Here is a 72,089-nt window from a genome sequence, read left to right on the forward strand (position 1 = left end):
CAAAACAAGCTCTTTTTTAATTATTTTTCAGGGATTTTTTTACCATGGAAACTATTACAAACTTTTGTAATATGTACTATATTACAAACCATTTACCCTATTTTACTATGATTTACTAAGTATCAAAACTAAATGTATCTTCTTTACAAATTATATACATTCCCACAAAGGAGACTCCTTCTAACTGGTTATTACCTTTTAAAATCAGTGATTAGTGCAAACCAATGATATCTTCTGTTTCAGAAACAAAGATACACAAAAATCACATACAAATAAGGTCAAAAAGTAATTGAACTAAACAACTGATTGAGTTGTTTAAACAACTTTATTAGTTGTTTAAACAACTAATTAAGTCACTTAAATAACTTTGCTAGTTGTTTAAATAAATAATTGATTTACTTAGATAAATTTTGTAGTTATCTAAATAACTAATTGAGTTGTTTAAATAAGTAATCGAGTTGTTAAACAAACTCTTGTTTGAGAAAGTGGTTGAGTACATTAGATGATCGGCGTGGATAGGGGGTAACTATAACTGTGACGACCCGATAAGTCGTTTTGAGTGCTAGCCCTTACTTTTGTATTTCGAGACCTCCACTAGCTTTGCTTGGTGATTCTTGATTTACGTGCATGGTCCGTGTCTTTTTCCAGAAAGATTTTGCATAAAAAATTGAAGAAAATGTGATTTTTGGCATTAGAAAAAACTTGAGTTGACTACAGTCAATATTTTGGGTAAACGATCCCGGATCAATATTTTGATAATTCTGGTAGGTTCATATTGTGATTTTGGGCTTGGGCATATACCCGAAAATAAACTCGGAGGTCCCTATGTTGATTTGACTTATTTTGCCGAAAGTTAGCAATTGGAATATTTGGAAATTCCCTAGGTTTGACTGTAGGTTGATTTTATGGTTATCAAGTTCCGATTTTAGTTTTGGGACTTGGTATAGGTCCATTTTTCTATTTGAAATTTGTCTGCAAAATTTGGTGCAATTTGGAGTTGGATTGATAGGATTCAGACGTTTGGTTATGATTTTAGAGGTTCTTGAGTTTTCTTTTGAATTTCATACGTTTTGATGTTCGATTCGTGGTTCTAGAAGTTTTTTTAAAATTAACAATTCTAAAATTGGAATAATTAATTAATATACCTAAGGGAATAATTTCCTCTTACAAGGTTAGGCAAAAGATTTACCTTACTTCTAAGTTCACTATCCGGCTCTTAACCTCACTAGAAATCCCGAAAGGATGCCGAGCAATCCGAAACTAGTCAACCATTTTATAAACTAATCAATATATGCTCAAAAGATAATTTAACTATTAAACTAATTTTCCAACCAAAAGTTCATAAAAGTCAACCCCGGGCCCACGTGCCCGGATTCCAAAAATATATAATTTATTTCCAATTCTATAATTAATTTCATAGTAAAATCCATTTTTACCAAACCCTAGGTTCCAAATAAAATCCCAAAAAATTTCTCTAATTCCATGTTAAATCTACCCATAATCCATATATTTAACTCAAGAATTGATAGAAATAACTTACCTTGTGATGTTAATGAAATCCCCCCAAAAGTGCTCTCAATTTCTCCTAAGACCAAGTGAAAATGTGGAAATATCAGGGTGAGTCCCGAAATAAAAGTGTTCTGCCAGGCCCATTCTTCTTCGCGTTCGCGAAAGATTCCTCGCGATCGGGTAGGCCAATTTCCAATAGCTTCCCAGATTACCCTACATGTTCACGACCTTAACGTCGCATTCGCGATAACCAATTATGCCTGTCCTTTACGCTCGGTTCCACCAGTCACGTTCAAGAAGGCAAACAGCCTTCTGGCCCATCCCACTCCTAACCTTCTTCTCGTTCGCGAATAGGCCTACGCGTTCACGAAGGAGGACCGGGTCCTTCACCACATTCACGTTAGCCTCATCACGTTCGCGAATAGTAAAATCCAGGAACCTTCACCAGTCTTCTTCGTGATCGCAGGACTACCTTCGCGATCGCAAAGCACATTAGCACACCAACACACCGGCAATTCTAGCCACGGTCAATCATGCTCCGGGTAGTCTGAAACACACCCGAGCCACCCTGGACCCTGTCCAAAGGCACCAACAAGTCCATAAATATACTACGAACTTACTCGAAGCCTTTGAACACATAAAATAACACTTGAACCAAGAATCTCACCTCAAAACCAAATTAATCAACTTCTAAGCTTCAAACTCATTTCAACCAACTTCGAATGCAACGAAACATACTTAGACAACTCATAATGACGCCAAATTTTATGCACAAGTCATTAATCACAATACGAACCTATTCCATGGCTCGGAATCCCAAAGGGACATCGATAACACCAAAGTCCACTTATAGTCAAACTTAAGAAATTCTAAAACCTTCAAAATGTCAACTTTTAACAATAAGAGCCGAAACGCTCCTGGTTCACCTGAAACTCGATCCGATCATACGCCCAAGTCCAAAATCATCATACGAACCTATTGGAACCTTCAAATCCCCGTTCCGAGGTCGATTACTCAAAGTGTTGACTCAAGTCAAACTTGGCCACTATTATGAAACTAAGTGTTCTGAATTCAACCTCAATCCTTCCAAAACCAAACCAACCTTCTCCGCAAGTCATAAAACAGTAAAAACACATATGTAAAGTCTTAAATAGGGGAACGAGGATCTATTAAGCAAAATGACCGGTTAGGTTGTTACATTCTCCACCTCTTAAACGAGCGTTCATCCTCAAACGGGTCTAGAATCATACCTGGAGTGCTGAATAAGTGTGGATATCTTCTCCTCATGTCCTCCTCGGCCTCTCTAGTCGCCTCCTCGACTGGTTGACCCCTCCACTAGACCTTCACTGCTGAAATCTTCTTGGACATCAACTTGTGAACCTGCCTGTCAACTATGGCAACTGGCTCCTCCTCATTACCCAAGGTCTCATCAAGGTCCACCGTACTGTAATCTAACACATGTGACCTGTCTGCATGGTACCTCCAGAGCATAGACACGTGGAAAATTGGATGAACTCCCGATAAACTGGGAGGAAAGGAAAGCTTGTAAGCAACCTCCCCAACTTGCTCCAACACCTCAAATGGACCAACGAACCTCGGACTCAGCTTACCTTTCTTTCCGAACCTCATGATACCCTTCATCGGTGAGACTTTCATGAGAACTTTCTCGCCTACCATAAATGATAAATCACGCGCCGTCTGGTCCGCATAACTCTTCTGTCTGGATTGTGCTATGCAGAGTCGCTCCTGAATTAACTTTACCTTATCTAAAGCATCCTTTACCAAATCGGTACCATATAACCTAGCCGTCCCTGCCATCTCGATGCTGGACTGATAACTATTATTATAAACAAACTCGGCCAATGGTAAGAATCGATCCCGCTGCCCTCCGAAGTCAATCACACATGGTCTGAGCATATCCTCAAGAATCTAAATATTCCCCTCGAACTGTCCATCGGTCTGCGGATGAAAGGCCATACTGAGCTCTACCGAGTACCCAATTCACTTTGTACAGATCTCCAAAAATGCGAAGTGAACTGAGAGCCTCTATCTGAAATGATGGAAATAGGCACACCATGCAACCAGACAATTTCCTAAATGTAAATATGGGCCAACCTCTCTGAAAAGTATGTAGTCACCATCGGAATAAAGTGTGCAGACATGGTCAGTCTGTCGACAATGACCCAAACGACATCAAATTTCCTCAACGTCCACGGTAACCCAACTACGAAGTCCATAGTAATGCGCTCCCACCTCCACTTCAGTATAACCATCTGCTGAAGTAAAACACCTGGCCTCTAGTGCTCATACTTAACTTGCTGGCAATTTAGACATCTCACCACATACTCTACTATGTCCTTCTTCATCCATTGCACCTGTAGTCTATCTTAGGTCATGATACATCTTCGTAGCACCTAGATGAATAGAATATCGCGAACTGTGTGCCTCCTTTAGAATCGTCTCCCTCAAGCCATCAATATTAGGAACACATAAGCGACCCTGGAGTCACAGAACACCATCATCACCGATAATAACCTCCTTGGCATCACCCCATAACACCGTCTCTCTAAGGACCAACAAGTGCAGACCATCATACTAACGAGCCTTGATCCACTCGAATAAAGAAGACTGAGCCACAACACATGCAAAAACTTGACTTGGCTAAACAATATACAACCTCACAAGTCAGTTGGTTAGGGACTGGATGTCCAAAGACAATGGCCTCTCGTCCACTGAAATGGATGCCAAACTACCCATACTATCGGCTTTTCTGCTCAAGGCATCCGCGTCCACATTCGCCTTGCCCGGGTAATAGAGAATCATTTTGAGTTGGTTTGATAGAATTCAGACGTTTAGTTGTAATTCTAGAGATTCTTGAACTTTACTTTGAAACTTATGCGTTATAGTGTTCGATTTGTAGTTTTAGATGTTATTTTTGTGTTTTGATTGTGCATGTGAGTTTGTATGATGTTTTTAGACTTGTGTAGATGTATGGTTTAGAGCCCCGAGGGCTCGAATGAGTTTCAGACATGTTGCAAAGTGTTTTGGACTGAAATTGCAGATTTTGGTGTGCTGATGCTTCAAGTATCGTATTTGCGAACACTAGGTTCGCAATTGGGAGCTTAGCAGGGGGGGCCTCAGGTATCGCAATTGCGAAGTGGTCTAGGAGTTTGGGTAGTTCGCATTTGCGACTAAATTGTCGCTTTTGCGAAAGGGGCAAGGTTCGCATTAGTGAACCCATTGATCGCAATTGTGAGGTCCCAGTAGGAAAGTCAGTGGCCACATTTGCGATGTATTCTTCGCAAATGCGAACCCATGTTGCATTTGCGACATCAGCAGCTGATCAAAAGGGCTTGATGTTAGGATTTCATCTCACATTCTCTCATTTTAGAACCCTAGACTCGGTGGGAGGCGATTTGGAGAGGGGATTTTAATCTACAAACTTTTGATAAGTGATTCTAATCTATTTCCAATCATATTACATCAATATATCTTAGATTTTAACATCAAAATCATGTGAATCAAAGTGAAAATTTGTGAAACTTTATCAAGTTTTTGAAAAATAAGAATTTGAGTTTTGAGAGTCGATTTGGATGCGGATTTTGAAACTAATCATATATATATAGAGTCGTGGGGTCATGGGTAGTCGGAATATACCATTGGACCCAGGTTTTGATCGGGCGAGCCCCGGGTCATGTGTACGCAAGGTGACGAGTGGGTACACGGGTTGTACATGGTATTTGAACGTTTTAGGCTACTTAGACTCTTTCCATGCTTTAATTGAGATGTCACATCATTTTCTAAATTTTCATAGTCAGTCTATTCTTACCTGTGCTAGTCTATCCTTACATGCCTTAAATATCTTTGTTAATACTTATTCTATATCCTACTTGATAATTTGCTCTTATGCTTTAGTTGAAATTGTTGCCTCTTTTATTGTTACATATTATCTCTTTCATTGTTGATTATCATTGTTTGAAGTCATTGTACATGTCATTTCTTTCATTGTTGATTATCATTATTTGAAGTCATTGTTACAAGTTATCCCTTTCATTGCTATCATTCTTACTTGATGTCATGTTATCTCTTCCATTGTGAGTTATTTCTATTTAGTTTTGTGGTTACGCATTATCTTTCTCATTGTTGAGCTGTTGGTGTTGAAGTTGTGAAAGTCCTATCACATTGAGGCGAAGTTATTAATTGTTGATATATCTTTCTTGTTGAGAATTTTACATTCATTGTTATTGTTGATATTCTTGTACACGTTGTGGTAAATCCATGGGCTATTATTATGGCATCATTGATATTGTTGATTGTTGTTAAGTTGTGACATATGGGAACTTGTGGTGCGAGCTGTTATTGTGATGTGATATTAACGCACATGTGGCGGTATAAGGCTAGGGGTTAATGTGCATGCGGCGGTATAAGGTGGGACTTATGTGTGTGTTGCATGTATAAGGTGGGACTTATGTGTGTGTTGCATGTAAGTGAATTACGTGAAGCCGCGCAACGTCATAAACTGGGCTAAAGTAAGCATAGCTATTTCAGGAAAACTATTTTCAAAATTATTTAAATGTAAGGCTCACGCGGCGATATAAGAAAAGATTGTGATTGAAATTGAGAAATGTGAATACTAGGCGGTACCTCGGTTGTGATTCTTGTTATATGTCAGCAATGCGAGCCTTTCCTATTCTAGACCTTCTTCGCAACTGCGATCCAGGTATTGCAATTGAGACACCTGAGACCCCCTGCTAATATCGCAATCGCAATGTTGGTGTTCGCAATTGTAACACCTAAGGCATCAGCACACCAGCAGTCCAATTTTAGTTCAAAACCATTCCAAAGCATGTCCAAAACTCAACCGAGCCCTCGGGGCTCCAATCCAAAAATCCACACAAGTCTAAAAATATAATACAAACTTGCTCGAGTGATCAAAACACATAAATAACATCTAAAACTACGAATCAGACATCAAAACGCATGAATTACAAAGAAAAGTTCAAGAACCTCTAGAATTGCCACCAAGCGTCCGAATCCTATCAAACCAACACTGATTGACACCCAATTTTGCAGACAGGTTCCAAATAGAAAAAAGAACCTATTCCAAGTCTCAAAACTAAATTCGAACCCGATAGACAAAAAGTCAACCGACGGTCAAACTTGGGAAGCCTTCTAAATCTCAAATTGCCAACTTTCAGCAAAATAAGTCAAATCAACCTAGAGACATCTGAATTCGATTTTGGGCATATGCCCAAGTCCAAAATAACGATAGGAAGCTATCAGAGCCATCAAAACACCATTTCGAGGGCGTTTTCACAAAAGTCAAACTTTGGTCAACATCCTTAACCTAGACTTCTAAGCCATGAACAAAAGGGTTCCAAATCAACCCAAAACCTTCCCGGAACGAAACTAATCAACCCCGTAAGTCATAAAACCATAAATATGCATGTGTGAATCATAAAAGGGGAAACATGGCTCAAATACACCAAACGACTGGCTGGGTCATTACATTCTCCCCCTCTTAAAACAAATGTTCGTCCTCGAACGTGCATAGAGACATACCTTAAGTGATGAAAAACTAAGGATAACGACTCCGCATGTCGTGCTCCGTCTCCCAGGCCGCCTCCTTGACCAGATGACCCCTCTATTGAACCTTCACTGAAGCAATGTTCTTTGACCTCAACTTTCAGACATGTATATCCAAGATGGCCACCGGCTCCTCATCATAAGTCAAATATTTGTCCAATTAGACTGAGCTAAAATCTAATACAAGTGATGGATCACCGCAATACTTTCGGTGCATGGAGACATGCAACATCGGGTGAAATGCCGATAATCTTGGTATCAATGCAAGCTTGCAGGCCACCTCACCAAATCTCTCAAGGGTCTTAAAAGGACCAATATAGTTAGGGCTCAACTTACCCTTCTTAGCGAACGTCATCACACCCTTCATGGGTGGATATCTAAGCAAAACCCTCTCTCATACCATATATGCTACATCACGAGCCCTCCGATCAGCATTACTCTTCTGCCTGGACTGCGTGGTATGAAGCCGATCCTCAATCAACTTGACTTTCTCCAAGGCATCCCGAACCAAATTAGTGCCCAACAACCTAGCCTCACATGGCTCAAACTAACCAATTGGAGAATGAAGCTGCCTTCCATATAAGGCATCATAAGGAGCCATTTGAATACTCGATTGGTAGTTATTGTTATAGACGAACTCTGCAAGTGGTAGGAACTAATCCCATGAACACCCAAAATCCATAACATATGCACATAACATATCTTCCAAGATCTGAATGGTGTGCTCAAACTGCCTGTTCATCTGGGGGTAAAATATTGCACTCAATTCAACCCGTGTGCCTAACTCCCGCTGCATGGCTCCCCAAAAATATGATGTGAACTGTGTGCCTCGGTCAAAGATGATGGACACCGGCACACCATGGAGATGAACAATCTCACGAATATAGATCTGAGCCAGCTGCTCTGAAGAATAGGTAGTCACCATTGGGATGAAATGTGCCGACATGGTCAGCCTATCAACAATAACCCATACAACATCAAATTTCATCAATATCCGGGGGAGCCCAGCAACAAAATCCATGGTAACACGCTCCCATTTCCACTCGGGAATCTCAAGTCTCAAAGTAAATTGCCCGGCCTCTGATGCTCGTACTTCACCTGCTGACAGTTCAAGCATCGAGCCACACATTGTACTATATCTTTCTTCATTCTTCTCCACCAATTGTGCTGCCTCAAATCATGATACATCTTCATGGCACTCGGATAAATGGAATACTGTGAACTATGGGCCTCTTCAAGGATCAACTCACGCAACTCATCTACATTGGGTACACATAATCGGCCGTGCATCTTCAACACCCTATCATCTCTGATAGAAACCTCCTTGGCAACATCGTATTAGACTGTGTCTTTAAGGATAAATAAATGGGGGTCGTCATACTGACGCACTCATACAAAGAAGATCGAGAAACCATGCAAGCTAGATCCCGGCTAGGCTCTAAAACATCCAACCTCACAAACTGATTAGCCAGTGCCTAAACATCCAATGCTAACGATCTCTCCCCAAATAGAATATATGCAAGGCTACCCATACTCTCCGCCTTCCTACTCAAGGCATCGGCCACCACATTGGCCTTCCCGCGATGATACAGAATTGTGATAACATAGTCTTTTAACAAATCCAACCACCTCCGCTGCCTCAAGTTCAGATCCTTTTTCTTAAACAAGTTTTGTAGACTCTAATGATTTGTGAATACCTCGCAAGACACGCCGTAGAGATAGTGCCTCCAAATCTTCAACGTGTGAACAATAGCTGCCAATTCTAGATCATGAAGGGGGTAGTTCTTCTCATGGGGTTTCAACTAGCATGAAGCATAAACAATTACCCTACCCTCCTTCATCAAGACACACCTAATACCATTCGGCGAAGCGTCACAATACACTGTCTAAGAGCCCGATGCTGAAGGTAAAACCAGAACTGGAGATGTGGTCAAGGCAGGCTTGAGATTCTCAAAGCTCTCCTCACACTCCTCGGACCACCGGAATGGAGCACCCTTTTAGGTCAATCTAGTCAAAGGTGCAGCAATGGATGAAAATCCCTCCACGAAACGGTTATAGTAACCAGCCAAGCCTAGAAAACTTCGTATCTCTGTAGCAAAACACAGTCTGGGCAACTCTGAACTACCTCCACCTCTTTTGTATTTACCTTAATTCCCTCACTCGACAGCACATGACCCCAAAACGCCACCGAATCAAGCAAGAATTCACGCTTTGAGAATTTTGTATATAACTTCTTTTCTCTCAATGTCTGGAGTACGATCCTGAAATGCTGCTCATGATCCTCCCAGCTGTGAGAATATACCAAGATGTCGTAGATTAATATGATTACGAAAGAAGCAAGATATGGATGGAATACACTGTTCATCAAATGCATAAATATTGTTGGGGCGTTGGTCAACCCAAATGACACTACTAGAAACTCGTAGTCACCATACCGAGTCCTGAAAGTAGTCTTCGGGATATAAGAGTCCTGAATCTTCAGCTGATGATACCCTGACCTCAAATCAATCTTTGAGAACACTCTAGCACCCTGAAGCTGGTCAAATAATTCATCAATGCACGGTAAAAGGGTACTTGTTCTTGACTGTGACTTTGTTCAGCTGCCTATAATCAATACACAACCACATGAATCCATCTTTCTTCTTCACGAACAAGACTGGAGAACCCCAAGGTGAGACACTCGGCTAGATGAAACCATTATAGAGCAACTCCTAAAGTTGCTCTTTCAATTCCTTCAACTCCATAGGTGCCATACAATATTGTAATGACTTAACTTGTCATTTTAAGAATTTATGCCCCATTCAGCTACTTAATGTCCCGAACAACTTTGTAATACGTATATGACTTGCGTGTGTAGTCGTTTGATTTTTGGAAGATTCAGAATTTAAATTGAAAGAATAATTCTATTTTTTGAAGCTTAAATGAAAAGAGTTGACCGGAGTTTTACATTTTAGCAAACGACTTCGGAATAAAATATGATAATTCCAATAGGTCCGTATGATGATTTCGGACTTGGGCGTATGTTCAGGTCGAGTATCAGGTGGCCCGGGAGTATTTCGGCCCCTATTACTGAAGGTTAACATTTTTAAAGTTTAAAAATTTCCTATGTTTGGGTTGAAGTGGATTTTGATGTTATCGATGTCCGTTTGGGATTCCGAGCTTGAGAATAGCTCCGCATGGTGATTCTGGTCTTAGGGGAGCGTCCGGGTGTGGATTTGGAAGTCTGTAGGTCATTTCGGGGTCATTTGGCGAAAGTTGGAAATTTGAAGGTTTTTTAGAAGTTTGACCGGGAGTGGACTTTTTGATATCGGGGTCGGATTCCAATTCCGGAAGTGGGAGTAGATCCATAATGTCAATTATGACTTGTTTTCAAAATTTGAGGTCAATCAGATTTGATTTGATAAGTTTCGGCGTCGAATGTAGAAGTTTGAAGTTCTATAGTTCATAAATCTTGAATTAGGGTGCGATTCATGGTTTTGTTATTATTTGATGTGATTTGAGGCCTCAAGTAGGTTCGTGTTGTGTATTAGGACTGGTTGGTACGATTGGACGGGGTCCCGGGGGGCCTCGGGTTTGATTTGGGGTGGTTTCGGACCAAGTTTGGGTGTTTTGATGCTGCTGGTTGCTGGTTCTGGTGTTGTTTTTTGCGTACACGAGGAGCCTCTCGCGTTTGCGAAAAAGGATTTTGCTGTTGGGACTTTGTTCTTCGCGTTCGCGAAGAAGGAATTTTTGCTGTCCATCGTCTGACTTTGGAGGCTCATATCTCTCAATATATAAGAAATTTGGAGATGATCCAAAAATGATAGTTTTAGCCCTTTGTGTCTAGTTTTCAGAAAGGTAAACCTTTTGTCATTTGGAGTTGTGTACAAAAATTTATGGTGGATACACTACAGGCTATCTTGGAAGAGTTAGGTAATCTCTATTGCACAAGGTTGACTTTTGAAACTTATATCTCACAATCTATAAGGAATTGGGAGATGAGCAACAAATACAAATTATAGCCCATGGAGTCTTGTTTTTAGAAAGTTAAACCATTCATCATTTGGTGGTTTGTACAAAATGTTATGACCATTATATTAGAGGCTATCTGAGAAGAGTTTGAAAATGGCTGTTGGAGAATATGTTCATCGCGAACGCGAGGGGAGGGTCGCGAACGTGAAGAACAAACCCCTGGGCAGCAGAAAAAACTCCAAATTCATCTCATTCTGCCATTTTTGGACTAAGGAAGCTTGGGTGAGGTGATATTTCGAGAGTTTTTCAAGGAAAACATTGGGGTAAGAATTCCTAACTTGATTTTGGTTAAATTACATGAATTTATTGTTGTTTTTATCACTAAATTAGTGAATTGGGTTGAAAATGGTTGAAATCCTCTAGGCTTTAATTTAAGATTTGAAGGGAGATCCGTTATCGAAATTTGATAATCTTGGTATGGTTAAACTCGTATCGGAATGGGTGTTCGGATTCCGTAAAAAATTTGTCGGGTTCCGAGGGGCGGGCCCTGCGCTGACTTTTTAGAATAAAATTTTAAGTTGGTGTTTTATTATCCGGAATTGTTTCCGATGAATTTTAATGAAGTTATACAATTAATTTGAATAGATTTGAGCTGTTCGGAGGATTTATTCAAGCAAGACGACTATTTTGGAATATCGGCATAACTTCAAAAAGGTATGTATCTTGCCTAACCTTGAGTGGGGGAATTATCCCTTAGGCACCGATCTTATGTGCTATTTGTGAAATATAAAAAGCCGTGTACGCAAGGTGACGAGTACGTACTCGGGCTTATATGTGCAAAATTGATTAGGTTAAAGTCTTAGGCATATTGTATAGTAAATTAGATAATTGTTGGCATTTATTAAATTATCTATTTTCCATGCCTCAATTCACGTTTGTTGAATTTGTTTTTATATGACAATTTGATGTGGTTATTGCTTGTATATTTATGTGAATTCAGTGAGTTTGGTGATTTGATATTTTCTAGAAATAATGATATTATGGATTTTCCATATGCAAATAATTAATAAAATAAGTTTAAACCGAGGCGCTATATAATTATCAAGAATTTGGATTAATGAAGGCGTTGCCCTATATTGAGTATTTTCCATCTTTGTTGTTGTTTTGAGGTTATATACACATTGTGTGGAGTCTTGGGCTATTTGTTGTGAAATTAATTGATTTTGTTATGTTGCCATGATAATATTCGGTATAAATTGTTTTGTTATTTGAGTTATTATTTTGAGGATATAAGGGTGGCATTTCACCGTTGATATTATGTGGGTATAAGGGTGGCATTTCACTGCTGTTATGTGTGTTGGGATATTGTCTGGGCTTGGCGATAAGGGTGGCTATAAGAGCAATAAGGGTGACTATTGATATTGTCAGGGCGGAGGGACAAGGAAGGCTATTATAGGAGTGATAAGGGTGGCTATAGGAGAGATAAGAGTGGCTATTGTCAGGGATGATATGTGATGATGTGGGGTTATTGTTTTGGTAATTTTTATGTGATGTTGTAATTTTTCTTGTGTTTATTTTTATACCTTGTGCAATTTGTCTTGTTGTTGGTAAATTGCTAATAGTCTGATCTATGTTGAAATTAGGAGCCTGTGGCTGGCGGATTATGAAATGAAATGTGGGCACGAGGTGCCGTGAGTAAATAATGATGATATTGGCACGTGAACTGTCCCTGCAGTTGTGATATGAAATATGGGCACGAAGTGCCGTGAGTAAATAATGATTATATTGGCACGTGAATTGTCCGTGCAGTTGTGATATGAAATGTGGGCATGAGGTGCTGTGGTTAAATGATGATGACATTTGGCACGTGAGTTGTCCGTGCGGTTGTGATAGAGAAATTGGCATGAGGTGCTGTGGAAATATGAAAGTGGGCTGAGACCCGTATTTTATGATTTTGAAATGTCGTGTCACAGGGTGACTTTTATTCGAAAGAGATTTATTTGAAAGAATTCTATTTGAAAGATATTTATATGAAGGAAAGAGATTTGAAAGAGATTTATTCGAAAGAGATTTATTTGAAAGTATTATATCCTGAAGATTTCTATTTGAAAAATATATAGGCGAAAGATTTATATTGGAAGGACTTGATTAATTGGTTGTACTTGTATTCATTATTTGTTGCGCAATATTTATGGTGTTCTTGTCGCCCTGCTATGTATATCACTGGTTGATTATTTTTGCCAACATTGTTATTTGTTTCCTATTATTTTTGCATAATATATTGCAGAGTTTATTAGAGTAATGAGTGTCTCGATTGTACCTCGTCACTACTCCACTAAGGTTAGTCTTGATACTTACTGGTTACTGACCGTGGTGTACTCATACTACACTTCTACACATTTTTGTGCAGAGCCAGGTGTTGGAGATATTGGACTCGGACGGAGTTAAAGTGCGATCGCAAGGATTCAAGGTAGAGCTGCTTGGTCGTCGCAGTCCCTAAGAGTCTTTCCATTTTATTGTACCGTTAATTATTAATCAAACAGTATTGACTATTCGATCCTTGAGATCATTCCATGTATTCAGTTAGAGTTCGTGACTCAGTATTACCAGTCTTGGGAGGTTGTTATATTTGTAATTATTTTCGTTGTTGGTTTATATATATTAAAAAACAAATATGGCTTGAATTGTTATTATAATCGACTTAACTAGTCTTAGAGACTAAGTGCCATTACGACGCATGTGGCGGGATTTTGGGTCGTGACAAGTTGGTATTAGAGCTCTAGGTTCATAGGTTCTACGAGTGACGAACGAGTTTAGCAGAGTCTTGCGGATCGGTACGGAGACGTCTGTACTTATCTTCGAGATGCTACAGAGCTAGTAGGAAATTTTTTCACTTCTTTCATTTCTTATCCTGCGGTATTTATTCAGCTTAAGGCATATATCTTATGTTCTTTTGCATCCACTCATGTATGAAATTGCGCACTCGGTATCAACTATGCGTCAATGGTTCGTGATACTACAAAGGGGTTATAAGGGAGCCAGAGTTGCTCAACCATTCCTACAACGTGTCGTCCAGATCGAGGATGCGGAATTATTGAGAGATCATTTAGTTGTGCACATGGGGATGCAGCGGGTTCTGACATCTGGTTGATAAGTACGATCTTAAGAAGGTTTAATTAGTTGCCTAATCGTCACAATTGTGGTAGGGTTACGAGGTGGATGTAGATTTGAAGATAGTTGGTGGTATTAGAGACTATGTAGTTCGTATGGGGCTTCTATTTAGCGAAGGGTACATAATGGCATCTAAGACACTGGAGGAAGTGATTTTAACTTTCACAAGGATGACATGCGCTAAATAAATGATTTGAGGTGTCTTATGACCGGTGTCGTACGAGCGATGAAGGTTAGTATTGTGGATCATCGGAATGTGTCCTATGGCTTCACGCCAAGTGAGGGGAGTCCACTATCAACGATCAGATTGCGGGGTCATATGTTATATCCGTTTTGGCATGAGATGTATTTATGTGGTATTGAAAGGTTCTCCGAAACGTGTATATGATTAAGAGATGATATTTGTATGGGATGATCTTAGGACTTGCAGTATTCCCACGTCCTTAATAATTCTACATTTCAGTATCAGCAGGGCCATGGAAACAATTTTAGAATACTCAGGGTGCTCCAGTAAGTTCATTTAATGCACCACCAGCACGAGGTTCCTATAATGATTGTTCCAGTTATCCGGCACAGACTCAGTATAAGCAGCTGAACCCGCAGTGGGGTTGTTATCAGTGTAGTGATACTAGGCATATCATGAGAGATTGTCCCAGACTTGGGATAAGCAGATTTCATCAGAATACTCATGCTACATGCTCTATTCCAGTTATTACCCCACATGCACAGTCAGTTAGGGGTGGAGGACTTGTGAGTAAGGGGCTCCCTAGAGGGGGAGGCCCGACCCATTGATATAATTGATATGGTATGGCTGAGGCCGCTACACAAGATGGTGTCGTTACAGGTATGATTTAATTTGTAATAGAGGAGCACTGTTCTTATTTTGATTCAATTCCAATTATCGGGGTGAGCCCTCCTATCATGCTCCATGTATGGTGAGTTAGTGATTTTGTGCACCACTCACGTGTTTATCCCTGTTGGGAGATTTGATGATGTTAGCCCATGTCTATCATTTTTATTTTTGTTCACTATTGAGGGCTATAAGTCTAAAAATGACTTTCTATTACTCACTAAAGTGCGTTTTGATGTGATTTCGGAATAATTAATTTCAATTTTATGAATTATATGCCCTATTGGTATGTGGGTTCATTATGTGTTGTGAAAACAAACAAATTGTTTACGAAATTTATTGAAAAGAAGAAAGAAGGGAAATTGAAAATTTCAGTTGGCACAATGTGCAAAATACTTGTGATTCTGAGTTGAGGACGAGATCCTCGCATTTTAATATGATGTGAAATATTTAAACTGGGCTACAAGCTACGGTGGAAGTTCTATAAGGACGAGGTCCTTGTGGTGAAATATTTATGAGTTTAAATTCTCCCTTTGTGAAATTTAATTTGTACTATAGTACTAATAGGGAGTCATGCCTGATAGGCTTATATGATAATTCTTTTATGTGTTTCTGTGCCATAATTGTACTGTAATTATTGAGTTTTAGCCTACGAGGTGAGTGCCCAGTCCGCGTTAAATGTGACTCGTTAACCTGAGTAAATAATTATGAGGTCTTCATGCCTCGCGTGTTGCCGTCAGTGTTGTGAAAATTAGATATGAGATTTTTGTTAAGATGAGATTAATTGAGGATGCTGAAGTTAATTATAAACAGCTATTATGACCAGCGATGTGGTTATGGACATACATATGATGTGTGCGTAGGCACGAGTTGCTACAGCCAATTGAAACTAATACCGTGTGTTGATGTAAGGAATTTGAAATTGATTGGAATGTAAGGAATTGGCTTTAAAGCTTATATGTGTGAGTAACAGAAATAATCTCCACTGAGATGATGTTGTCGGACCCCTGTTAAATTTACGGTGACGTAGAATCACCCGTGAGTATGTGTGAAATAATGCAGTCAGTAATTTAATGTCATCAGAATAATTCTTGGCACGTTCGAGGATGAACGTATGTTTAAGAGGGAGAGAATGTAACGACCCGACTTGTCATTTTAAGAATTTATACCCCATTCAGCTACTTATGGTCCCGAGCAACTTAGTAATATGTTTTATTACTTGCGTGTGCGGTCGTTTGATTTTCAGAAGATTAAGAATTTAAATTGAAAGAATAATTCTCATTTTTGAAGCTTAAATGAAAAGAGTTGACCAGAGTTTGACTTTTTAGCAAACGACTTCGGAATAAAATTATGATAATTCCAATAGGTCTGTATGATGATTTCGGACTTGGGCGTATGTTCAGGTCGAGTATCACGTGGCCCGGGAGTAGTTCAGCGCCTATTACTGAAGGATGGCATTTTTAAAGTTTAAAAATTTCCTAAGTTTGGGTTGAAGTGGATTTTGATGTTATCGATGTTCGTTTGGGATTCTGAGCTTGGGATATTGCTCTGCATGGTGATTCTGGTCTTAGGGGAGCGTTCAAATGTGGATTTGGAAGTCTGTAGGTCATTTCGAGGTCATTTGGCGAAAGTTGAAAATTGGAAAGTTTTTTAGAAGTTTGACCGGGAGTGGACTTTTTGATATCGGGGTCGGATTCCGATTCCGAAAGTGGGAGTAGATCTGTAATGTCAATTATGACTTGTGTGCAAAATTCGAGGTCAATCGGATTTGATTTGATAGGTTTCGACGTCGAATATAGATGTTTGAAGTTCTAAAGTTCATAAAGCTTGAATTGGGGTGCGATTAGTGCTTTTGATGTTGTTTGATGTGATTTGAGGCCTCGAGCAGGTTCGTGTTATGTAATGGGAATGGTTGGTATGATTGGACGGGGTCCCGGGGGCCTCAGGTTTGATTTGGAGTGGTTCCGGACCAAGTTTGGATGTTTTGATGTTGCTGGTTCTGGTGTTGTTCTCCGAGTTCACGAGGAGCCTCTCACGTTCGCGAAAAAGGATTTTGTTGTTGGGACTTTGTTCTTCGCGTTCGCGAAGAAGGAATTTTTGCTGTCCATCGTCTGACTTTGGAGGCTCATATCTCGCAATATATAATGAATTTGGAGATGATCCAAAATGAAAGTTGTAGCCCTTTGTGTCTCGTTTTCAGAAAGGTAAACCATTTGTCATTTGGAGTTGTGTACAAAACGTTATGGTGGATATACTATAAGTTGTTTGGGAAGAGTTTGGAAATCTCTATTGCACAAGGTTGACTTTGGAAGCTTATATCTCGCAATTTATAAGGAATTGGGAGATGAGCAACAAATAAAAGTTATAGCTCTTGGAGTTTTATTTTCAAAAAGTTAAACTATTTATCATTTGGAGTTCGTACAAAATGTTATGACCATTATACTAGAGGCTGTCTGAGAAGAGTTTGAAAATGGCTGTTGGAGAATTTATTCATCGCGAACGCGAGGGGAGGGTCGCGAACGCGAAGAACAAACCCTTGGGCAGCAGAATAAAGTCCAAATTCATCTCATTCTTCCATATTTTGACCAAGGAAGCTCGGGTAAGGCGAGTTTTCGAGAGTTTTTCAAGAAAAACATTGGGGTAAGAATTCTTAACTTGATTTTGGTTAGATTACATGAATCTATTGTTGTTTTTATCACTAAATTAGTGAATTGGGTTGAAAATGGTAGAAATCCTCTAGACTTTAATTTAAGATTTGAAGGGCGATCCTTTATCGGAATTTGATAATTTTGGTATAGTTGAACACGTATTGGAATGGATATACGGATTCTGTAAAAGTTTTGTCGGGTTCCGAGGGGCGGGCCCTGCGCTGACTTTTTAGAATAAAATTTTAAGTTGGTGTTTTATTATCCGCAATTATTTTTGATGAATTTTAATGAAGTTATACAATTAATTTGAATAGATTTGAGCTGTCCGGAGGATTTATTCAAGCAAGACGACTATTTTGGAATATCGGCATAACTTTAAAAAGGTAAGTATCTTTCCTAACCTTGAGTTGGGGAATTATCCCTTAGGCATCAAGTCTTATGTTCCATTTGTGAATTGTGAAAAGCCGTGTACGCAAGGTGACGAGTACGTACTCGGGCTTACATGTGCAAAATTGATTGGGTTAAAGTCTTAGGCATATTGTGTAGTAAATTGGATAGTTGTTGGCATTTATTAAATCATCTATTTGTCATGCCTCAATTCGCGTTTGTTGAATTTATTTTTATATGACAATTTGATGTGGTTATTGCTTGTATATTTATGTGAATTCCGTGAGTTTGGTGATTTGATATTTTCTGAAAATAATTATATTATAGATTTTCCATCTGCAAATAATTAATGAAATAAGTTTAAACCGAGGCGTTATAAAATTATCAAGAATTTGGATTAATGAAGGCGTTGCCCTATACTGAGTATTTTTCATCTCTGTTGTTTTGAGGTTTCATACATATTGTGTGGAGTCTTGGGCTATTTGTTGTGAAATTAATTGATTTTGTTATATGTTTGGAATTGATTGTGGCCATTAGGAAAATTGTGATATGAATTGATTTTGTTATGTTGCCGTGATAATATTCGGTGTAAATTATTTTGTTATTTGAGTTATTATTTTCAGGATATAAGGGTGGCATTTCACTGTTGATATTATGTGGGTATAAGGATGGCATTTCACTATTGTTATGTGTGTTGGGATATTGTTTGGGTTGAGCGATAAGGGTGGCTATTGGTATTGTCTGGGCGGAGGGATAAGGGAGGCTATTATAGGAGTAATAAGGGTGGCTATAGGAGAGATAAGGGTGGCTATTGTCAGGGATGATATGTGATGATGTGGGATTATTGTGTTGGTAATTTTCATGTGATGTTGTAATTTTTCTTGTATTTGTTTTTATACCTTGTGCAATTTTTCTTGTTGTTGGTAAATTGATAATAGTCTGATCTATGTTGAAATAGGGAGCCTGTGGTTATTGCCAAGCAGATTATGAAATGAAATGTGGGCACGAGGTGCCGTGAGTAAATAATGATGATATTGGCACGTGAACTGTCCCTGCAGTTGTGATATGAAATATGGGCACGAAGTGCCGTGAGTAAATAATGATTATATTGGCACGTGAATTGTCCGTGCAGTTGTAATATGAAATGTGGGCACGAGGTGCCGTGGTTAAATGATGATGACATTTGGCACGTGAGTTGTCCGTGCGGTTGTGAGAGAAATTGGCATGAGGTGCCGTGAAAATATGAAAGTGGGCTGAGACCCGTATTTTATGATTTTGAAATGCCGTGTCACAGGGTGACTTTTATTCGAAAAAGATTCATTTGAAAGAATTCTATTTGAAAGATATTTATTTGAAGGAAAACGATTTGAAAGAGATTTATTTGAAAGTATTATATCCTGAAGATTTCTATTTGAAAAATATATAGGCGAAAGATTTATATTGGAAGGACTTGATTAATTAGTTATACTTGTATTCATTATTTGTTGCGCAATATTTATGGTGTTCTTGTCGCCCTGCTGTGTATATCACTGGTTGATTATTTTTTCCATCATTGTTATTTGTTTCCTATTATTTTTGCATAATATATTGCAGAGTTTATTAGAGTAATGAGTGTCTCGATTGTACCTCGTCACTACTCCACTGAGGTTAGTCTTGATACTTACTGGTTACTGACCGTGGTGTACTCATACTACACTTCTACACATTTTTGTGCAGAGCCAGGAGTTGGAGATATCAGACTCGGACAGAGTTAAAGTGTGATCGCAAGGAATCAAGGTAGAGCTGCTTGGTCGTCGCAGTCCCTTGGAGTCTTTCAATTTTATTGTACTGTTAATTATTAATCAAAAAGTATTGAGTATTCGACCTTGAGATCATTCCATGTATTCAGTTAGAGTTCGTGACTCAGTATTACCAGTCTTGGGAGGTTGTTATATTTGTAATTATTTCTGCTGTTGGTTTATATATATTTAAAAAAATATGGCTTAAATGTAATTGTATTCGGCTTACCTAGTCTTAGAGACTAAGTGCCATCACGATGCCTGTGGCAGGATTTTGGGTCGTGACAGATATGGTGGAATAGAAATGGGTTGAGTACCCAGCACCAAGTCAATACCAAAATAGATATTCCTATCGGGTAGGATGCCCGGTAGGTCTGCTAGAAACATATCTGGAAAATCTCTCACTACCAGAACAGACTCAACGGTAGGAGTATCAGCACTGACATCTCTCACAAAGGCTAAGTATGCATCACACCCCTTCTTGACCATTCGCCGTGCCTTTAGAACGGACACCACCCTGTTAGAAATATAATCCAACGTACCTGTCCACTCCAACTGCGACAACACTTGCATAGCCATTGTCATGGTCTTGGCGTGATAGTCCAAAATAGCATGATAGGGCGATAACTAATCCATGCCCAAGATCACATCAAAGTCTACCATATTTAATAGCAATAGATCAACTCTGGTCTCATAACCACTAATAGTAACTAAAAACGACCGATAAACACGGTATACAATAATAGAATCTCCCACAGACGTGGACACATATATAAGAACACTCAAAGAATCACGTGATATATCCTAATACGGAGCAAAGTAAGATAACACATATGAGTAAGTGGATCCCCGATCAAATAAGACCGATGCATCCCTAAGACAAAGCGGAACCATACCTGTGATTACTGCATCTGATGCGACTGCCTCCGTCCTACCCGGGAAAGCATAGAATATGTCTTGGCCTCCCCATCTAGGGCAACCTCTACCCGCCTGACCTCCACCCCTAACTGGCGGTGCAGGTGGAGTGGCAACTGGAGCAACAACCATAGCCTGAGAACCATGTGGACCCTGTAGAATCTGTGGCACCAGTGTAGGCTGTGGAGGTGCACCCCTCCTAATTTTGGGACAGTCTCTCACCATAAATCTGGTATCCCCACACTCAAAACAAACTCTCAGTGGGCGTGGCTGCTGAAACTGACTCTCGCCTGGTTAGCTAGACTGACTGCTGAAGGCACCCCATGTAGGAGGTGCACTGGAAAGTGGTTGTGCATAGTGTGCAACCTAAGACCTAAGAAGAGCCGGAGCACTACTAGTAGCGGAAGTGCTGAATGAACTGGCCGACTCACATATCCCCTGCCATATCGGGTTGTAGCTGCAGCGTGGTCACCACTAAATTCTCCAGTACCTCGAGGCCTCTTGGCCTCCCTGTCCTCTCTCTTGGCCCCGCATACACCCTAACCTCCGCGCGATCTCTACCACCTGTCAAAATGGAGTATCCACCTCCACTCTCGAGCTATGTCGAATCTAAGAGCATAGCTGAGCCCTTCGATGAACCTGCAGACTCGCTCTCCAACTTTAAAAACCAAGGTAGGTGCATGTCGGGACAACTCACTGAATTTGATAGCGTACTCTAACACTGACATAATACCCTGGTGCAGCTACTCAAACTCTATGGGCCATGCATCCCCAAGGGTCTGGGGAACAAGCTCTCTCAAGAACATCTCTGAAAATTGAGCCCAAGTGAGTGGGGCTGCATCAACTGGCCTACCTTCCTCGTAAGCCTGCCACCATCTGTATGCTGCTCCTAACAGCTTAAATGTAGTAAAGGGAACTCCGATCGTCTCCAAAATACCCATGGTGCGGAGAATACGGTGGCACTTCTCTAAAAAAATCTTGCACATTCTCGGCAGTTGTGCCACTTTGAGTAGGAGGGTGATACTTTTTAAACCTCTCAAGTCTCAGCAACTCCTCCTCAGATGTCTCTTCCTTAACCTCGAGCTGAACCAGAATAACAGGCTGCGCTGGCATAACTCTCAGGACCTGATCAACATGGACCCAATGCTCTAGAGTACGGGCCGCGGGAGTCTGATCTCCTCCCCTAGCGTGGGATGTAGCTGGTGCAAGGGGGGTCAATCCTGCTTGAGCTAGAGTGCCGAACATTCTCAAAAGTTCTGCTAGGGTCTCTTGATGTGCAGGGGTGACAACAGGCACCTCGGGTTCCTGTCCCTCAATCGGAGCTACTGGTGGCTCTTTTATGGCTGCTCGAACAGGTGCTCTGGTTGAATCATATGCCCTACCACAGCCTCTACCCCGGCCCCGGCCTCTCGCGACTTTAGCAGGGAGCGCGAGTGTCTGATCATTGGATCCAGTAGTGCGTGTCCTAACCATATGTGAGAGAATAGAAAGACAAAAATTCAGATTTCGAAATCAACAAATTCGCACGATAAGGAATCAAAGAAGTTGAATTTTTCCTAACAGTTTTGTAGCCTCTCGAAGATAAGTACGACGTCTCCATACCGATCTGCAAGACTCTACTAAACTTGCTTATGACTCGTAACACCTATCAACCAATTTGTCATGACCCCAAAATCCCACCTAAGGTAGTCGTAATGGCACCTAGTCTGTAAGACTAGGTAAGCCTAACATTCATGAATAACTTAACAGAAATAACAAACTAAGATAATAAAAGCTCATAATAACTCCAAAGCAGAAACATCTGTAACAAGATCCCTAAAACCGGTGAAACTGAGTCATAAGCTCTATAGAATGTACTAAGATCTCTAATACAACTCTGTCTGATTATAAGATAAATAGTAGTAAAGAAAATAATAGATGGTGACTCTGAGGCCTGCGAACGTTGAGCAGGTATACCTTGAAGTCTCCGGAGATAACAATACGATCACTAGCGCCCGACACGAGTAGATGTATACGGATATGCACAAAAATATGCAGAAGCATAGCATGAGTACACCACAATGGTACCCAGTAAGTATGAAGCCTAACCTCGGTGGAGTAGTGATGAGGCCAGGTCAATACACCTACTAGGATAAGAAAAACTATAGTATTGTCTACTAATGGAAAGCGGGGAAATAATGACAACAAAGAAATATAATAATGTAAGCTACAACGGAAATTAAGGCGGTAAAAGAAAAAAAAAGTGAACCGATGATGAGAACAATAAGTAATCCAATACGGACAAATTCAAGCAAGACAGTGAGGAAAACAGCAAGAGCTATTCAACCAACAAGCCTTTTTAACATAAAATGTACAACAATAATTACAACTGAGGTGACACAGCTCATAACCTCATTTCACATTTCACAATCACAACCTAACCTTATATCGCCGCGTGAGCCTTACATTTAGATTTTTGAAAATAATTTTCCCGAAATAGCTACACGCATTTAGCCCCTTATGTAGTCGTGTGGCTTCATGTAATTCCTTTACTAGCAACACGCACATAAATCCCACCTTATGCCGCCGCATGCACATTAACACCTATCCTTATACCGCCACATGCACATCAATATCACAATACAATAACAACTCGCACCACAAGTGCCCATATGCCACAACTTGCCAAAATCAACAATACTAAAGTTACCACAACATATGGCCCAGGGCTCAACCACAATGTGAATAAGAATCTCAAGAATAACAAAATGAATGAGATTTACTCAACAAGGAAAGATATCTCAATAATCAACAACTTCAAACTCAATGTGATAATAGCTTTCATAACTCTAACTTCAATAACTCAAATGAAGGTATTCCCACAAAAGACAACTTTAAATTCAATTGTATAACATAAGTTTAACAACGAAAAATGTAGTATGTAATAGCAACTACGTCTAAATGCATGAGAACAATTCAACATGAAGAGACATCATGGAATAACTACTTCAAATGAGAATAACTCCATAATTAAAAAGGCACATGACAATACGAGAGATAACAATATCAATTAAGGCATTTAAAAGCCTGTTTGACAATAAAAGATAGAGCATGTGATAATAACATCAAGTAATGCACGTAAGAGTAATTTAACAATGGAAGATATAACATGATATTACAATTTCCAATTAAACGCATGAAAGAGCATAAGAGTCTAAACTAGTCAAAATACCACATATAATCCCGTGTACATACTCGTCACCTCGTGTACACATCTTTCACATGATTCAAATAACATGAATCAACCCAAGTCCTAAGGGGAAATTCTCCCACACAAAGTTAGGCAAAATACTTACCTCAACTAGGCCAAATCAATCCTCGAAAATGTCACGATCCTATCCTAGGACCGTGACGGGCAACTGGCGCTAACCACCGATTAATGCTAACCTATTATCTCATACTCATACATAAACTAGTAAAATCATAAATAAAGCTTTAAAGGGGAAACATACTATATACAGGGATTTTAATAACTAGATGGCTGATAAGACATAAAATGACTGCTATACATACTATATCTAAACCAGATAATTCATGTCTACAAGCCTTCTAAGAATAACTGCAAAACTGAACATAAGGACGGGACATGACCCCACCATAACCATCTATAAAACAAGACATACCACAGTACTCGCAACTCCGGAACAAAAGAATTCCTTCAAGACTGCTACCTGTTGTCTTACATATGTGTGTTTTTTCTTGAACTACCTAGACCTGCGAGCATGAAAACGCAGCATCCCCAAGGAGAAAAGGACATTTGTACGACTGATGTAGTGAGTATGTAAGGTAGAAATATAATCATAAAAAAACTAAGTAATATCATGGACAGTAATAAAGTTACTGAAATACAAGCACTTCTCTGAACTCTCTAAATGTTAGCCTAGAAAGATAGTAGAAGAAAGAAGAAGGTAACTAAAGTATATCAGAAGGACTGAGAATGCATCTGAAACATATGGCATACTCTGGAACTTCCATCCATACTGAAATAAAGAGCAACGCAAAGAAGCTCAAAATATAACTGAAGTGTATCGCTTACTTCTGAATCTGTTATCATACTAGTAATACCAGAATTATATATGTGGTGTCTCTCATATTTGTATACATACTATCATAATCTATATAAGTGCCTGAACGCTATCTCATTCAATGGCGTCTGCACACCCTAACATGTATATCCATCTGAACAGTCTCAATGCATCTGAACGCTATGTGTCTGAACACTCTGCATCTGAACGCTATGTGTCTGAAAACTCTGCGTCTGAACGCTACCGTCTGAACGGTTACTAACTATATTTATATGCATCTAAAAGTCTGAATGTCTATCTCATGTATAACTATAGAGTGCTAAATCAATATACGGAACATGCTACGTTCATCATCTACATGTGTCTAAGCACTTACATATCCATACTATCTATGCACACATATATACATAATCGTCGCTTAACAGAACTGTCGTGGACTTTCGGAGAGATCATAGTACATAACCGGACCTTTCCAAATCTCAAACTAACTTCTAGCCAGAGAGAATTGCAGACCTCAATGGGTCCACTACATAATACAATGGGCTGCACACCTCAAGCAATAGCCAACACCCACTCAATTCTGAACCTAAGAGCTCAAGTACGGAGAATTTCCAATGTACTAGGTATAAGGTTACAACAAAGCATAGAACATTCAAACACAACCAAGACAAGAAATTTGAGCTTCTTAAATATATTATAACTGAGTTTCAAAGCTCGCAACTCAGCAAGAAACAAGGAAAACGCATAATCAAATTCAGAGTCTCATAGGGATCAGTTTTACTGTATTTGGCAAGTTCATGCCTCCAAAGAAGAAAGGTAAAATTTATATACAACAAAGTCTTGAAATTTAGTTTCTAAATTGATTATGGTTGAATTTCAAGGTTCATATCATAATAAAAACAAGGAAAGTTTCATACTTGAACAATATTTTCTCAAGAATCATATGAAGCAAATGAATTGTAACTTGAGTTTATTTCATGCATATGAAGAAAGAAGTTAAACTTCACATACCTTAGACTTTCTTTACTTCAAATCATCATCAACAGTAATTCTTGAAATATTACTGCAAGGTTTCCTTCAAATTAAGGTTTGCTTCAACAAGAAAAACTCCTTAAAATCCAATTAGGAGGTACAACATGAACATCCCCACGCCTCTCAAGCCTTGCGTGAATTATTCTACCCAAAGTTACTGAATTGTTTGGATAATTTACAAGGAGAACATGAGAGAATATTTGAGGAATTGTTTTACCACAAGAGGTTCTGGATATGTTCTAAAAAAACTTGAGAACAAACTGAATATAAAAAGCTACCGCTTCACTAAGCAAGTAGGTGACTAAGCTGCTTTTTGGAAGCTTGAGTGACCCTACTTTGAACCCTCATTTCTCCCTACTCCAATGTCGTATCAACAAATGCCTTAATGTTCTGGAAACTAGATTCAACAAACTCCAACTTTTATGTTCGAATCATCCTCAAATTCCTTATGGACTGGGAGAAAACTGACCTGTAAGTTGGCCTAGTAACCTGCCTGCTTTTGCCGTAATACTCTAGTGACGTGTTGGCAGCCCTACTTCGGATGCTCATAGATTTGTATTCTGACATCGTATTGATGTACAGTTTAAAGCAATAGAAACTACATACATAGACATTCGATATCATATATAATTTATCCCCAAAAGGCTCCATATGCTAGGAACAATGCTGGTCACAATGTGATCTAGTTACATGTCGTATCTCAACCTAAATTGCAACAACTCAAGCCGACTTTTCTAATATTCCATGTTTGGGTATATATACATAACGTATAATTGATGTACATTATATATGGCATGTAAAATAAATTTCTAAACATGTCAAATTCTTTTAAATCGTACTTGCCATGTCACGCGTAGAATAAATAAAGTCACAAAAAAACTCGGGGTGTAGTATTCTCCCCCCCTAAGAACATTCGTCCTCGAATGTTCAAGAACTCAAATAATATGAAGATTGGTAGCAAGTTTATGTACCTGATCTGGATGTTGCTGGTCTACCTCTACCTCGATTGGTTGCATGCTTCCATTAGGGATCTGGCTAGAAACTCTGTTGGCTGCACCACACTCTCATTATCATTACGCGTACAATCTCGCACTTTGTGGCTGGATATCCATTGATATAACATCCGCCACTGCCCAAATGGTACTGGACTTCATGAAATCTACGACAATTCCTACCTCATGGAAAGGTTCATTCTAGCTGACAAGAGACACTTCTGTGTTGTGATGAAGAAGCTCTGGAACTCTGACTAGCCTCAGGACGTATAGATCTAGGCTCTATAAACTGAGGTGACATGTTGGTCATTGGCTGTCTGAACTCGGGTTGTCTATTACTATTTGAACGCTCGCCAAAGGACCTTGAGAACCTAGTCCTTTTACATTGACTCCAATTCGATTCTCGCTTAGCTTGCTGTTGCTCCTCTCGTACTTCTAGGTTTTCAGCATAGGCCAGCATATAGGCTATGTCCATGCCTGGTTGTAACACAACAGTCATACATTCGGTTATCAAGTGTGGTCCTAGACCTACCACGTATCTGTGTACCCTATCTTCCATCTATGCTTGATAGTTGGGGCGTACCTTGCTAACAAATTAAACTGAAGGCCGTACTCTTTGGCACTCATTCTACCCTTGCGTAAATTCAAGAAACTATCAACTTTGGCTCGCTTAGTCTCTACTGGCATGTAATGTTTAAGAAAGGCCTCCGAGAATTCCTACCAATATGCTGGAGGTGCATGTGTTCCCCTAGATAATTCCCAAGTACGATACCAACCTACTACAAGGTCATGCAGGCGATAGGAGGCTAACTCTACTGATTCGGTTTTTGTAGCATGCATAACTCGTAATGTTCTTCTTACCCTGTCTGTGAAGTCTTACGGTTCTTTATCTATTCTGGATCATGTTTGAGTTTGAGGGTCTAATTCTAGGAAATCCCAAACTCTCGTACTAGCAACTCCCCTAACATAAACATCATTATTTTGTCGCTGAGCTTGAGCTGCTGCTAGTTCAGTCAAGAGTCTGATGGCGTCTCGTACGTCCTGCCTCTGAGTATCCGATGGAAGAACAGAAGGTGTAGTAGTTGCAGTATGTCTTAGTTCCTCTAGTGGGGGAGGGGTCTGCAGTGTCTCAAATCGAACTTCGTCATGTGCTTGGCTCTGCTCTACCTACTAATGGAACTTGACTGGTGCCCTCGTCTGCTATTGATTTGCCTTTTTGGGCAACTAAAGCTCTTCTACTCATAGCACACACACTGTAATCAAAACATTCTGTTAGCTGACTAAACTCTTATACTATGGATATATCGCACGATCTGAATGAGAAGCAATGATGACTCTCCTAATTTGGCTGTAGACACCCCTAGGACTAAACTTCTCTGATACAACTTTTGTCATGACCCCATCCTAGGGCCGCGATAGGCAACTGGCGCTAACAAACGATTATCGCTGACCTGCTATCTCATACTCATACATAAACTACTAAAATCATAAATAAAGCTTTAAATGGGAAATACACTATATACAGGGATTTCATACAACTGGATGGCCGATAAGACCTAACATGACTGCTATACAGACTATATCTAAATCACAGGATTCATGTCTACAAGCCTTCTAAGAATAACTGCTTAACTGAACATAAGGATGGGATAGGACTCTGCCATACCCATCTATAAAACTTGACATACCACTGTACTCGCAACTCCGGAACAAAGTAGTGCTTTCGAGTATGCTACCTGTTGTCCTATAGATGTCTGTCTTTTTCCGAACTACCTAAACCTGCAGGCATGAAAACGTTGCGTCCCCCCAGGAGAAAGGGACATCAGTACGACTGATGTACTGAGTATGTAAGATAGAAATATAATCATAAAGAAACTAAGTAATATCATGGACAGTAATAATGTAACTGAAATACAAGTACTTCTCTGAACTGTCTATATGTTAGCCTAGAAAGACAGTACAAGAAACAAGAAGGTAACTAAAGTATATCAGAAGGGCTGAGAATGCATCTGAAACATATGGCACACTCTGGAACTTCCATCCTTACTGAAATAAAGAGTAACGTAAAGAAGCTCAAAATATAACTGAAGTGCATCGCCTACTTCTGAATCTGTTATCATACTAGTAATTCCAGATCTATATATGTAGTGTCTCTCATATTTGTATACATACTATCATAATCTATATAAGTGCCTGAACGCTATCTCACTTAATAGCTTCAGCACACCTTAACATGTATATCCGTCTGAACGGTCTCAATGCGTCTGAACGCTATCTGTCTGAACACTCTGTGTCTGAAGGCTATGCCTCTGAACACTACCGTCTGAACGGTTACTATCTATATTATATGCATCTAAAAGTCTGAATGTTTATCTCATGTATAACTATAGATTGCCTAAATCAATATATGGAACATGCTACATTCATCATCTATATGTGTCTAAACACTTACACATCCATACTATCCATGCATACATATATACATAATTGTTGCTTAACGGAACTATCGTGGACTTGTGGGCTGATTATGGTACATAAACAGACCTTTTTGAACCTCAAACTCACTCCTGGGCAGAGAAAATTATGGACCTCAATGGGTCCATTACATACCACAATGGGCTACACACCTCAAGCAATGGCCAACACCCACTCAATTGCGAACCTCAGAGCGCAAGTACGGGGAATTTCCAGTGAACTGGGTATAAGGTTACAACAAAGCATAGGCCATTAAAATACAACCAAGACATGAAATTTATCTTCTCAAATAGATTATAACTGAGTTTCAAAGCTCGCAACTCAGCAAGAAACTAGGAAAACTCATAACCGAATTCTGAGTCTCATAGGGATCAATTTTACCGTATTTGGAAAGTTCATGCCTCCAAAGAAGAAAGGTGAAACTTAAATACAACAAAGTCTTGAAGTTGAGCTTTCTAAATTGATTATGGATGAATTTCAAGTCTCATATCTTAAGAAGAACAAGGAAAGATAATATTTTCTCAAGAATCATATGAAGCAAATGAATTGTAACTTGACAAAACTCATGCCTATGAAGAAAGAAGTTAAACCTCACGTACCTTAGCCTTTCTTTGTTTCAAATCCTCATAAAAAATAATTCTTGAAATATTATAGCAAGGTTTCCTTCAAATTAAGGTTGGCTTCAACAAGAAAAACTCGTTAAAACTCAAGTAGGAGATACAACATGAACACCCCCGCGCCTCTCAAGTCTTGCGTGAATATTTCTACCCAGAGTTACTAAATTTGTTGGACAATTTATAAGGAGAACATGAGAGAATATTTGGGGACTTGTTTCACCTCAATAGGTGCTGGATATGTTCTGAAAAACTTGAGAACAAACTGAATATAAAAAGCCACTGCCTCACTAAGCTAGTAGGTGACTAAGCTGCTTTTTGGAAGCTTGAGTGACCCTACTTTGAACCCTCATTTCTCCCTACTCCAATGTCGTATCAACAAATGCCTTAATGTTCTGGAAACTAGATTCAACAAACAATAACTTTCATGTTTGATTCTCCCAAGAAATGCCTTATTTAACGTTGTGGCACGACACAATGTCATAGCATCCTCGAGTGAAGTAAATAACCGCCACCATGTGGCTCTCTCCAACTTTTTCAAGTAGTGCTTCACTCGGTGACCATTGACTCGGAATATTTTATTGTTCTTGTTCTTTAAAATCCAATGCACGAAAGGGTGTCACACCACTCCACTTTGACTTAAGCTTCCCGGAAAACATCCCCAACCTTGAGTTAAATAACAACACTAGATCATCGGCCTTGAACTCCTTATTTCAAATGTACTTGTAATGAAGATATTTCATCTTTTCTTTGTACAAGGATGAATTCTCATAAGCATGATACCAGAAATTATCCAATTAATTCAACTGTGTAACATGCAAGTTAGCGACTACATCCCAATCAAGATTCAATTGCTTCAAGGCTCACATTGCCTTATGCTCTAGTTCCACCGAAATATGATAAGCCTTTACGAACATTAACTAGTATGGGGACATTCCGATAGGTGTTTTGTAAGCCGTCTGATAAGCCCATAGTGCATCATCAAGCTTCTTGGACCAATCCATCTGATTTGCATTCACCGTTTTGGACAAGATACTCTTTATCTCTTGGTTGGAGACTTCCACTTGACCACTAGCTTGTGGGTGATAGGGAGATGTTACCTTGTGAGTAACACCATACTTGCTAAATAAAATGTCGAAAGCCTTGTTACAAAAATGTGACCCCTATCGTTTACCATTGCAAGTGGAGTACAAAATCTCGTAAAAATATTCTTCTTCAAGAAGGACACTACACTTCTAGCCTCATTGTTGGGTAAGGTAACAACCTCAACACATTTGGACACGTAATCCACCGCGACCAAAATATAAGTGTTTCCACAAGAACTCACAAAAGGGCCCATAAAGTCAATGTCCCAAACATCAAAAATATCAATCTCCAAGATGGTTGTAAGAGGCATCTCATTTTTCTTTTAAATTCCACCGGCTTGTTGACATTCGTCACATCTTTTCATCAAGTCATTTGCATCTTTGTAGAGAGTAGGCCAATATAAACCACAACTTAGAACTTTAGCTACCATTCTTGCTCCACCATGATGACCACCATACGGCGATGAATGACAAGCTCCAAGAATATCACCTTGCTCTTCTTCCGGCACACACCTCTTAATCACCCCATCCGTGCAAATCTGAAAAAGGTATGGCTCATCCCAATAGTAGTCTTGACAATCTCTTCTGAGCTTCTTTCATTGGTTTGAAGAGAACTCATCCGAAATGATACCACTCACAAGAAAATTTGCTAATTCCACAAACCACGGTACCTATTTCATTGGTAGTGCAAAAAGTTGCTCATCAGGGAAACAGTCATTTATTTCAAGGCCTTCATGTGGTCTCCCCTCCTCCTCCAAACGAGACAAGTGGTCCGCCACTTGGTTTTCACTATCCTTCTTGTCTTGAATGTCAATATCAATTTTTTACAAAACACGTACCCATCTCATCAACCGAGCTTTAGATTCTTTTTTGCTCATAAGATAGCAAAGTATTGCATGATCCGTGTGGACAATAACTTTGGCACCCATAAAGTACGCGCGGAACTTCTCAATAGCAAACACCATATCAAGGTGGTTTTCTCTTGATCTCTCGGAGCAATAATAATTTTGTTGTAGCCCGAATAATCATCAAGGAAATAATAGAAAGCACGGTCGACCAACCTATCAAGGAACATGATAGTGATCCTTCCTTGTAACTTTGTTGAGCATACAATAATCCATACAAACTCTCCAACCGCTGACCATTCTTGTAGGAATCAACTTATTCTTATCATTGGTAACAATCGTCATGCCTCCCTTATTTGGGACACATTGAACCGAAGAGGTCCATGAACTATCAGAAATGGGATAGACAACCCCGATATCCAATTACTTGATAATCTTCTTTTTGATCACTTCTTGCATAGCTTCATTGAGTCTTCTTTGATGTTCAATGGACGATTTAGCACCATTCTCCAACTTGATCTTATGCATGCAAAATGCGGGACTTATACCCCGAATATCCGCCAAAGTCCACCCAATAGCCTTCTTCTTTTGCAACACCGCCCATGTTTAATCAACCTGCACGTTAGTCAAACAAGAGGAAAGAATAACTGGTAATGTAGAACAAGGACCGAGAAATTGTAGCCACTCGGGATTGAAATTGTGGACCCTTGGTCCTCTTCTTGTTGACCTACATATTTACCCTTTCCATAACGTGAACCTTATTAGGAGCTTGTACTTGATTAAGTTGGCCTTAGAGAGTTGGGTCATAATTGTTGTAAATTCGGCAATGGCTTTCCCATGGCATTGCAACTCTTTATGAAGATGAATCATGTTAGGATCACCTTGGGAAACATTAGCTCGGGATTGATAATTGATTGACCACACATTGATTCTTAGTATTAATACCATTGTAGAGAGGTTGTTGGATCATGTTGTCGTTCATATCTTTATTCGGGCACTCCTTCACCATTGTCAAATATCGCTCCCAAATTTCATGCAAAGTTTCATTGGGCTCTTGCTTGAAAGAAAATATTTCATCCCTAAGAGTAGCCATGTGCCGGGGAGAGAAAAACTTTGCTATAAATATTGCCGCCAATTCATCCCATGTATGGATAGAATGATTAGGCAAGCTTTCCAACCAATCCAAAGCTTTATCCCTTAGAGAGAAGGGAAAAATACATAGCCTCAAATAATCTTCCGAAACATTATTTGTTTGCTCCACTAAGACGTATCCAAAAAACCCTTTAAATGCTTGTAAGCATTTTGATTCGGCACCCCGGTGAAATAACCTCGTTGCTCGAGCAAAGTAAGCATAACATTGGTAATTTCAAAATTTCACGCCCTAATGTGAGGGGGACTGTAACACCCCGGAAAAATTTTGAAGTACTTAAGTGTAAAGCCCAGTAAATATTGCAAAGAAAATAATATTTCATGGTGCCAGACTAGGCTTACGATGTTTCATGTGTCTATGTTAAAGAAAGTAGTTGGAGACCCCACAGTCATTGTTCCGGTTGAGATTATTGAGGTTAATGAAGAATTGACTTATGAAGAGATTCCAGTTTCTATTATTGATCGGCAAGTCCAAAAGTTGAGAAACAAAGAAATTGCATCCGTAAAAGTGCTATGGCGAAACCAACAGGTTGAAGAGGCTACTTGGGAGGCTGAGGAAGAAATGAAGAAAAAGTATCCTTATTTGTTTGAATGTCCATGTATTTATAGAGTTGTGATCTAGGAAAATTATAATACTTACTTTTTATGAATTTTGTATCATTTGAACAATTGGCGTTACGGGTGTTCCTTTCTGGAAATATATTGCTTATGAGGCCATAGTTGGTGTTGTTTTGTATTATATTACGTCGTTGGAATATGTATATGTTGTTAGGATGTGTTTCTGGGGCTCTCTGACAGGTGGATAGGCCTAATTACAAAGGAAACTTTGACGAAATATTTGAAATTTAGGGAGTTAGTCAAATCTGGGGCTGTTAGTTTGTGGTATAAAACAAACTAAGTTGCGTAAGATGCTAATGAGGGATTCTTACCCTCATTCGAGGATGAATGATCCTAAGCGGGGGAGAATTTAACACCCCGGAAAAATTTTGAAGTACTTAAGTGTAAAGCCCAGTAAATTTGCAAAGAAAATAATGTTTCATGGTGCCGCGGCTCGAAATATTTGGGTTGAACAATGCATCGGAAAGTAAAGGAACATTTTTGGCGGAAAAGCGCGTTTATGCGGTCCATTATGCAACCACATAATCACTCTGTGGGCCGCATAATGGCCGCTGAAGTGAGCAGGAGAGGGCCATTCTGGAAGCAGCTATGCGATCGACTATGCGACCGCATAGTGACCGTATACACAGACAGATTTTTGATCATTTTTGTCAGTAATTAGGCGACCGATATGAGGTCGCATATGCGACCGCAGAACCGTTTCAGAGCTCCATTTTTGGGTTTTTTAAACCCGACCCTATTTCGTTAAATACACTCTTTGGGCCATTTTTGAGCTATAATCTGATATTTTAGAGTGAGAGAGAGTGCCCTAGAGTGAGAAGGTGTTCTTCAATAATTGTTCTTTAATTCTTGCCCAAGTTTTGGAAGATTAAGAAGGGAAACTCACTAGGTCTTCATCCTAGATGTAAGATTCTACACCCTAACCCTCACTTTTGAATTTTATGTAGAAATGGACAATTAGCAAGATAATTTCTGGGCAGGATGGTTGTTTATTTACATGCATGTGTTATAAAAGGGTGTACGAAGATTGTTGAGCTAAAAACGGTAAAGATTGAATTGTGGGATGATGGAATTCTCCATAAAAGGACCTTGGAACCTTAATGAACACTAAGTGTTTGATAAAATGCTCAAATGAGCTAGAACCATGATCATCTTCCTAATTTTGATTCAATTTGTTATATTTCTACAATAGATTGAAGTTGCTAAGAATTCTAAAACATTTAGAGTGTAAGGAAGCTCAAGTGAGGTATGTTGGCTAAACTCTTCTCTTAGAATTGGATCCTATGATATTCATGTGAATTATGTAAGCACCGAGTGGTTCATATAAAATTGGCTATTCCGAGTAAGATTGGGATGAAAGATATATGTTTAACAAGCATCCCAAATGCTTTATTCATGTTATGTTATCGATTAAGGATGTGTTAAAATATGGGCTGTGTATTAATAATGTTTTGACTTCAAGTCAAGTTCAAACGAAGGCTATTATGCCAAATTTTGTGAAGAATCTCTATGTGCCTTAGACTCTTAATTGCTCACATGTGTACTATATGCCTTGATTTGAATTGTTGTTGTTACTGTTGATGATGTTGATGTTAGAAAGTTAAAAAGGTGAGCATGAAATACTAAATACGACCAACGTGCCAAAAATGATCTTATAATGATGACCATTAGTGCCAATGAAATGAAAATATATGAAAGTAATATGAAATGCAATGATTGATACAAAAAGGTTGATGTCTCGAATAAGACAGCCTAGCTGATTGGGTCGTGATCGGACACCATGCCGCACACATGGTGGTGATTGTGTTGGAATTTGTAATTGAAATTGTGATTATGGTCGATGTCCCTAATGGATAGCCTAGCCGATCGTGTCATGATCGGACTCCGTGTTAAAGACGGTGGTACTGATACTGAAAGTAATTGCGGTTGATGTCTCTAATGAGATAGCCTAGCCAATTGGGTCGTGATCGGACTCTGTGCTAAGAATACAGTGGTATTGGTATTGTGAATAATGGTATTGTGAACAATGGAATATAGATACTAAAAATCTCCTAATGTGAGATATGAAAATTAATTTGAACACTGTCCTGATCCTAAATTGAGGTTTGATGTTGATTAAGGCTTTCATTGATATTATGATATTCTTGTTTGTATTATTTGTTCTATTGAGAGGGTGTTTAGTTATACATACTAGTGCTATTCGATGGTACTAACGTCCCTTTTGCCGGGGGCGCTGCATTTTTAAATGGATGCAGGTGGTTCCACAACAGGAGATATTGATCAGTGATAGCAGTACACCTTCTTCCCAGTAGACTTGGTGAGCCCCACTTCATCCCGGGGTCATGTATCTTTTGTTCTTTATGTATTATGGTTGAGGTACAGCCAGGGCCTTGTTGCCGGCATTATCATAGTACTCTTCTTTATCTATAGAGGCTCCATAGACATAGTGTGGGTTGTGTATTGGTGTTGGAAAAGTCAAAATATGTTATGTTGTGGTTGTATACTTGTCCATTTGAGACTTTAAAAATGATGAAACTATTGGTAATGAATTGGTATTGTAGACATGGACACCATTTTGTCTAATTAATGAAAATATGTATTATCTCCATTCGTGGATGAGTTTGGGGAGAATTAAATCTAACAGGCTTGCTCGGTCGGGTTCACTCGGTTGAGTGCCGATCGCGCTCCTTGGTTTTGGGGCATGACAGGGACTATGGCACTTGCCTCATTGGGAAAAATTCGATGTTACGCCACTTGTGGTTGTGGTGGTGGGGGTGGGGGAGGTGGAGACACATTGTCTTATTGACCATGGCCTCGGTGATTTTGTTGTGGAACTTGAGGCATTTCATGAAGTTGCTCGTCTTCGCCATCCACCTCTCCCAAAGGCAAATTTCCAAGCTCGTTGTTCGCCATTTGGTACCTACGATCACTTCAACAAATTAGAATCACGAAAGTAAAAGAAGGTATTTCAAGAAACAAACTCAAGCATATAGCTAACACCGTAAACACTCCCCGAAAACTGTGCCAAAAATTGGTCAATTCCAATCCACACTTAATATTAAGTTGTAAACGGTCGTTGCAATTATAATATCGAACTTGAGTCGGGGTCGAATTTCTCAGGGAGTTTATAATCGGTATTAAGGTAAATACTTGAAAAGAGAACGTGAAATAGCTTAATTATACTTCCAAACAAAGAGGATGATTTCTATCTAATTTAACAATTAAGAAATTAGACTAAATAAAAGCAAATAGAGAATGAAATGTTTTTGGTATTTTTAAACAATTGAGGAAAATCCTAGGGGTGTAACCTTCACCTTGGTGTAAACCTAATGGGTATACTAAGTTAATGCTTTTTTGGTAGATCGGCGTGTATTATGACTCTCAATTCTCAATTACTCACTCAATACCTCTTAGTCATAAAGTGGTTATGCCCAAATTGGCTTTCTCATGTCCAAATGGGTATCAATCTAAGCCATTGATACGAGTCCAAGTTGGATTATCTCTATCTCTAGTTCAAATCCTTTAATCAAACTAGTCAAAACCTTAACTAGCTCAATTTCTTGTTAGCCAAGTTTTTCTAGACTAGGCTCCTCTTTGTCAAGTACGAACTAAGTCAAATAGGCATGAATTAATGTTTTCAACCGTCAATTCTTAATATAATGCATAAAAAAGGCTAAATAACAAATACTCAATGATAAACAAGCATTAGTATTAACAATCCATAAGTTTTACACACTAGGGTTGGGTCACAACCCTAGATAAAATTTATCTACTCATGATAATTGACATAGAAAAATAAAGAGAAGAAGTAATTAAAGACATAAAACTAGAATTAAAGTGTAAAATTAATGGGTCTTCTCTAATTGTTTCTCCAAATATCCCAAAATAGCTAAATATAATCACTAGCTGCTGCTACAATACAAAAATTGCCCTAAAAAGTGTTTCCCGTCTATTTCTAGTGTCCGTAATTTCTCTAACAAAAATGCCCTTCGGGAGGTTCTGCGTCCGTGCAATCATCTCTGCGGCTGCACTTCAGCTTCTACGATCGCACAATTATCAATGAAGTTGCACTTTCAAGAGGCTTCATACTTGATCTTTTGCACCTTCTCTGAACTTATCATGCTTTGTTAGTGTGACCAGCTTATGCATCCGCATAATTTGGTGTGAGGACCGCGCTTATGCTAAACTCCACTGAGGCTTCAAGGGATCATCTGTGGCCGTGCTACAATTTCTATGGACTTCATAATCATCTGCGGACCGCACTTCTGCTCCGCATTTTCCCTTTTTGCCTTGTTGAGCTGGACTACTCCTTTTTGAGTTAGATTTCTTTATTAAGCTCCAATCCTCAAACATGCCTACAATTCACAAAATTTCATTAGATTTGGAAACAAAAAGTACTAGTTTCAGACTAAAACTAAAGCAAGAAGGTACTAATAAGTGGTAAAAATCCACACTTATCACGACTGTCGATCGAAAAAAAGTATGGCGGAATTGGATTTGAAGAGATAAGAGCTTGAAGAATTTGAAGTTAGTCCTTAACCATATGAGAAAATGAATTGAATGATGAAGGAGAGATAAGGGCTCATGAGATGGTAGTGGGTCCGTAATTTCTCATAGTGTGCTCCGGTATCCTTCGATTCCTATCGATCCTCCGCTCAAAGAAAAAATTCTTAGTAGGGAGGGCCCATGAGTTCGTGTTGATTGTGGGTTTGGCCTTTCCCCGGATCTGGCAGATTATGCCACGAAGTTTGACAAGTGGAAATAGAGTTTTTTTCTTTTAAAAAAAATATATATTGAAAATCATTTATCATTATGGCAAATGTCATTGTTACGGATTTCCCGTTGATGACGATTTCTATAGATGACCCTGATGAAGTAGCTTCTTGTTGTCGCGATCGTATCCTAATCTAAACAAATGCATTACAAAGGCTTTCCTAGTGTTATGATCGAACCTTTTCAGGTTGCCTACGTATCCGATCACAATCAGGTCAGAACGTAGTTCAAGGATAATGAATGAATTACGATGGAATGACTGAGCATAACTCAAGCAGCCAATGCATCCAAATGGAATCAGGTAAAAATGTAGTTCGATTATAATAGATGCAAAATGATAAGGAGTTGAAATGAAGTGGCCGAGTCGGACTCAGACTGCCTACGTATCCAAATGGGATCAGGCCAAAACATAGTTTAATTACAATAGATGACTGAATCCGATGTTGATTGCCTACGTATTCCCACCAAAGGAAATCAAGTCGTGGTGTTGTTCCGAATACATATAAAATGATATTTGGATTTTCTATTACAAAAGGGGGAGGGATACTGGATCCTATGTGGGTTGCCTACGTATCCCACCGTGGGAAGTCAGGTCAGGTGTAGTTCTGTTATAACCAAAACCTAATTCTACTATCTTCAAATGTAGTATCCCTTGATTGCGTCTGATTTGATGGGCTTCGTGCTGACTCTGCCATCCATTTTTGCTAGGATCAATGCTCCTCCAGACAATACTCGTTGTACCACGTAAGGATCTTGCCATTTCGGTGCGAATTTACCTTTGGCCTCTTCTTGATGAGGGAATATCTTATTCAAAACCAGTTGCCCTGGTGTCAATTGCCGAGGTTTCACCTTTCTGTTGAACGTGTTGGACATCCTATTTTGATAAAGCTTACCATGAAATACTACGTCCATTCTCTTTTCATCGATGAGCATGAGTTGTTCTTGCCCGACATGTATCCATTCTGCATCATATAGTTTAGCTTCCTTAATGACTCTTAAGGATGGTATTTCGACCTCTGCGGGTATCACAGCTTTTGTGCCATATACCAACATGTATGGCATTTCCCTAGTGGACGTTCTCACAGTGGTGCAGTCACCCAGTATGGCGAAGGATAGCTTCTTGTGCCACTGCCTGTGATTTTCCATTATCTTCCGTAAGATCCTCTTTAGGTTTTTATTGGCTGCTTCAACCGCTCCATTCATTTATAGCGTGTAGGCTATGGAATTATGGTGGACGATTCTAAACTTCTCATAAATCTTTCTCATGAGATCGCTGTTGAGATTAGCTGCATTGTTAGTTATGATTTACTCTGGGATCCGAATGTAAAAACTATGTTGTTACGGATGAAATCTGCCACCACCTTCTTTGTGACAACCTTGTATGTAGAGGCCTCGACCCGTTTGGTGAAGTAGTCGATGGCTAACACGATAAAACGATGTTCGTTGTATGCGAGGGGTTCTATAAGTCCAATCACGTCCATGAACCCAGTGGCGAATAGCCAAGGAGAACCCATTACGTTCAACACATTAGGTGGAACTCGGCTGAAATCCCCGTGAATCTAGCACTGGTGACACTTCTGCGCGTAACAGATACTATCACTTTCTATGGTAATCCAAATGTATCCGGTTCTTAAAATCTTCTTGGCTAAAGTGAAACCGTTCATGTGAGGCCCGCATTTTTCCTGCATGTATCTTTTCCAGTAATCTCGTTGCTTCAGCATCATCTGCACACCTTAACAGACTTAATTACGGGGTCCTTCTATATATGACGTCCCCGTTAAGGAAAGAGGGATTTGCTAATCTTCTTAGTGCTCGCTTCTAACAATTGGTAGAATTCTCTGCGTATTCTCTTACTTCGAGGAACCTTTTGATATCATAGTACCAAGGTTAACCATCTGGCTCTTTATCTACATGAAAACAATATGCATGCTGATCTCGGACCTCTATCTCGATGGAATCGATGTAATTCTTGTCCGGATACTAGATCATAGATGAAAAGGTTGCAAGAGCATAGGTGAACTCATTCTGGAATCTGGGAACATATTTGAACTCGATCATGGTGAACTTCTTACACAACTCTTTTACACAGTGCAAGTATGGAAGGATCTTGACATTTTTGGTAGTCCATTCACCCTGAACTTGGTGTATCAGCAAATCGGAATCTCCTATGACCATAAGTTCCTTGATGTTCATGCCGACTGCTATCCTAATCCCGAGATGCATACTTCATATTCTGCCACATTTTTTGTGCAAGGGAACCTTATCTTGGCTGAAGCTGGGTAATGCTGTCTTGACTCAGAAATTAGGTCTTCCCCTACACATGTTAAATTTTTCGCTCCGTCGAAAACATTCTCCACCCTGAGTATGACTCTGCAATGTCTTCCCCTGTGAACAACACTTCTTTATCTGGGAAGTATGTGGTAAGTGGTTCGTCATACTTATCCATCGGGTTTTCCGCGAGATGATCGGCCAAATACTTGTCCCTTGATAGCTTTTTGCGTCATATACACAATATCAAATTCACTGAGAATAATTTGCCATTTGGCCAGCTTTCCTGTAGGCATTTGCTTCTGGAAGATGTACTTGAGCGGGTTGAGTCGGGAAATGAGATGCGTGGTATATACTGACAGGTAATGCCTTAACTTCTGAGCTATCCAGGTTAAAGCGCAACAGGTTCGTTCTAACAAGGTTTATCCGGCCCCGTATAGTGTGAATTTCTTGCTCAAATAATAAATATCTTGCTCCCTCCTTCCAGTATCGTCGTGTTGTCCCGACATGTATCCGAATACATTATCCGGGATGGACATGTATATTAGCGGAGACTTCCCAGGTTCAAGAGAAACTAGCACTGGTGGATTCGACAAATACTCCTTGATTATATCAAAAACTTTTTGAGACTCTTCCATCCACTTTGTAGTTGCATATTTCTTCAACAAATTGAAAATGGGCTCGTAGATTACTATTTACTGGGCTATGAACCTACTAATGTAAAATAATCTGCCGAAGAAACTCATCACGTCCTTCTTGCTTTTGGGTGGAGGCAAGTCTTGAATGGACTTGATCTTTGAGGGATCCAGCTCTATCCCTTTCCTGCAGATGATGAAACCTAATAGATTTCCTGTGGGGACTCCGAATGCACACTTTGTAGGATTCAACTTCACACTGTACCTCCAAAAACGCACAAAGAACTTCTTTAAGTCACTCAGATGATCTGCATTTTTTCGAGACTTGATGATGATATCATCCACATAAACCTCAATTTCCTTGTGGATCATGTCGTGAAAGAGGGCCATCACGACCCTCATGTAGGTAGCACTCGCGTTCTTGATACCAAATGGCATGACCCTATGGCAATAAACTCCCCACAGCATAGTGAACACCAGTTTCTCTACATCTTATTCATGCATCAGAATCCAGTGGCATCCGGCGAAACAATCCACGAACAAATGTAACTCATGCTTATCGCGATAAGGATGTGAGTATTTAGTAGAGGAAAATCATCCTTTGGACTATATTTGTTGAGATCTCGATAGTTCACACATATCCTAAGCTTCCCATCCTTCTTTAGTACCGATACGATGTCGGTACTCAGTCTGGGCATGTTGTCATATGACCAAGCGATACATCAAGGTATTGTCAGAGGAGCTCTACCAATTCTTCCCTCTATTCTATCTTCAGATGGATGCTGATTCGAGTTTCTTTCACGTCTTCTTCACTTCCCAAGTTGATTACTTTTATTTCTTCAAGGTTGGGCTTCTTCTGGCTCTCTAGTTGCTTGATCTCTTGTGGGAGGTACTCAGGCATCATGCACTTGTCGTATTCTTTGAAGTATGGATCATTTTTCTCAAGGGTTTTGTTACATGTCATAATTGCGAAACGCGGGTTTTTACCGATTTGATTACTAAAAAGGAAAAACTGATTATAAATAAGAGTTAAAAATGGATTTGCAATGGTGTCAGGAAAAATACTTCTTTTTATTTCATCAAAAAGAACGTCTCAGCATTCAAAGTGTCAATTAACAAAAAACTACAGGCACGATTCAAGTCTCAATTGACTGTGCGTTCTTCAAAATTACTACAATTTCACACTACCAATACTCCCGGCGAAGTAGAGATGGACTGGCTATCCAATTCTACAAGGTCTCTCTAGGTTCAGCATCCAGAATGGTCGGTGTCTTGATATCAGCTTCGCTGCAACTTTTCTCGATCATAGTCACGAACAATCTTCCCATTTTGTCAACAATGTCATCCTCTCGTGGTGAGCTCTGACCCGTGCCCGAAACACTCTTTGGTACAAAAGCCTTCTTCCCAAGGTTACCGGTATAGGTCTTTCCAGTTGTAGGTTGGTACCCCAAGCCAGCAGTACCCTTCTGTCCTTTTGGTTCAATTGGCTTTGTTGTCCCATCTGATAGGGCTTCCAACCCAGTCCCTGGTCGGTACTTGTACTTCATCATCTCTCGCATTGCCATCTTTGGACTATACGGTAACTACACACCATGGTTCTGCTCGCTATTCTCCATTGCTATTGCTTGCATGATCTCGACCGCGTGAAAGACGACCCTATATAATCTTTCTATGAAAGGGACCATATGCTTCAGGTAAGCTGACTGACTCCACTCCCCATGTGTCACAATCTCTTGGAAATCCTCCTAGAATTTCATACACTTGTGGAGAGTAGAAGGAACTGACTCTATCATATGTATCCAGTGCCTTCCCATCAACATATTGTATGACGATGATATGTCCATCAATTGAAACAATATCGGGAACTCAACTGGTCCAATCTATAAGGCTAAGTAGATTTCTTGTATGACATCCTTCTGCGACCCATCAGAAGCCCTCACTCTTACACGACTTTCTTTCACTTCCCTCAAATGAACACCCAATTCTTACAGAGTAGAGAATGGGCAAATGTTTACTCCGGACACTCCGTCGACAAATACTCGAGACACCTCTTTGTCCCCATACTTGACTGTGATATGCAGGGCTCTGTTATGATCCATACCTTCCATATGATGTTCATTCCTTCGAAAGGAAATCATGTTTGCTTTGACCATCTTCCTAATGGTTCTCGCTAATGTCTCACTGGTAGCATTTCTTGGAAGACTTACTCTGCTTAGAACCTTCATCAAAGCATCCCTATGACTGTTGGAGCTCATCCACAAATCCATGATAGATATGTGAGTAGGGATCTTCCTCAACTGTTCTTCTACAGAATATTCTTTAACCGGCATCTTCCTCCAAACCTCTGCTGCCTCAGCGTCCGTTATGTTTCTTCTTTGGTTCTATTCTCTAATCGGGTTCCCTCAGTTTACCTCTTCTGGAGCGTAACACCTTCCCGATCTAGTCATCCCGTGGCACTCTTGCAGCTTCAACATTCTAAATCGTGACAATGGTCCCATTCAAATCATAATCCTCGTCCAATGCAATCATGTTGGCTCCTTGATTTCTATGGTTTGGCAATGGGTTACGGTTTACATTCGGTGGAGCTGGGTACACTGGATGGATCCACTCTTAATTAGAAGCTCGATATCATTCTTCACTCTATACTAGTCCTCAGTATCATGCCGAGGAACACCCAAATAATAGGCACAATGCTTGGTTGCATCAAAATATTTGGAGGGTTTGTCGGGTATTCTCCCTTCCACTGGGTATATCGATCTGACTCTCATCAGCCTTTCGAATAACTGGGCTAAGGGTTCAATAATTGGAGTGAAGTTTCTGGAATTTCTTTCTTCAAAGTTTAGGTGTGGTCATGGTGCAAGGAGGGTCTATTTTGGTGGGTGGTGGTTTGAAATGGGCATATGGTCGGGGTGGGTTTGGATGTGTATTGTCTCGAGGCGGGTCGTATTGAGGTTGAGCATTATAGTATTGTTGAGTGTTATATACTGGGGCGTAGGTGGGTTGATGTGAGGCATGGGCATTTATGGGATAAGAGTTATTTCTGCGAGGAGGACTTGGGTGATAGTAGGGGGTGATTGCCGTTACGTCCTCTTTCTTCATCTTCCCACTGCCTATGGAACCAAATTGTATGGCCTTGCTGACAGCACGGTCGTTGATTGTATTTTTCCCGATTTGATACCTTCTTCTAAGAAGTCTCCCATTTTAACCTGATTGGGAAATTTCTGACCCATCATCTTTTCAAAATAAATCCCCCTCTTGGGCTCGGATAAAATACTTGGTTAGCTCATTATCATCAAAGTGAGGTTGGGTCATGGCAGCTTCCGATCTCCAACATCGATCATACTATTGAAATGATTCTGAGGGTTTCATCTGCAAATTTACCAAAGCGAACCTGCATGGAGTGATCTCGGTATTAAATCTGAAGCGATTCATAAAATTCTTTACCATGTCTTGCCACACTCTCCACTACCTAGGGTATTGGCTGGTATACTAAGTAAGCGTTTCTCCTATCAGACTCCTTATAAACAACATAATTCTCAGCTTTTCATTTCTTCCTACCCCAACCAACTTGTCACAGTAGGCCCTCAAATGAGCATAGGGTTCACCCGTTTCGTCAAAGATGTCAAACTTTGGAGTCTAATACCTTACATGCATGTCAACATCGGGATGTATACACAAGTCCTCATAATCCAAGCTCACGCTCCCTCGAGCAACCTGGGGATTCTTCATCTGCTTCCTGAACACGCGCAAATATTCTGACACTCACTCATGTTCCTTGTACTTTGCTTATTTATCCATCTCAGCATAGTGATCAATATCGTATGGCATATTGACCGTGGTGGGCATGGTAAAGGTTGGATCAGATGTGGCATATACAGGTGAAACATACCGCTCATATGTGGCATTGTGTGCCGCAAGTATGTGCTGGGTCTGTTTGTTGGCAAAAGTGACATTGGCACGAGGAGAGGTGTGAACTAAATTGGTAGTGGCTGGTGCATTTTGTGGTGTTTGGACATAATTCGGGACTTATGGTGTGTGTATATGGGGATTTGGCGAATTTGCGGTGGTCACTGGTGGTATAACTTGGGTTGCGGGATTTGTGGTGACAGTGGTTGGGGTACTGGTTGTTTGCCTGGCTACTGAAAGAAAATGATCAGGGATTGAATCTAAGGAAGGGAAGCGGGGTGGTTGCGCAAGAGTCGTCACGGCCAAATGTGCCAGCTCCCGGATATGTTGTACTTCTTCTCTTAGTGACTCCATTTCCTGTGCCATTTTGGCAACGTGCTCATCCTTTCGGGTATCGTCCTTTTCCCACGATTGCCCTGGGTTGTTGGCTATTACTAGAGCGTTTCCAGTCGGGTCATCGGTTGCAGACATCTTTCCCTTGAATCTTAGATTGTGTGGTGGCTCAGCTAGTTTTACATATCAACACAAACCAACCTCTATTTTGGGGATAAAATAAAGCAATAAAGCGAGAAAATGGGGAAAAGTAGAAGTTAGTTTTAGAGATTGCACAAATATGAGCACATAGAGCAATTAATTCATATATTCATGTTAGCGCGTTTCCTAAGATACGAAGGACCTCTCTTTGTCGGATATAGGCCTATGTCGCGAATGTTTAATGAACAATCAGGTTTTGACATATTTCGATCCGGAGAAAACGTTTAGTTTTCATTGATAGGCTTTGGGTTTACAATATATGGGAGCGGTGATTACAACATTGTTTTCAAAGTTCAAAAAGATAACATGGGCTTGTAGGTTCACCCTTAGGGAAGTGAAAAACGGGGTACAAGATAAATGAAAATCAACTAGCCACTTAATAATCGTCCCCGGAGTCGCCTCCCAAGCTATCTTCTTCAGGATCCTCCTCAGGGTCCTCTTCAACTTCTTCTTCCTTTTTTTCATTGTTGTACTCTGGTTTTTTATTACACCCCATATTTTCGTAAGTGAGAGTACGTCGTAAGTAAATTGATGTAAGCTCAGAAATTAGATTATATTTGGATGTACATAAAGTAAGTTAATCGTATTACCTTAGAGGTTACAAATATTTAAGATTATGAATAACAAGTACCAAAAGGGTTCGAAGGCTTAGAAGCTAAACGAACTGGAAAAAATAAGTTTTGTCAAAAATTGATAAGTTGGGAATGTTATAACATGTACTTTTCGGGTGAGACGAGGGTGCTTGACATGATAAGAAGGTTATGTTATGAGTTATTATAGTCTAAGATAGTCGTATGTTGAGTTTTTAAGTCAAGCAAGTTGTGGAACAAAAGTTGGCAAAAGTCATCATAAGTTACATTCATAAATATGCTGAATATTAGGTAAATTGTAGCAAACATTTTCTATCAATATTATAAGAATTACGGGGTGATCAACCTATCAAATTGATGGTCTACGAGTCTAGTTTCCAACACATCAAACCGTTTGTCGATACGACATTGGAGTAGAGAGATATTCGCATTTTCGCGAGACTGCATAAGCAGCTCCCTATGGGACCCACTTAGGCGGTTGAGATATCTTGATATATATGTGACGTCTAAATCCCGTTTTAACTCATTCTTTTTCACTATCTTCTGACCCTAGATACCTAAAACTTTCTCTCAAAGTTCTCTCACGATCCAAGACCCAAACCAAGGGCAAACAACAAAAATCAAGTGTCGGGAATCCCGTGGTGCTAGTGAGTTTCTTGTTCTTCTTGTGGTTGTTGATTTTGGTGTGGTTCCATATCGTGTTGGTAGTTGTTTAAAGTGGTTTAATTTCTATAAAATACTCACACAAGGTTTTCATATCAACCCTAGGCGATTTCATGTTTTCCAAAGTGATTCTAGTGCCGAGAAGCCTGAATTGCTTCCTTGTTCTCGTGGCTAGGATATTTCGTGGTCAAGTAAGCTCAAATATCATTTGTTCTATTTTTTAAAGGAAAACAACCTCTTACTCTACACGTATTTAAGTTTATCCAAGTTATGTCTAAGTCGTTGCAGCTAGAACTTGTGAGATATCGATCGAAAGACTTGTTAGTAATGTTGTTGATTGTTGGACTGTTTGGGAGGTGTTCTTGCAGCATTTTATGGCTGGAAAAATTATGGAATAACCTGAGTATATATAAATAAGAAATAAAGGGTTCAAAACATAGTGTTATTAGACATGAACCTAGCTTACCGCTCGACGTGTTATTGTGCTGGTTGTGTTCCATATAACTACTGTTTGTTATATGGGCTATTTGGTGACTTTTAGCAACTTATGGAATGTAGTACAAATAGGGGAGGTGCTGTCCATTTTCTTGTAGAATATTGGTTTTGAGATATGAGAGTTACAATGATTATCTGATGATGACGAAGTCGGTTTACTCATTGGAGACGTAAGAAGATCATATTGTGCTTAGTTGACGATTGGAGAGAAGATTGCAAAGGTATGTTACGACAGTTCCTTCTTTCTTTTGTCATGATCTAAAGTGAAATCAACATAAATGATACGCTATTTCATAACAGATCTACTCCTAGCAACTAAGGCTGCCCGTGTTGTTCTTTCCTTATAAAGTTATTCTAAGCAAGTATGTATGATCCTTGAATCCTATTGAGGTTCATATTGATGGTATGGATGTCCATAATATTAATCGAAGGTGCGATGACCTTACATCACTCCGAAAGGGTTAGAACGTGATTCCATGAGTCGAGCATGCATTATATATATGTATCTATTTTACTCTACCGCGCCGCGCTATAGTCGGCTGGGTACGGCACCTATTGTGCAACCATAGATCAGTTGGGTTTACCGAGCTCCACGTGGCTGGGTATGATTCTACCGAGCCTTAAGATGTATGATGGCTGGGTACGTTTTTACCAAGTCCTATTCGAGGCCGGGGATATGATGATGATGATGCCCACAGAGGCGTATGTTTTTAAAAGTATATGTAAATATATGTATCATGCATTTCATGTCAGTCGCCTTTAGAGGCACTCAGATGTTACAGGTTGTATCTTCTCTATCTCTCTCTACATTACTGTTCTTATTTATGCTTTTCTACCTTACATACTCGGTACTTTATTTGTACTAACGTCCCTTTTGCTTGGGGACACTGTGTTTCATGCCCAAAGGTCCCGATAGACAGGTTGACAGTCTTCCTATTAGGCTATCAGCTCAGCGGAAGGTGTTGGCCCACTCCACTTGCTTTAGAGTTGCATATTTGGTCAGTATGCTTTGGACATGTGTTGATTGGTATGGCGAGGCCCTATCCTGACCTTTATGAAGTTTATGTACTCTTAGAGGCTTGTAGATAGATTTCATATATATGGATACTTGGATGGCCTTGTCGGCCTATGTTTTGAGTGTACAAATGATCATGCCATCCTTATAGGCCCGTATGTCACATATATAAGTTTGTATATCATGTTGGGTCGTCCTATATCAAGTATTCCCTTATGTTTTATTCTTGTTATCTCATGACGGCCTTTTCGGCTCATTTACCCATGATAGTATGATAAGAAAGATATGTTACAGTTGTACTCGGTTGAGTAAGGCACTAGGTGCCCGTTGCGGCCCTTTAGTTTTCGGTCGTAACAAACTTGGTATCAGAGCAATTCTATTCTAGGGAGTCTACAAGCCATGTCTAGTAGAATCTTGTTTATGGGTGTGTTGTGCACCACACTTATAAGCAGGAGTCCACATGGCATTTAGGACTGTCACTTTGTTTTTCTTACTCTAGATCGTGTGGTAGAGCTCAGTTGTATGAATTGAAACTCCTAAATTCTATTTTATTCGTAATACAATGATACCTACATCTAGAAAGAAAGTTTGTAAGAGATTGAATGTGGATGTGGAAGAGTTGAGTCAAAGGAACTCGATTTTGTATCATGCTTATGATGATTAAATGTGAGGTCTTTAGCATATCATGTGTGTACTAAGACGTGTAAGCTTCTTGATAAGGAGCCCTAAGGCATGAATATTTATCCACCCCTATGGTCATAAGCAATGAGAGAATCAGAAGGTAGATACAAGTTTCAACAAGTAAAAGAGGCAACCTGAAGAAGGGTACGAGGTACCCAGTTAGTGAAGATTATCAGTATTTACAATTCAGGAAGAGAAATATAGGCATTTTGAGTTACCTTCAATAGTAATAGAGGTATGTAAAAATTGGCCACACCCATCTTAGTTATGCCCTGTGGGAGATAACAAATATAATTTAAGAGAAGGACGGGATATCAGGATCTAGCTGTTATTAGAGTAACCCAAAATGGTGGATGGATTGTTAGTGTTAGCTGACATTTTCGAAGCATATTGCAAATGTGGTAATAGTTCTCCTTGTGAGACACCCAGATGGTACACTCAAGAATAGTATAGTTAGATATGAATACTAGCATGTTCATAAAATTCAGAAGATAGGTACTAGAATCCTAGAAGGGATAAATATTTAACTTAGTATGGCTCCCTTCCCTAGTCAAGAGATAATGTTAGGTGACCCGAAGAGCTAGTGGATGGAGAAAGGGGAGCTAAAAGCGAAAGAATGTTTTGTTGATGTTTACAGAATAAAGTAATAGATGAAAATATTAGCAGGAGAATAAGAAGAGAGTAAATGAAGTATTAAGAGTAAGATGTGATAAATGGGTGATAACGGTAAATAAAACTATAACAAGATGACAATGTCTATATTCACTGAGGGAAAGTACAAGAGGAGACAAGCCTTGATACAATAAAAGAGTATAAACCATAAAGTCATATCCTCATTTTGAGAAATGAGTTGGTAATTCCAACGTGATTACCAGAAGGCTAAGTTAGACCCCAGAGTAACAAAAATTAATAAGGGCTAGTAAAAAAGATGAAACTGAACATGAGTTAGGGATCAGAGGGTTCGATAATAGCCGGCATCGTGATAATTTCAGAGATCGCATTCCTGTAATAATATAATGGACAACAGAAGGATAACATTTACCTTTAAAGGTAATTTAGGAAGACACTTCCCTAAAGCAAGCATTGTGAGCAGAGTTAAGGTTAAGGGACTAATTATGCCAGTTACACTAGGTGTCACCCTCGTGTGTAAGAAATTTAGATATCCCAATAGAAGCGTAATCGCAAGGCGAGTAAGATGTCAGTGAAGATGTGAAAAGACACCAAAGATGATGAGGTAACTATGGAATAGTAAAGGAAGAATGCGGTAAAAAGGCGAAAGGAATGAGAGTGCATTTATTCAAATCCTTCATATATGTTACGACTCCAGAACATTATGCAAGCACGACATCGGGGAGAGGCAGTAAGGGTTCCCGCCTGGGATGTCATTGATAAATAAGTACGAATGAACACTTCATACATAAGGACCCAGTGCGAGAGGTAAGTTAGGACAAAGGAGTAACCCAAGAGAGATTGTGCGGAATATAGATATGTGAATGGACCAACGAGTAGTTAGTAGTTGATTCAGTAAGAGTATAGTTAGGGCTATACAAAAGGACACGGATAAATCAACAGATCGAGCAAGATAAACGTAGTGAACCCCAACATAGGGAATTCAGTATCGCAGATATGATGACATCGTGATCCTTGAAAAATATTCAGATACGAGTTGGAGTAGTTAAAGGTACCATATATGTGTTACGAAAATAAAAGAAAGTACCTCTGGGGTGACAGTCAAAACTTTAGCTCAGAAGCAACCCTACGAGCACAAGGGCGTGCAGGTAAGTAACTAAGGATAATTATAGGCGAGTAAGAACATCAAAAATTCTTTCGGTATATGATGTAATAAGCTTGCAGCTTTATAGGAGTCAGAGGGTCTCCCCTATGTACTACCACGAAAGACTAGCTGAGGAAATAAGGAAGAAGACTTCAACCTAAGCATAGTGGACCTAAAGAAATAATGGTCTTGTAACAGCAGTCTCACTACAACATCGTATACACCTTATAAGAAAGTGGCACCTATTGTGACTGATGAATGGGAAGAAAAATCAAAAGTAACATTCGAGATCATATGGGTTGCATGGAATTCCAATATGTGTGGGCACTAAGATAAGCAATGTATTCATGCAAAAAGTGGTAGAACAACCACGAAAAGTAATTGCTTACATTTAAAGATAACTGAGAAGGCACGAAAGGAAATCTATGGTGCTAGCAATTTAAAGGAAGATAGCGAGTAGTATAAATAGATATGTGTAGGTCACAAGCTAAAGTATGGTAGAGCGACAAGGTTTTAGATAGATAGGAGTAAGGAAAAGAAAAGGTGAGTGAGAAGGTGACAAGAATAGGTAAGGCCTCAGAATTAAGCCCATCAAAATAAGAGAGCTGATGATTTCCGCAAGTTATAGAAAGCACAGTATAGCCTGAATGAACTCAAAGGAGTTTACAACTAGGAGTATTTAGAAGAGATGGAATGTTGTCCTGGTAGTAAAGTAAGGGTGTAATTGTGATAAATTATAAGAGGAAGATGTTTAGGCCTTTGATTGAGTAATGATTTAAAGAAAAGGTATTTCATGAATTTCACAAGACTAGAATACCCCCATAAGATGAATCACATTGGGATGCTATGAAATACGATTATTGAAGTATAGTACCGCCCCTAGGTGGATCATGAAAATCACTTCACATGTTCCTCGATGAGACGTGAGCCCTATTGACAATATATTACGTACGAGGTTTCACGTTATCAGTGGTAAATTATAGGTCGACATTAAGGTGAATAAACAATAAATGGATAAAAGTTCCAAAGTATGAGATGAGATTTGGTCGTCATTATTAAGATGAACAGTAATAACGAAGCATTAAAGGACTTAGATTTATACATATAGGATAAGTAGTGAGAGAGGAGTTGGGTAGCAGACCTCGGTAATAATAAATTGAAGTAACAGTTATGATATAGTATGACCTACCTAGATGTAGTAAATCCATAAGCATAGATAACCAAGACTATGAAATAAGATATAGCAATAAGCATAGTTCGACAAAGTACCGAGCGAAGAACTTCAGTACACCTATAGATGCCCAAAGGGACACCTTGTCATAGTTTTGTATATATTCACAAAGTGAGGCCTAGAGATTGGCTAAAAGTTGGGGGAAAAGAGAGAAGAGTCGCATAGGCACGCATACAAGGACAGAGTCATACAGGCTGCATGACATAGGGTAGCAACAGTTATGAGGTTGGAAGAATTCCGACCACAACTCGTGGTGTGAGAAAGAGGCCTAAAGTGGGGGGGGGGGATGCCCTAGTGTTTGGATTCATTCACCGAACAGTTGATGAGATGGCAAGGAGAGTACTAAAGTATTTGCAAGAGATATAGTTTATGATACGGATAAGCGCATCACTCAACATTCGAGGATGAATGTTCCAAAGGGGGGAATGATGTTACACCCCATATTTTCGTACGTGAGAGTGCGCTGTATGTTAATTGATGTAAGCTTAGAAATGAGATTATATTTGGAAGTACACAAAGTAAGTTAATCGTGTTACCTTGAAGGTTTCAAATATTTATGATCATGAATAACAAGTACCAAGAGGGTTGGAAGGCTTAGAAGCTAAACGAATTGAAGAAAATAAGTTTCGTCGGAAATTGACAAGTTGGGAATGTTATAACAAGTAATATTTGGGTCAGACTAGGGTGCTTAACATGATAAATAGGTTATTTTATGTGTTATTATAGTCTTATGATAGTCGTATGTTGAGGTTTGAAGTCAAGCGAGTTGTCGAACAAAAGTTGGCAAAGGTCATCGCAAGTTACATTCATAAATATGCTAAATATTAGGTCAAATATAGCAGAGCTTTTCTCTCAATATAATAAGAATTATGGGGTGATAACCTATAATATTTAAGTACTACGAGTCTAGTTTCCAACGCATTAAACTGTTTGTCTATACAACATCGGAGTGGAGATATATTCGCATTTTTGTGAGACCGCGCAAGCAGCTCCCTGTGGGACCCGCTTACGTGGTTGAGATATCTTGATATATATGTGACATATAAAGCCCATTTTAACTCATTCATTTTCACTCTCTTCAGACCCTTGACACCTAAAAACGTTCTCTAAAAGTTGTCTCATGATCGAAGACCCAAACCAAAGGCAGACAACACAAATCAAGTGTCGGTAATCCCGTAGTGCTAGTGAGTTTGTTCTTCTTCTTGTGGTTGCTGATTTTGGTGTGATTCCAGCTCGTGTGGGGAGTTTTTTAATGTGGTTTAAGTTCTTTAAAATACTCTCCCAAGGTTTTCATATCAACCCTAGGTGATTCTAGTGCCGAGAAACCCATATTGATTGCTAGTTTCGCTTCCTTGTTCTTGTGGTTGTGTTGGAAGGATATTTCATGGTGAAGTAAGCTAAAATTGTATCTGTTATATATATTTAAAGGTAATGAATCTCTTACTCTACACTTATTTAAGTTTATCCAAGTTATAGCTAAGTCGTTGAAGCTAGAAATTTTGAGATATCGATCGAAAGGCTTATTAGTAATGTTGTTGAATGTTGGACTGTTTGGGACGTGTTATTGCAGCGTTTTATGGCTGGAAAATTTATGGAGTAACCTGATTATATTGTGTTGTTATTATCAACATTTTCCTTAATATAAATAAGAGGGAAAGGGTTCAAAATATAGTGTTATTAGACATGAACCGAACTTGCCGCTCGACGTGTTATTGTGCTGGTTGCGTTGCATATAGCTACTGGTTGTTGTTTGGGCTGTTTGTTGACTTTTAGTAACTTATGGGATGTAGTAAAAATAGGGGAGGTGCTGTTCATTTTCTTGTAGAATATTGGTTTTGACATATGAGACTTACAACGCTTATGTGATGATGACGACATCGGTTTACTCATTGGAGACGTAAGAAGAACATATTGAGCTTGGTTGACGCTTGGAGAGAAGATTACAAAGGTATGTTAAGGCACTTCCTAATTATTTTGGCACGATCTAAAGTGAAATGACCGTAAACAATACGCTATTTCATAACGAATCTACTACTAGCAACTAAGGTTGTCCATGTTGTTCTTTCCTTATAAAGTTATTCTAAGAAAGTATGTATGATCCTTGAATCCTATTGAGGTTCATATTGATGGTATGGATGTCCATAATGTTAATCGAAGGCGCGACGACCTTACGTCACTTAGAAAGGTTTAGAACGTGTTTCCATGAATCTAGCATGCATTATATTTATGTATCTATTTTACTCTATCGAGCCGCGCTATAGTCGGTAGGGTACGATACCTATTGTGCAATCACTGATCAGTTGGGTTACCATGCTCCACGTGGTCGGGTATGATTCTACCGAGCCTTATGATGGTCGGGTATATTTTTACTGAGTCCTCTTCGAGGCCGGGGATGATATGATGATGATGATGCCTACAGAGGCATATGTTTTTAAAAGTATATGTATATATATGTATCATGCATCTCATGTCAGTCGCCCTCAGAGGCACTCAGATGTTATAGGTTGTATCTTATCTATCTCTCTGTACATTACTGTTCTTATTTATGCTTTCCTGCCTTACATACTCGGTGCTTTATTCGTACTAAAGTACCTTTTGCCTGGGGACACTGCATTTCTTGCCCTCAAGTCCCGATAGACAGGTTGACAGTTTTCCTATTAGGCTATCAGCTCAGTGAAAGGTGTTGGCGCACTTCACTTGCTCTAAAGTTGCCTTTTTGGTCAGTATACTTTGTACATGTATTGATTACGGGGCCCTTTCCCGACCTTTATGACGTTTATATACTCTTAGAAGCTTGTAAACAGATGTCATGTATATGATACTTGGATGGCCTTGTCGGCCTATGTGTTGAGTGTACAAATGATCATGTCGGCCTTATAGGCCCGAATGTCACATGTATAAGTTTGGTTATCATGTTGGGTCGTCCTATATTGAGTATTCCCTTATGTTTTATTCTGATTATTTCATGACGGCCATTCCGTCTCATTTACCCATGATAGTACTATATGAAAGATATGTTACATTGGTACTCAGTTGAGTAAGGCACCGGGTGCCTGTCGCGGCCCTTCAGTTTGGGTCGTTCCATTCTTCCTCACGATTCTCCTCCGGCTCTATTTGTGACTCAATTTGTATGTACTCGATCACCTGATCATCATCCTCCGATGGTGGCAACATATGGTCGACCGACCCTGGAACAACTTGTCGATGCATGGAGGTGGTGACGATATAGTGGGGCAAAATCTCGTGATATATCTGCAGAGCCATTGTTGAATCCTCTAGTCCGGTCAATCCCTCTCTACTAGGTCAGGCCAACTCATCCTCTTCATTGATCATCATGACGTACGCAGGCGTACACCGGGAATTCTGCCCCATTGGCATCATGTTCAAGTCGTTCCATTTATCTTGAAGCCCCCTCACCCTCGAGATTGGAATTTTTCCATTCTAATAATCTTCATACAAAGATGTCCTTGACCAGAACGGACACGTCTTGAATCAGACAAAATTGCCTTAGAACCCTTAGAGGTGCGTACGGCTGAATTCCTTCATGTCCCACTAACTCGATGAAGTACTTTCCCAGGCTCCTCAGAATTTCCCTACCACCTAACCATGAAATTTTCCAGTGCACAAATTCTCCACTAAGATGGGTCAACATGTCTCGCCACTCCTCTTGCACGTGCGATGTAACCTAGTATCTCATCCTTTTATTATGGCTCCTGATCATCTTACTGATGCCCACAAAATAGTCGACGGTTGTCTCCCTCTGAAAGAAATATTCTGTGTCCCATATCTGGAGTAGTAGGTTGCTGCCTTTGAAAAACTCATATCCTCTGGAACATGCTAACACTACCCTGAATGTTTCTGCTAATATCATGGGAACGAGGGTGACTTGCAGATTCCCTTAAAAGGAGTTGATATTGATTCATCCCTTTCTTTGCGGGAAAACTAATAATCCCAATAGTGTCAGAGAAAAGGTTAGGCACAGAGACTCGCCCATGCTGCTTGATCGCATTGAAATTCTTCAAGGTGCCAGTCGTAACTTTCCCGGTGTCCGAATCTGTCTAACAACTAGTCTAAACTCAGCCATCTATCTTTAGTTTTTCTCAAATTTCTATTGTTTTTCAGACCTTATGCATGAAGGACACTGTGGTCGAGCATGACAACTGACAGTATTGGTTTCCTCCCGGCAAACGGTAACTCCGTGAAGCTCATGATTTCCTCCAGTGTTGTCGTTAACTCACAGTCAACAAACTTGAAAACAACCTTAGCTAGGTTCGAAAACTCCATCAGTAGTCTAGTAAGAACTTTGTCGGCTCGGATGATTATCAAGGCGGTCAGTGCTCCCGGGTGTGTTCTAATCTTGTTTGTATGCTCCCGTTGGATGTTTCTCCATAACTGCTTCAGCTTGTGTGGTGCAACCATGTCGTTCTCTATATCTACTCCGGTTGGCGAGTCTATTATGGCCGCACGGGTTTATAGTTGTTGTGTTATCACGATGCGTGGTCGGGACACCGTGGCCTACCTCATTGAATTGGGGATGGTTGATTTTGATGTAATTATGGGAATGGATTGTCTTTATTCATGGTTTGCTAAGCTCGACTACCTAACTAGAACTGTGAGGTTTGAATTTCCTAATGAGTTAGTTGTTGAGTGGAAAGGGGATAATGTGATGCTGAAGGGTAGGTTTATTTCTTACCTTAAGGCCAAAAAGATGATTAACAAGGGGTGTATCTATCATTTGGTCCGGGTTACGGACACCGACGCTGAGGCGCCTACACTCGAGTCTGTGCCAGTTGTGAATGAATTTCTAGAGGTCTTTCCTAATGAGCTCCATGGGATTCCGCCAGACAAGGAGATTGATTTTGGGATTGATGTGATGCCATGCATGCAGCTTATATCTATTCCGCCCTACGGAATGACACCCGTAGAATTGAAGGAACTAAAGGAACAATTGAAGGATTTGTTAGAAAAGGGTTTCATCTAACCAAGTGTGGCACCATGGGGCGCATCGGTTCTCTTTGTGAGGAAGAAAGATGGATCACTGAGGATGTGTATTGACTACCGGTAGCTCAACAAATTCACAATCAAAAACAAATACTCACTACCAACAATAGATAATTTGTATGATCAGCTACAGGGTGCTAGATACTTCTCCAAAATTGATTAACGATCCGGGTATCACCAACTGAAAATCAGAGAGCAGGATATTCCGAAAATAGCTTTTAGGACCCGATATGGGCATTTTGAATTTCTAGTGATGTCTTTTGGGCAAACAAATGCCCCAGCGGCTTTCATGGATCTTATGAATCGAGTTTTCAAGCCTTTCCTTGACTCCTTTGTGATAGTCTTCATTGACGATATTCTTGTGTATTCATGAGGTTGGGAGGACCATGCCAATCATCTCAAGGCAGTGTTGGAGACTCTTCATCAGCACCAATTGTATGCGAAGTTTTCAAAGTGTGAATTTTGGCTCGAATCTGTCACATTCTTGGGTCATGTTGTCTCTAGAGAAAGAATCAAGGTTGATCCTCAAAATATTTCAGCAGAAAGAATTGGCCTAGACCTAAAACGCCCACCGAGATTCATAGTTTCTTGGGCTTAGTAGGGTATTATAGTAAGTTTGTGAAGGGGTTCTCTACTCTTGCCTCTCCGTTGACTAAATTGACTCTGAAAGCAGTTAAGTTTCAATGGTTCGATGCTTGTGAAAGGAGCTTCCAGGAGTTGAAATCAAGATTGATTGCAGCGCCGGTGTTGACCCTGCCAGAGGGTACGGATGAATTCGTGGTATATTGTGATGCTTCAAGAATTGGGCTTGGGTGTGTATTAATGCAACACGACAAGGGTATAGTCTATGCATCTAGGCAACTCAAAAATCATGAAAAGAATTATCCAACTCATGACTTAGAACTCGCGGCGGTGGTTTTTGCATTGAAAATTTGGCGTCACTATTTGTATGGGGTCCATGTGGAGGTATTCACGGACCACAAGAGTCTTCAATATATTTTCAAACAAAAAGAGCAGATCTGAGGCAAAGAAGATGGCTTGAGTTACTCAAGGATTATGACATCGATATTCTATATCACCCGGGGAAAGCCAATGTTATGGCGGATGCGCTTAGCCGGAAATCTATGGGTAGTTTAGCACACTTGGAGTCATATCAAAGGCCATTGGCCAAGGAATTCCATCGATTGGCTAGTTTGGGAGTTCGTCTTACGGACTCTAATGAAGGAGGGGTAATTGTACAAAATAGGGTCGAATCATCATTTGTTGTGGAAGTCAAAGAGAAGCAATACAACGACCCATTTTTGGTGAAATTGAAGGAGGGGATTCAAAAATATAAGACTGCGGCTTTTGCTCTTGGCATGGATGATAGTACACTAAGGTACCAAGAGCGGCTATGTGTTCCGAATATAGATGGTCTCCAGGAAAGAATCATGACCAAGGCTCATGCTTCTAGGTATTTCGTGCATCCAGGTTCTCAAGGGGTCCGAATCGTCAGCAAATGAAGGTCGAACATCAACGGCCTGGTGGGTTATCACAGAATATAGAAATTCCAATGTGGAAGTGGGAGATGATTAATATAGATTTTGTGGTAGGATTACCACGCACTTCGCGCAAGTTTGACTCAATTTGGGTGATCGTGGACCGACTCACGAAATCAGCTCATTTCTTGCTAGTTAAATCTACCGACACAGTAGAACATTATGCCCAGTTGTATATCAAGGAAATAGTCAGGCTGCATGGTACTCCAGTTTCTATCATTTCCGATTGATGCGCTCAGTTCACGGCCAATCTTTGGAAGAAATTTCAGCAAGGTTTGGGTACTCAGGTGAATTTTAATACAGCCCTCCATCCACAGACCGATGGGCAAGCAGAGTGGACTATTCAGATGCTTGAGGACATGTTGCGTGCTTGTGCTCTTGAATTCAAGGGTAGCTGGGATGATCATTTGCCACTCAAAGAGTTTGATTATAACAACAGCTTTCATTCTAGTATTCAGATGGCACCATTTGAGGCATTGTATGTTAGGAGATGTAGATCTCCCATTAGGTGGTTCGAGATTGGGGAAGCCGAGTTGATAGGGCCAGACCTTGTACATCAGGCTATGAAAAAAATGAAGATCATAAATGAGCGGTTGAAAATAGCTCAGCGTCGTCAAAATTCCTATTCGAATGTTCGTCGCAGACACTTAGAGTTCAAGGAAGATGACTGGGTATTCTTGAAGGTTCCCCCATGAAGGGTATTATGCGGTTTGGGAAAAGGGGAAATTGAGTCTGAGGTATGTTGGGTCGTACAAAATCATTCAGAGAATTGGCCAGGTGGCATACAAGCTTGAGCTACCACCTGAAATGTCATTAGTCCACCCGGTATTCCATGTGTCTATGTTGAAAAAGGTAGTTAGAGATCCGTCAGCTATTGTGCCGGTTGAGACCATTGAGGTTAATGAAGAATTGTCATATCAAGAAATTCTAGTTGCCATTCTTGATAGGTGAGTCTGAAAGTTGAGGAATAAAGAAATTGCCTCCGTGAAAGTATTATGGCGAAACTAGCAGGTTGAAGAGGCGACGTGGGAGGCCGAGGAAGAAATGAAGAAGAAGTATCCTTACTTGTTTGAATAGCTGTGTAATCCTTTTTTTTTATGAACTTGTCACCTATGAATTTAGTATCACTTGTTCAGTTAATGTAAAGGTGTTCCTTTTGATTATGTGTTGCTTATGAGGCCACGGTTGGTACTGTTATGACTTTGTTACGTCGCTGAGTTGTGCATATGTTTGTAAGATGTGTTTTTGGGGCTCTCTGGCAGGTGGATAAGCCTAGTTACAAAGGGAACTCTAGCAAAATATTTGGAAATTTAGGGAGTTAGTTAAATTTGGGGTTGTTGGTGTAGGGTATTATAACTGAGTTGCACAAGGTGCTAATAATGGACGATGATCCTCATTCGATGACGAATGATCTTAAGTGGGGGAGGATGTAAGGCCCCGTAAAATTTTTCCTAAAAACACTGTTTCCGTGATGCCAACGTAGGTGTAGAGGTTATATCCTGATAACGACAAAGTCGGGAATCCAAACTAGAGTAAGAATTTGAAAAGTAAATGCGGAAGCAATAACAATAAGGAATTGAACAACTAGCACTTAAGGGCAGAAAATAAAGGATATGGGAAAATTCAAGGAAAGAATTCCAAGAACTTCCAAGAACGCAAGTTCTATAGCCTTGACAAGATCAAAGTAACAATGTCGGCCGCCCCTACCTAATTTTGTGACTTTTCTTATTTCTTAGCAACCACCCTACCTAATTTTGATGACTTTGTTACCCCTTAGCAGCCCCCTACCTAATTGTAATGACTTTTTGTGCCTTAGTACTCCTATAAATAAGGAGTTCTTCTCATTCATTGAGACACTTCATTATTGATTAAGTATATCATACTTTGAGAGTTCTTTTGAACCTTAAAACAATAGATCCGAATCTCTTAGTATTCAAGAAATCCCTAGAATTATCAAGAACGAAACCTTGATAGAACCGCTCTGATACCACTTGATAACGACAAGGTCGGGAATCCAAACTAGAGTAAGAATTTGAAAAGTAAATGCGGAAGCAATAACAATAAGGAATTGAACAACTAGCACTTAAGGGCAGAAAATAAAGGATATGGGAAAATTCAAGGAAAGAATTCCAAGAACTTCCAAGAACGCAAGTTCTATAGCCTTGACAAGATCAAAGCAAGGTTCAAAAGAACTCTCAAAGTATGATATACTTAATCAATAATGAAGTGTCTTAATGAATGAGAAGAACTCCTTATTTATAGGAGTACTAAGGCATAAAAAGTCATTACAATTAGGTAGGGGGCTGCTAAGGGGTAACAAAGTCATCAAAATTAGGTAGGGTGGTTGCTAAGAAATAAGAAAAGTCACAAAATTAGGTAGGGGCGGCCAAATCCCTTTGGGGCAGATTTGGGCCGGCCTTTAACAATATGTCAAGCTAAAGAGTTGCAAAATAAGGCCATTAGACTTCAAATGCAATTAAAGAAGCTTTTAATTGTGGAGGACGAGCTCAAGACCAAAGGAGATAAATTATACAAGTTTTACAATTATTTGGTGGCCCAAATTGAAGTCCAAGAGGAGGAAGATTGAGTCCCGAACTCGGCCCGATAACGACAAGGTCAGGAATCCAAACTAGAGTAAGAATTTGAAAAGTAAATGCGGAAGCAATAACAATAAGGAATTGAACAACTAGCACTTAAGGGCAGAAAATAAAGGATATGGGAAAATTCAAGGAAAGAATTCCAAGAACTTCCAAGCATTGGGATTTTTTGGAGGGAGGTTCTGCGGTGCACTATGCGACCGCAGAACCGTTCTGTAGTGCATTATGCGACCGCAGAATAGGTCTGCGGGCCCGCATAGTGACCGCAAACCAGGTCAGTTTCTTTCCAGCTCTGTCACTCATTTTCGCGGTCATTTCGCGGACCGCATAACCATTATGCGGTCGCATATGCGACCGCAGAACCCGTTACGGAGCTTCATTTCTGGGGTTTTTAAACCCGACCCAATTCCATTAAAACACACCCCATAGGCCATTTTAATCATATTTTCTGATATTTTTAGAGTGAGAGAAAGGGTCCTAGAGCCTTAAAACCTTAATGCACACCTAGTGTTTGATAAAATGCTCAAATGAGCTAAAACCATGATCGTCTTCCTAATTTTTGGTTCAACTTGTTATATTTCTAAAATAGATTGAAGTTGCTAAGAATTCCGGATCATTTTACAGTTTGAGAAGCTCAATTGAGGTATGTTGGCTAACCCCCCTTCTTCTTAGAATCAAATCCCACGGTGTTTATGTAATTGAAGTAAGTCCTTGATCATTATTGAATTGGATTTTCCTAATGTGGTTGTGTTGAAGGATGTTTGTTCAATGTTTATTCTAAATGATTCATCATGTCATCTTGCCATTTGAGAATATGTTCAAAATGTGAAATATGTGTTAGGAATGTTAAAACTTCATGTCAAGACCGAAATAAAGGTTGTTATGCCAAATTGTATGAAAGGCCTCTATGTGCCTAAGATTTCCCAAAATGCTCATATGGAAATAAATGTCTTGAATGGGAACCCCTATTGATGTTGATAATGATAATGATATTTGAATGTGGAAAAGGGAACTGGAACTATGAAATACGGCCAAGTGCCAAGAATGACTTTGTAATTGTTAAGAAGTACGATGTGAGATGATTGACTGAAGAAGGTAATGTCTCAAATGAGATGGCCTAGCCGATAGGGCCGAGATCGGACTCCGTGTAAGAACACGGTGGTATTGTGGATGAAATTGTGATAATGTCTCAAATGAGATGGCCTAGCCGATCGGGCCGTGATCGGACGCCATGCCACACACATGGTGGTACTGCGTTGGAAATTATAATGAAATTGTGGTAATGTCTCAAATGAGATGACCTAGCCGATCGGGTCGAGATCGGACTCCGTGTAAGAATACAGAGGTATTGTGAATTGTGGAATATCGGTACTAAAGATCACCCAACCTAATAATATGGAAATTGACTTGAAAACGTATATGATCCTTAACTTGTTGTTTTAATATTATTTGAAGCCCTTATTGAATTCTTGAATGTTCCTCTTATATTATTATTCATTCTATTGAGTTGGTGTTTAGCTTTACATACTAGTGCTATTCGACGGTACTAACGTCCCTTTTGTCGGGGGCGCTGCATCTTTAAATGGATGCAGGTGGTTACATAGCAGACAGTGTTGATCACAGATAGTGTTGTATCCTCTTCTCAGCGGACTCGGTGAGCCCCATTTCATTCCGAGGTCAAGTATTGTACCTTTGGTTTATATTGTGGTCACATTTTGAGGTATAGCCAGGGCCTTGCCGGCACCATCTTTACTCTCTTTTGTATCTTTAGAGGCTCCATAGACACTATGTGGGTTGTGCATGGGGTGCTAGAAAGGTCAAACGGATTATGTTGTATTTTGGATTTTTGTTCCACTAAATCACAAAATGTATGCCTTTTGAAACTTAACAAGAAGTAGAAAAAATGAAATGGTTTGATAATGTCTATGCATATGGTCCTTCTACTGGTTAGCTAATAAAAACATGCCTTCTCTTACCATGGGTGAGTTGGGTAGAAAGTATATAACATGCTTGCTCGGCCGGATTCACTCGGTTGAGCACCGGTCGCGCCTCCTGAGGTTGGGGCGTGACACGATCGGCATAGCTCTTTTGTCTATACTGCGCCGTGCGAAGCCGATCGTGAATCAAGTTAACCTCATCCAAATCATCCTGAACCAAGTCAGTACCCAATTACCTAGCCTCATGCGGCTCAAACTGACCCACCAGAGACCGACACCATCTACAGTACAAAGCCTCATGCAGAGCCATCTGAATGCTCGATTGGTAGCTGTTGTTATAGGCAAACTCTGCAAGCGGCAGAAACTGATCCCAAGAAACCCTGAAATCCATGACATAAGCGCGTAGCATATCCTCTAATATCTGAATAGTACGCTCGGACTGACCATCCATCTGAGGGTGGAATTTTGTATTCAACTCAACCTGTATGGCTAACTCTCGGTGCACTGCCCTCCAAAACTCTAATGTAAACTGCGTGCCCTGATCTGAAATGATGGACATCGGCACATCATGAAGGCGAACAATCTCGCGGATGTAGATCTCAACCAACCGCTCCGAAGAATAAGTAGTCCCAATAGGAAAGCGCGAACTTGGTCAACCAATCTATAATCACCCAAATAACATCAAACTTCCTCGAAGTCCATGGGATCCTAACTACAAATTCCATGGTGACACGCTCCCATTTCCACTCTGGAATCTCAAGCCTCTGAAGCAATTCGCCCGGTCTCTGATGCTCGTACTTCACCTGCTGACAATTTAGGCACCGAGCTACAAACCCCGCTATGTCTTTCTTCATCCTCCTCCACCAGTAGTGCTACCTCAAGTCCTGATACATATTTGCGGCACCTGTATGAATGGAATACCACAAATTGTGAGCCTCCTAAAGAATCAACTCACGTAGCCCATCCAAATTGGGCACACAAATCTGACCCTGCATCCGCAACAGACCATCATCCCCAATAGTAAACCCCTTGGCATCACCGTGCTAAAACGTGTCCTTGAGGACAAGCAAATAGGGGTATTCATACTGACACTCTCTGATGCGATCATATAAGGAAGTCCGAGAAACCACACAAGCTAGAACCCAACTGGGCTCTGAAATATCTAACCTTACGAACTGATTGGACAAGGCCTGAACATCTTATGCAAGCGGTCTCTCACCAACATGAATAAATGCAAGGCTACCCATACTCACCGCCTTTATACTCAAGGCATCAGCCACCACATTGGCCTTCCCGGGATGATACAGAATTGTAATATCATAGTCCTTTAGCAGCTCCACCCATCTCTGCTGCCTCGAATTTAGATCCTTTTGTTTGACCAAGTGTTGGAGACTCCTATGATCTGTAAATAGCTCACAAGACACTCCGTAGAGAAAATGCCTCCAAATCTTCAATGCATGAACGATGGTTGCCAACTCCAAATCATTAATAGGGTAGTTCTTCTCGTGAGGCTTCAACTGGCGTGAAGCATAAGCCATCACTCTACTCTCCTGCATCAATACACACCTAATACCAATCCGAGAAGCATCACAATACACTGTATAGGAACCCAACACTTAAGGCAAAACTAGAATTCGAGTTGTGGTCAAGGCAGTCTTGAGCTTCTAAAAGCTCTCCTCACACTCATCTGACGACCAGAATGGAGAACCCTTCTGGGTAAACCTGGTCAAAGGCACTGCAATGGATGAGAAACCCTCAATCAACCGACGATAATATCCGGGCAAGCCGAGAAACTCCGAATCTCAGTAACTGAAGACGGTCTGGGCCAGCTCTGAACCACCTCTATCTTCTTTGCATCCACCTTAATCCCCTCACTGGACACCACGTGTCCCAAGAACACCACTGAACTGAACCAAAACTCACACTTGGAGAACTTGGCATAAAGCTGCTCCTCCCTCAACCTCTAAAGTACAATCCTTAAATGTTGTGCATACTCCTCCTGGCTACATGAGTACACCAGGATATCATCAATAAATACTTTGACAAACGAATCAAGATATGGCTGGAATACACTATTCATCAGATGCATGAATGTTGTTGGGGTGTTGGTCAGCCCAAACAAACATCACAAGGAACTCATAGTGACCATAGCAGTTCCTGAATGCCATCTTCCGAATATTTGACTCCAGAATCATCAACTGGTGATACCCAGACATCAAATCAATCTTAGAGAACACCCTCACTCGCCTCTTGGGCCATAATAACCTGAATCCCACACTGCAATCCCGTAATGAACCTTCGGCGCTCTCTCTTCCTCTATGGGAAGTATGATAGCTGCATGACGAGACAACTCAGTGAATCTCACCTCATAATCAATCATAGACATCTTACCCTACTGGAGCTGCTCGAACTCACCCCGTAACTCCTCCCTCTATGAAGCCAGAATATACTTCTTCAGGAAGATGTGCGTGAACTAATCCCAAGTCAAGGGATGTGAACTTGCTGGCCTACTTAGGAGATAAGACTACCAGCATTTACGGGCCTTCCCCTCTTGCTGAAATATGGTGAAATCTACCCCAATTCACTCCGCTAATCCCAAATTATACAGCCACTCCCAACAACGACCAATGAAATTATGTGGGTCATATGACTCCTCACTGTTAAAGCTAGGAGGATGAAGTGTAATGACCCGACCAGATATTTTAAGAATTGGAATTTCGTTCAATGGTCGGAAGTCTTGAGTAGCTTCATATGATGTATTATGACTTTCGTGCATGGATGGTTTTGATTTTCGGGAAGCTCAGGAATGATTCGGAAGAGTAATTCTCTATTTGGAAGCTTTAAGTTGTAGAGTTGACTAAGGTTTGACTTTTATGTAAACGGCCACAAATTAGTGTTTTTATGATTCCAATAGGTTCATATGGTGATTTTGGACTTAGACGTATATTTGGATTATTATTTGGAGGTTCCTAGGTTGATTTGGCTCTATTTGGCAGAAGTTGGCAATTTGAAGGTTTACAAATTTCACATGTTTTGTTACACCCTATGTTTTCGTACGTGGAAGTATGCCATAAGTAAATTGATATAAGCTCGGAAATGAGATGTTACATTCTACATTTTCGTACGTTAAAGTTTCGTCGTAAGCTAATCGACATAAGTTCGGGAATGAGATTATAAGCATTATGTTATTTCAAAGAAGTGATGAGTAAATTCATGAAGGTGAGAGGGTAAGCAAATCAAAGAAAATGAATTTTCGTCGAAGTTTAACATTTTGAGATAAAATACTGTCCAAGCTACAATACCCCGTATTTATGGACTAATACCATACAAGGTACCACATGACCATGATAGTATGATGTATAAAGTGTGTTAAAAATGAGTAGTATATTTAGTAATTGAAGATAATTCTTAATTATGTGGGTAATTGGTTAATTATTGGGTAATGAAAGATTACCTAATTAATTAAGGAATCATTGGGTAATTAATTAAAGATTTGGATAAGATAAGACCCTCACCCACGTGGCAACAAGCCACCCCAAGGAATTGTGACTCTTAAGTTATTATGCTATGTGGAAAGATTAGAGAGGTGATATTTGGCAAGTCTTAAAGACATGAGTCACATATTCATTTAATAAAAGAGATCCGTTTTAAGTCTTAAGCATATGAGAGCAATTTTAAGTCTTAAGAATGTGAGTTTCTTCAAATGAATTCATGTGTACATTTTAAATCAAATGAGTTCTTCATGTGTGCAATTCACGCTTTAGAGAGTGGCTGGCCGTGAGTTCTTCAAAGAGCAAAATAATTCCATACCAAAATTAGATAACATTGGTTGTTGATTCTGTAAAACTTGAATTGCAAATTCTAAGAGAATCGATTTCAGGTATGTTAAGGCTATCCCTTCTTTCCTTTTGGCATGATCCAAATGATACAAATGAAACGAGCAAAATACGCAACTTTCATAAATGACTCTATTGATAGAAATACTATGGGTGTAAATATTCTTGATTCCCCATGTGAATTATTATTATATCTTCTGTTCATGGATCTCAGAAAAATACCTATTTGATAAAGTTTATCCGACAGGAATATTATTTTTATGACATTCCGAGAAATCTTATTAATGTATTTCTTATGCATTTCATGCATTTATACATATACATTGACCCATGACCATATTGCGTTATATACGCGTATATTATATGTATATGGGATATGGGAAAGGGTTACGGCGTTATATACGCACCACTACCTGATCATCTGGTATACGTTGATGATTTACCCACAGTGGCCGAGATGATATGATGGGATGCCCTCAGAGGTTTGATGATGTTATGAACGCATATACCCATGCATGGTATAACATTTATACGCATATGCATGACATTATAAGTATTAAATGATTCACATAGCTATTCAGATATACATGTTGAGTCTTTTACTCCATGTTTCTCTCGTGTCTATTGTTTACTGATTTTCATTCCTTACATACTCAGTACATTATTTGTACTGACGTCCCTTTTTCCTGGGGATGCTGTGTTTCATGCCCGCAGGTCCCGATAGACAGTTTGAGAGTCCTCCAAGTAGGTTATCAGCTCAGCGGAAGATGTTGGTGCGCTCCATTTGCTCCGGAGTTGCTCATTTGGTTAGTATGATTTAGCCATGTATCGATTGGTATGTCGGGGCCCTGTCCCGGCCTTATGATGTTTATGTACTCTTAGAGGTTTGTAGATACATGTCATGTATATGAAAGATTGAATGGCCTTGTCGGCCTATGTACAGTGTAGGAGTGATTATTTTGGCCTTATAGGCATGTACGTCATATGTATAAGTCAGTATATCAGGTTGGGTCATTTTATGTTAAGTGTTCTCTCATGTTTTATTTTTGTTACCTCATACGGCCCTTCTGGCCCATTTACCCATGTTGATGTAATGAGAAAGATACGTTACGTTGGTACTCGATTGAGTAAGGGTACCTGGTGCCCGTCGCGGCCCATCGGTTTGGGTCGTGACAAAAGTGGTATCAGAGGCCCATATGTCTTATGTATAAGTTGGTATTACATGTTGTATTCTACCTATCTCACGGCAGCCTCTCCGGCTTAGTTATCTATAATAGTATGATACGAAAAGATACGTTATGTTGGTACTCGGTTGAGTAAGGTACCGGGTGCTCGTCGCGGCCCATCTGTTTGGGTCGTGACCAAAGTGGTATCAGAGCAGTTCTGTCCTATTGAGTCTACAAGCCGTGTCTAGTAGAGTCTTATTTATGGGTGTGTCGTGTACCAAACTTATAAGGATAAGGCTTTAGGGCATTTCAGACTATCACTGTTTCTTCTTACTCTAGATTGTGTGGTAGAGCTTAGTTGTAAGAACTCAATTTCCTAAACTCTATCTCATTCATAATACGACGATACCTACATCCAGAAAGATAGTTGGTAGGAGATATAGTTGTGGAAGAGTTGAGTTAGAGGAACTCGAGTTTGCATCATTCCTATGATGGATAAATGTGAGGTATTCAGCAGATCATGTGTGTACTAAGACGTGTAAGCTTCTTGATAAGGATCCCTAAGGCAAGAATATCTATCCACCTCTAGTTTGAAAGGCAATGAGAGATTCAGAAGATAGATACAAGCTTCAATAAGTAAAAGAAGCAAGGTGAAGAAGGGTACTAGGTACCTCGTTAATGAAGATTAACAGTATTTACAATTCAAGCAGAGAAATATAAGCATTGTGACTTACCCTCAACAGTAACAGATGTATGTAGAATTGGCCACACCCATCTCAGTTATACCCTATTGGGGGCTAATATGTGTAGTTTAAGAAAAGGACAGGATATTAGGATCCGGCTGGGGTTAGAGTAACCCAAAATGGTAAATGGATTGTTTGTGTTAGTTGACATTTCCGAAGGATATTACAAAGGTGCTAATAGATCTCCTTGTGAGGCACCGAGATGGTGCACTCTAGATTATGACAATTAGATATGAATATTAGCATGAAAAAAAAATTAGAAGATAGGCATGGAAAGCCTGGAAGGGATAAATATTACCTTTGTGTGGCTCGCGTCCCTAGTAGAGCGAGAACGTTAAGCAACCCGAAGAGCCACTCGATGGAGCAAAGGGGAGCTAAAAGCAAAAGAATGTCTTGTTCGAGTTTTTAGAATAAAGTGATTGACATAAATGTTAGCAGGAAATAAGAAAAGAGTTAATGAAGCATTATGAGTAAGATATGATATATGGATGACAACGGTAGATCAAAATGATGACAGTATTACAGAGTCTATAGTCAATTGAAGGAAAAGATGAGAGGCGACAGGCCTTGAGACAACAAAAAAGTATAGGCCATAAAGTCATATCCTCATTTCAAGAAATAAGTTCGTGACTCCAACGCGACTAACGGAAGGAAAAGTTAGACCCCAAAACAATAGAAATCAGTATGGGCTGGTGAACAAGATAAACTAAACATGAATTCGGGACTGAGAGATTGGATAATAGTAAGCATCATGAGAATTTCAGATTTCGTTCCGGCGATAATAGAGTGGACGACAGAAGAAGATTCATGAGAAATTCATAGAATGATCATTCAGGAAGACGCTTCCCTTAAAGCAAGCAATGTGAGTAAAGTTAATCTTAAGGGACTGTATGTGCCAGTTATACTAAGTGTCACCCTCGTGAGTAAGGAATTTGTTATCCTTGTTACAGAAGGATTGTCGCCAGGCAAGTAAGGAATCATTAGGTAATTAATTAAAGAATTGGGTAAGATAAGACCCTCCCCCACATGGAAACAAGCCACCCCAAGGAATTATGACTCTCAAGTTATTATGTTATGTGGCAAGATTAGACATATTTGGCAAGTCTTAAAGACATGAGTCACATATTCATTTAATGAAAGAGAGCCATTTTAAGTCTTAAGCATATGAGTCACATATCCATCTAATGAAAGAGAGCAATTTTAAGTCTTAAGAACGTGAGTTTCTTCAAATGAATTCATGTGTACATTATAAATCAAATGAGTTATTCATGTGTTCAATTCACACTTTAGAGAGTGGCTGGTCGTGAGTTCCTCAAAGAGCAAAACAATTCCATACCAAAATTAGATAATGTTGGTTGTTGATTCTGTAAAGCTTGAATTGCAAATTCTTAGAGAATCGGTTCAGGTATGTTAAGGCTATCTCTTCTTTCCTTTTGGCATGATCCAAATGATACAAATGAAACGAGCAAAATACGCAACTTTCATAAATGACTCTATTGATAGAAATACTAGGGGTGTAAATATTCTTGATTCCCCGTGTGAATTATTATTATATTTTCTATTCATGGGTCTCAGAAAAATACATATTTGATAAAGTTTATCCGACAGGCATATTATGTTTATGACATTCCGAGAAATCTTATTAACGTATTTCTTATGCATTGCATGCATTTATACATATATATTGACCCATGACCATATGGTGTTATATACGCGTATATTATATGTATATGGGATATGGGAAAGGGTTACGACGTTATATACGTACTACCACCTGATTAGTTGGTATATGTTGATGATTTGCCCACAGTGGCCGAGATGATATGATGGGATGCCCTCAGAGGCTTGATGATGTTATGAACGTATATACCCATACATGGTATGATATTTATACGCATATGCATGACATTATAAGTATTAAATGATTCACATAGCTATTCAGATATACATGTTGAGTGTTTTACTCCATGTGTTCTCTCATGTCTATTGTTTACTGATTTTTATTCCTTACATACTCAGTACATTATTAGTACTGACGTCCCTTTTGCCTGGGTACGCTGCATTTCATGCCCGCAGGTCCCGATAGACAGGTTGAGAGTCCTCCAAGTAGGTTATCAGCTCAGTGGAAGATGTTGGTGCGCTCCATTTGCTCCGGAGTTGCTCATTTGGTTAGTATGATTTAGCCATGTATCGATTGGTATGTCGGGGCCCTGTCCCAACCTTATGACGTTTATGTACTCTTAGAGAGGCTTGTAGACACATGTCATGTATATGAAAGATTGTATGGCCTTGTCGGCCTATGTTCAGTGTACGAGTGATTATTTTGGCCTTATAGGCATGTACGTCATATATATAAGTCAGTATATCAGGTTGGGTCGTTTTATATTAAGTGTTCTCTCATGTTTTATTCTTGTTACCTCATACGACCCTTCTGGCTCATTTACCCATGTTGATGTAATGAGAAAGATACGTTACGTTGGTACTCGGTTGAGTAAGGGTACGGGGTGCCCGCCGCGGCCCATCGCTTTGGGTCGTGACAAAAGTGGTATCAGAGGCCCATATGTCTTATGTATATATTGGTATTACATGTTGTATTCTACCTATCTCACGCCAGCTTCTCCGGCTCAGTTATCTATGATAGTATGATACGAAAAGATATGTTATGTTGGTAGTCGGTTGAGTAAGGTACCGGGTGCTCGTCGCGGCCCATCGGTTTGGGTCGTGGCAAGTTTGACCGGGAGTTGACTTTGATGATAAACGAGTTCGGATTGTTGTTTCGGAAGTTGGAATAGTTTTATTACTTTATCTGAACTTTTGTGCGAAGTTTGGTTTCATTCCAAGTTTGTTAGGCATGAATCGCACACTAGGTTGGAAGTTTAGAAGTTTATGGACCTAAGAGAGTTCAACATGTGGTTTCATCTTTGAACTTTGATGTGAAGTTTCCGTTTGTGTTTTGAGACCTTGTATAGGTCCAGGTAGTGTTTATGTAATTGTTAGTAATATAGGATGGGGTCCCGAGAGGTTCAGGTTAGTTTTG

The 72,089-nt window shown here is 39.8% G+C and overlaps 1 protein-coding gene across 1 annotated transcript; it reads right to left on the minus strand.

Annotated features, from left to right (window-relative positions):
• Window positions 1-39,078: 39,078 nt before the first annotated feature.
• On the minus strand, window positions 39,079-39,645 carry LOC142168172 (uncharacterized). The gene has a single exon (XM_075228832.1). The coding sequence runs from the start codon at window positions 39,643-39,645 to the stop codon at window positions 39,079-39,081; it is 567 nt and encodes a 188-aa protein (XP_075084933.1).
• Between the last annotated feature and the right edge of the window lie 32,444 nt (window positions 39,646-72,089).

The sequence above is a fragment of the Nicotiana tabacum genome, chromosome 13, assembly GCF_000715075.1.
Source record: "Nicotiana tabacum cultivar K326 chromosome 13, ASM71507v2, whole genome shotgun sequence".
Classification (NCBI taxonomy): Eukaryota; Viridiplantae; Streptophyta; class Magnoliopsida; order Solanales; family Solanaceae; genus Nicotiana; species Nicotiana tabacum.

Excerpts from the sequence above, each read along its gene's own strand:
- LOC142168172 (XM_075228832.1), bottom strand. The coding sequence starts at position 39,645 with ATGAATGGAGCGGTTGAAGCAGCCAATAAAAACCTAAAGAGGATCTTA.